Genomic DNA, 72,089 nt, shown 5'->3' on the forward strand with positions numbered 1-72,089 from the left:
TGAAAATCTCATGCCACATGCTTCCCTCCCGTCTAGACTTCAAGGAGAAAACTAGCTACCCAGATGCCTTTTGTTAGTGCTCTTCCCCAAAGCAGTTCAAATAGCCCAGCCCAGACATGTATTTGATTCTGCATAAACAGGCTTCTCCAATTAATGGGGAAAAATAGTGTTGTGTCAGTGCTGGGAAACCACAGGCCAGTAGACCAAGAGTGATTCATCAGGCAGGTCACAACAAGGCCAACCCAATTCTAAAATGTGTGTTTCATTTGAATGCTATCACTAGCATAGTAAACAGGACTACAAAACAATTATGTAAATACTGCAAACTAAGAGAAAATGGCAAAAGTGTCCAAGGTGAAGGAAGAGAAAGTTATCATAAACACCTGAGACAAGGATTTAAGGTAATATTGAAGAGTAGGATGAAGTTTCAAACTTTACAGTGTAGATATTGGTAACATCAGTTTGTTAGTAACATGTTTCATTGAAAGAAAGATGCATAATGTTTTGAAATGTATGCGCTTTATTGGTTTTCTGAATTGGCTTATGGTCTTTGTGGGAGGATCGGGCAGTTTGCATCTCTCTCTCTCTCTCTCTCTCTCTCTCTCTCTCTTTCTCTCTCTTCTTTATTTCTTCCATATAATGCACTGGGGAAAGGGACTCTTATTTTGTTTTACCTTGAAGTATTAAAATGAAAATACTTAATTTTGCAAGGACTGGGCAGTGAATCTAATAATCCCTTTTCTCAACAGACTAAATCTTCTCTGTTTTTGTTGGTAATCTTATATATTTTTCCTCTGTTCGACAATTAAAGTTAGTATTTGAAATAATATTCCCAATAGAAATGTTATTTGTTACTTCTCAGGGGCTTGCATTAAAAATGTTATTCCAGTTCCTTATTTCAGCATTTCATGGTGCAGAATCCATATCTACCCAGTGGCCTCTAAAGATTAGGAGGAAAGGTGTTTCCAGATGTCCCAATCTCATCTGAGCCTCACCTGAGTTATGCAAGGGCCCCACATTTATGCATTCAGGTTGGATCTTCACTGGGGAATAGCTCACATAAGGTTGTTGGTATTTCCTGCTCCTGTTAAGTCAAAACTATTGTAATAACAGCTTTTTTGCCAGGATTCAGGTACCTTAGCTTCAAGCCCAGACCAGAATCAGGAAATGAAGAGGTATATGTGTAAAGGAAAACTACTGGGGTAGAGGTTTGGGGTGGGGAAAGGGGAATTGCTCAATTTTTTTTTCTTGGCATCAAAATGTTCAACATGAATAAGTCATTAGACAAAAAAAGACCTAGTCTTAGTGGAAATTACCACTGGTCAGATTCTCCATGGTAACTTTTGATTCTGACACCGCGTCAATGGGCTGGGTAGATCTGAGAGGCTGCTAGGATTGTCAGACTAGGAGTTAAAATACTTAGTTTCTTTGCAAGAATTTTGAGTGCTTATACAACTGGCATAGGTCTTATTTAAAAAAAATGTACAAATAAGAAATAGCAAACTAGGTATAAAAGTGAATATCTATAATGAGAAAAGAAATACTAAAAATTATAAATCTTAAAAAGCTGGCAAATGCCATATGTATTACAAAATCCCTAAGAACAACACAGTGTTTTTATTTAGCCTGACACACTTCTATAATATTCTTTTCTCAATAATTTTTGGTTGCATAGTTTCAATTGCTTCTACAAAAGATAATAATTTTATAATATTTTCTATAAAGAATGGAATGATAATCCAGTCTTTATATGTGAAAACTTGTTTCTCTCCCCCTACTCACACCCATATACCTCCAGTGCAGGATAACCTGTAGCCTTTGATTGAAACCAGAGAATTGTTACAGATTATGTGGTGTGTGTGTGTGTGTGTGTGTGTGTGTGTGTGTGTGTGAGAGAGAGAGAGAGAGAGAGAGAGAGAGAGAGAGAGAGAGAGAGAAAGAGAGAGAGAGAGAGAGAGAGAGAAGGGGGTTGGCTTGGCGAGTACATGCCTCAAAGCCAGTCCTACACAAGGAAGTTTTGTAATAATTTGACTATACCAAACCCCCCCCGCAAAAAAAACAAAAACAACCCACCAAACAATCCAATTAAAAAAATTGGCAAAAGACCTGACTAGACATACAAATGGCCAATGGACAAAGGAAAGATGCTGAGTGTCACTAGTCATCAGAGAAATGCAAATTAAAACAAAAATGAAATATCACCTCATACCTGTCAGAATGGCTATCATCAATAAATCAACAAACAACAAGTGTTGGGGAGTATGTGAAGAAAAGGGAACCCTCTTGCACTGTTTGTGGGAATGCATTTTGGTGCAGCCACAGTGGGAGATAGTATGGAGTTTCCTCATCACTGCTTTCAGCTTTGCACACATTTTATTTATTTATTTATTTATTTATTTATTTATTTATTTATTTACTTATTTACTTACTTACTTACTTATTTGTTGTATTTTTAAGCTATGGTCTCTGAGCTCCTGCCAACACTCCTGTATTAATTTGCTAGGGCTGCAATAAAAAAATACTACAAATAGGGTGGCTTAAACAAGAGAAATTTATTGTCTCACAGTTCTGGAGGTGAAAAGTATGGGATTAAGGGGTTGGTTCCATCTGAGGACTGTGAGAGAGAATTTGTTCCATTCCTCTCTCCTAGCTTCTACCTTCCTCTTCACATGCTGTTCTCCCTATGTGTGTGTCTGTCGTTATGTACAAATTTCCCCTTTTTTTATAGGACACAAGTCACATTGAATTCATAAGGCTCACTCTAATGGCCTCATCATAATTTGTTTAAATCTGCAAAGACCCTATTTCCAAATAAGACACATTCTGAGGTTCTGGGGGTTAGGACTTCAACACATCTTTTCAGTGGGAAGCAATTCAACCCATAACAACCCTTAGCTACACCCAGCCAATAATCACATTGAAAGGTGGACAATGGTTCTCACAGCTGTGATTTATTTAAGTGTGTCGTCCTTGCAGTATTTCCAGTGATCTCAGTTGATGATACTTGTTTTCTAAAGAGAGAAAGGCTAAGATATCTATAAGTGTGGCCTTCATGTTCAAATGGCTGCTGCAGGGTTGAGTACTGTTGGAAAAGAAGGTCAAGTGCACTTAGTATTATTTGGCCAGTGCATGTGAGAGTAAATGTCCCTTTATGCACCATGTGAGTTCCATCTCATTTCATTATCCACTCTGGGTGAAAAGCAAGAGAAAGAGTGACAATAAGGGACACAAAGAACTCTCAGAAATTTTAGCTTAAAACGCAAATGTTATAGTTTGGATATTTTTTCAAAACTTTTATCACCAGGTGACTGTTGATCATAAGTTTGCACAGAGAGTTTACCAGTAATAACATGCACAACATGAAAGGTCTCTTTGTTTTGCTTCTTTGGATTCTGCTCTTGGTTAGTTGTTCATCACTTATTCCTGCCTGAGGCACCGTGAATGATCAGTACTCACCCAAATGACTCAACTAATAGCAAACAGCATGCTGGGCACTGTGAGATGACTCAGAGACGAAGCTGAGATCAATCAAGAAAGCTGTTCCTAAAGAATGTGCTGTAAAGGGCATGAAAAATCTAGGTGCTGAGTATACCAAACTTTCACTGGAAAATTCCTTCAACTTTGCTGTCTGTTTGAAAACTTCTATAATGAAATGTTAAGGGAAAAAAAATAACATAAATCAACCCCCATGAATAACTTACTTAGAGCGAAAGAGCAAGTGCTGTTAGCATCCGTTTGTTGTAAAATTAATTAGCATACACTCAGAAATAGATCAGTGCCAGCTTTAACTCTCTTGTCGATGGCTGGGTAAACAAAGCATTGTCAGTTCAGGTTTTGATATCTGTTCTCTCATGATCAATTATTAGGATGTGGTAAGCAGCCTTTTGGTTGTATTTTATTTTGTTTTGTTGAATTAATAGCTGCCAGATTCCTCCAGTCTGCACATTTACAAACAAGTCTATCTCTATTTTTAAAAATTATTTTAAAGACTTTTGCAGTGATTTTTATTTTTACAGAGAAGGAGAGAGAGAGAGAAAAAACATCAATGTGAGAGTGGAACATCCATCAGCTGCCTCCTGCACACCCCCTACTGGGAATCAAGCCAGAAACCCTGGCTTGTGCCCTGACTGGGAATTGAACCAGCAACCTTTTGGTGCACAGGGTGATGCACAACTGAGCCACACCAACCAGCTATCTCTACTTTTAAACTGTCTCCATTTATTTGTTCCCTAGGTATGATTATGAATTTGATGGCTGGAGTACAATAAGATGAATATAAAATAGGGCATTCTACTTTGTGAGCCATCTTTTTTGTTGTTGTTCTAAACTAGAGCAGTTAAGTATGCAGTCTCTGGAGCCAGATTGCCTAGCTTATTAGAATTTCAGCTCAGTAGGGTTTTGGGCAAATTACATAACCTTTTTGTGCCTTATCTTAAAGTGCAGGTAGCCTGCATCATGTAACTGACAGTGGCCATAGCAAGAGCTCAGTGAATTTAGCTCTCTCTCTCTAGAAAGCTTCACCTACCATCCTCTCTCTCTCTCTCTTTTTCTCCCTCCCTCTCTCTCTCCCTCTCTCTCCCTCCCTCCCTCCCTCCCCTCTCACATCTCTATCTCTAACTCTACTACTATCTTGACTCCATTTCTCTGCCTATCCAAGTCTACTTCCCTCATACCAGGGATGGGCCAAGGGAAGTGGCCTTTCTCCTGTCCTGCCCTGTCAGTGACCCCTGGGTAGCTCTCATGGACCCCATTCTCTTACCTTTCCATTAAGAAGGCAGGCTTCTTTGTTAATGGAACTCTTTAGTGTCCTATTTATGTCTCTCTACCTCACACAGAACTATTTCCTTCATGGACATTTTCTTCACTACCAGTATTTTTTTTCTTCACTATTCTGACCTTTTACACAATAAGGTCTTTTATCTGAAGTCTCCTGGTCTATAGCATGTCCCGTTGGATGCCACATGAAACATTTAATCAGATCTCTTATTTGACAAGCAATCAATCCACAAATATTTCTATTAGTGCCCATATGTTAAAGCCACTCAAAACTGTATTCCTCTTTTCTCCATAAAAAGCATGATAACAACAACAATAATAATAAAAGCAATAATAATACTCTCCATTAAGTTAAACTGGTTTATATGTAGACATAGATTTTAAAATGCAAATTGCAAGATCTCTAAACAATGTGTTTGTGACCAATACGTAGGTTCATGAAAAGTTAAGGATCGAAACGTTAACCACACTGGATATTGCTACACCTCCCTGTCCTATAGCCAAGGAGGAAGACATAGAATACTTGATTGGGGGAAGGTGGGAGTTGGAGCACGGGGAAAGGAATTTGCAGTGGTGATGGGAGGGCCTCATAGACATCCCTCAGTGGAAGATAATGATTTTCTTACTGTTGCCTTTAGAGCAGTGGTTCTCAAGCTTGGCTGCCATTAGAATCACCTGGGAATCTTTTTTAAATCCTGATTTCTGGGCCTCATCCTCCGGAAAATTTGTTTATTTGTTATGGGGTGGGGCCACAACATTAGTAACAAAGAAACAGAATTTCCGGAGGATGAGGCCCAGAAATCAGGATTTAAAAAAGATTCCCAGGTGATTCTAATGTGCAGTCAAGGTTGAGAACCACTGCTTTAGAGATTTAAGCTGGGCTGTAATGTCTCAGAAACATATTCATATTGTTCTCACCCTATATAATAAAAGGCTAATATGCAAATAGACAGAATGGTGGAACAACCGAACAACTGGTCGCTATGACGTGTGCTGACCACCAGGGGGCATGTGCGGAACATGGCCGGCATTGGCCGAGGTGGGATGGTGGAGCAGGTGAGCAGGAGCACCAGACCAAGGCAGGGCGCCAGTTGCTGTTATGGGGGTGAGCCTCTGGTGGTTACTGAAAATTCTTTGCTCCCGGATTCCGCCCGGTGCTCACTTGCACCCGCTGACAGCGCCAGCCCCAATTGCTCGGCGCCATCAATGGGTGCAAGCGGGGACAGCTCCATCAGTGTTTGGGAGTGGTGGTGGGAGCAGGGCTGCCAGCAGACAGGGTACCAGGAGCCGTGGGGAGGGGGCAGGGGCATGGAGGATGGGTTGAGACCTGCTCCTGTGCCCACCGCAGCCTTGCAGCCCACAGTTCCTTTCAAGGTGCATGAATTTGTGCACTGGACCCCTAGTTAATTAATAAAGTCCTGCCTAAAGGGATCATATTCATTTTCAGGAGACCATTGTCAGAGGTAACCAATACTGTCTGTAGTTATTGTCCTTGTGCTCCAAATGCACAAACAGGGACCCTCTTCTCATCTTTCATCTCTGGGGTCTGAGGACTATCTACTACTTGACCTGGGGTGTGTATGTCTTAAAATGCACAAATTCAATAGGAGATTTTGACATGGCCTAGAGAGTAAGGGCCATTGCCTTCTGAACCTTGGGCCTAAGTAGGACCCACTTCCTATCTTGAGAAGCTACACAAAAAAAATGCCATAATAATGATAAGTTATATACAATCACTAATGTTACTTGACCTTCATCTATCCTATCACTTCTCAAAATCATTTTTAATAGTGTGGTGATGTATCAAATTAATTCTAAAAAGAATTTCCTGGAAACATAAAATAACAGTAACTCCTCAGCTAAATCCTATGGGTTTGATTCAATTCTTTCTTGGAAGCAGATGAGGACCTCATTTAGGACCATGAACCCTGCTGGCCACAGTAGGGATTCCAAAAGTAGAGTCAGCCAAAGTCAAGGGAGGCCTCAGTCACTTCACCAGTGTCCTAATTCTTACTGATTAGTTGAGCTCTGTGGACAACGGAGGAAGGGTACTGGATAAAGATAATAGTGTCTTTTTGGTATAGAAGGCCTCACATATCTCTTTAAAGACTTACTCCTGCAAGGCTAAGGGGAGGCTTGTTTCTTCCTGTGATTTAGTGAAGAACTTTTGTGGATCATGAGCCCACAAACTCACCCCCCCCCTCCCACCTCCCCTGCCTCTGGGACCACCTGCCAGGCTTCCCTATCATCAAATCCCAGCTTTCTTCAGAAAAGTGCTCTTAAGAGATCCCTTTGCGCTAGGCCTACTGTGCTACAATCACACAGTCCACACAAATAAAATGCGTTGGCTTTCTTTTTGCCCCCAAAATGGCCATTAAGAGACTTGGATACGTAGGAATTTATTTGAAGTACCTAGGATAGAGGTCAGTGTTGTTAATTAGGAGTTTAGTTCAGTTAATTTTACTTTTTTATGGTTCCACACATAACACCTCTTAAAATTGCATTTCAGGCGATAGCTTGGTGGTTTTCCACTCTCACTGCATATTAGAGTCATCAAGGGAGCTTTGAAATATTCCAACACCCAGGCTCCATCCCAGGAAAGACTATGGGTAATGCCTGAGCATGATACTTTTTAAAGCTTCCATGTGCTTCTTAGTGTAGTAAATGTTGAGAACCATTGCTAGCTTTATGATATGACATACAAGTCAATTCTATTAAAATCAACCACTAACACCATCAAGAAAACTTGATTTGACGACATCATAAAGTTGAATAGGTTATGTAGGCATTATTATCAGCTTGAGATTTTTCTGGAAATTTGACTATATTTCACAATTTAAATGAAAGAAATAGAATTCCAGGATTCAGCATCTCAACAAGATAGATCTTCCATTACACAATGGTGAAGTAGTAACAGTTCCCAAATTCATATTTTTATACTGTTTAGAAGCAGAATTCACCAGGAAATTCAGTCAGCAAAATTGCTATAGAAAGCTTGTTTTCTCAATTTGTCCATAAAATTTCTAACCTCAAAGGTTTGGAGAATTTGGTCCCTATAAAGTCTAAAAAGTATAACAAAACCACCTGTGATGTTTTTGCAGTTAAGTTACATTCAATTGATTTTTGGGACTTTACTCTGGAGCAAATCTATGTCCACAGAGCCAGTCAAAGCTGTGAAATTTCCATTTTACCTCATATGTTTATCTCCTTTCATAAGCAAGGCTACTAACACTTGTGAGAGTGATAGTGGGCAAGAATAATGCTGGCGTGGCTTTTAAGCACAGTGACCACCTGAGATGATGATTCCACCAGGTTCCATTTGTTGGGAAGGACCACCTGGCAGGCTTCCCTATCATCAAATCCCAGCTTTCTTCAGAAAAGTGCTCTTAAGAGATCGCTTAGCGCTAGGCCTACTGTTACAATCACACAGTCCACACAACTAAAATGCTTTGGCTTTCTTTTTGCCTCCTTTCTTTTTGGACACCTGCCTTTCAGCTGAGAGGAGGGCTGTGCTGTGCCCTTTCTATCTGATGTCGCTCCTGTCCATTTGATGGGCTGAGTTTTATGAGTGGGAGGTTGGTGAAAAATAAATGTAAAGAATTTATGAGAGCTAAGTTGCTAATGTTTTGCAAAATATGAGGAATAAACATATATAAACCTTTCTGGAGGTGAGGGGGGCAAGAAAACCAACTGGGAAAAAAGAACAAAAGAAACCCAATCTTGTTAAGTGCATGCATTTCGATGGTGTCCTTAGCTAGTGTCTGCTCTTCTGTTCAATTAAAGGCGCTTAATATTTGGCTGCTGCACCTTTACCATGAAAGCTGGGGCATGAGAAGAGGGCAGAAATTGAATGTAGCCATTGCTGACATCCATTTGAAGCCAAAGACACAAAGGGAAGTAATTGGAGTTAATGGGAATAGAGTTTTAGAATGAAAGTACATGGGATTCGATTTAGTTAATTTAATTAAAGTTATACTTTAGATTACCTCATTTAAATTGCCTGTGTTTTCATTTATGCTCTGAATCCCTGGCCTTTACTTAACGAGAAGGTTCCCTAATAGAAAGCAATGATCTGTTTACCTCTCCTTCAGGGCCCTGCTGTATCTCATCTTCAGCCAGGGCCAACTGCCCCAGGTCCTTCCCAAGGCAAACTTTTTCATGCATTTGGTTGTCATAGAATGTGAGCAACTGAAGGCACCTGAAAAGCTCCAGCACTGCTCTAGCAGCGTGTGAAGGCTTCACCTTCTGAGCCTCTGGTTGTTTGGTAGCTATGGGAGCTTAGCCAGCATTACTTGTGCAGCAGGATATATACTCTCAAGGGCAACCGACACTCCCAATGGCAAAAACCATGGGGATTTTACCAATACATCAGATGAGAACTAAATGTTCATTTCCAGAATGGAAATCAGTTTTGCATAGTCATACAAGGTACTTCATCCAGATCACAAAAACCAGCTAAATGAAACTAACTAGTGAGACCTCATGGTTAGCTAGGCTGATGACATGGTGAATTCCTGCTGGTCGCATCCAAACATACCTGTGCCTTGGTTAGTGTTTCTCTCCTTTCAAAGTAGGAAGTGTGGCAGAGCAGTCTAGGGAGGGGGAGGGAGCAGTAAGGAAATGCCTAGGTAGAGGGAGGGAGCAGTTCCCCTCGTGGCTCCTGTGGAGGTCCCAGGAGAGGGGTGAAGTACACAGCAGGCCTCTATAATTTCTCACTCCTTTGCTCTCAGGAAAGCAAGGGTGACTATAGTCACAAAACAATGCATTTCATGATAGGATAATATGAACATATTTCCACTACAGGAGGAGATCAGCCTTTCTTGTCTCTCAGCACACCAGCTCTCAGAGGAAGCCTGTAATTACTGTCTCCAAGCACCTTTATTCAACTCATTCCTCTTATTCCTTTGAAATTTTCAGAAAATCTGTGCTATGATGAATAATACATAGATTTTTGTTACCTTTTAGTAAGGCAGTATTACTAGGATATAGTTTTCATTAATTTAAACATACGCATGTCACCATTTATGCTTTGTAGTATAATAATCTACTTTCTCCACTTTAGTTATTCTTTGGCAATAACTTGCACGTATATATGAACCATTGAATTATGGTAATTAATTCACTCTCAATAGAATAGGCAAGGCAGTAATATAGACAGTGATCTACTCAATAGGCATTTATTGGATAACCACTTCATTTAAGGCACTGAGCCCAGGTACTGTGGTTAGTACAAAACTGTAGAAGACTTGATCACTTTCCAAGGGGCCTCTACCCTAATAAAGGAGATTAAGCCTCAGGTACAAATAGTAATTCAAAGTATGGTATGAGTGGTAAATATGAAATACAAAGAAAGTACTGTGAGATTTCTGAGGACCATCAGATCATGTCTGACTTGCAGGTGGGTGGGTCAAGGAGTATTCTGTGGCACTGAGCTCTAAAGGAGGCAGAGGCTTGGACAAGTAATGGAGGGTGGGTGGAGATGGGGCACCCAGGTACAGTGGGGCCTTGACTTACGAGTTTAATTCGTTCCGTGACAGAGCTCATAACTCAAATTACTCGTATGTCAAATCAAAAAGTGAACGAGTGAGACACGTGATGCTGGACTGATGTTGTGGCGTTCACTGTGCCAACTAGCGGTGGGGTATCTGAAGCTGGCTCGTAACCCGAATTTTAGCTCGCAACTCAAAGCAAAAAATCGGCCGAGAGGCGGCTCGTATCTCGAAAAACTCGTAAGTCAAGGCCCCACTGTAGTTAGAATAGTGAGAGTAAGTGGATGGCCCTGTGAAAGTGCGGAGCACTTTCTAGACCATAAATGGGCCTTTTGGTGTTGATGTAGAGCACACGTCTGAAGGTAAGTTTTGCCAGAGCAAGATCTTGAGAGTCCTTGGTGTCAAACTAAGGAGTTTAACTTTACCAGTTAGATGTCCAGGTTCAGAGAAACACTGATCTTAGTCTTTTCAGAGCAGGGAATACCCTGGCAGCCTCAGCCCTCCTTAGGTTGGACATGGCGTGCTTGTGGTGAGCTCCTAACACCTGGATGCCCTGAGTCACACCTTCCATAGTCACCCACATACACTGGCTGGGTGCCTTCGGGGTCTCCATCCCGCCCACTAGAATGTGACCCTAGCATCTATCTAGATCTTGTTGGGGGGAAATGTTCTCGTCCCATTATCTGATACCTGACCGCCAGCTGCTAGCTAGGACTCATGAGTAGGAGGTAGGTGGGCGAATCAGTCCAGGGCTCTGCTTCTTCCCACTCTACCACATCTGCTTCCCATGGTTTACTTTCCTAATGATGTTTTGTTGTATTAAATGTGTAGGCCTCTGAGAGTAGGAAGGAGAACTTTCATCTTAGTAGTGGTTCTCCAAATTTGCCTTTTTGCTTTACAGACATCTAAAGAGCCACATCAGAAGAAATACCAGTTGAAAGACAACCTTGACACTTATTCATGAATACTTTTTTGAATAAATTAATACATTGAACGTTTGCTATCTGATAGACACTGTACTAAACCCCACATCTTATTAATCCTTTTAAGCTTTTAGTATATGTGAAGAGAAAACATGTTGAACATCAAAACAACACAGTCCCCTTATATTACCATTTATAGTTGCAAAAATTAAATGGGATAATGTACTTAAAAGTCTTAACACATTGCATACAGTAGTCACTATTATTATTATGACTTATAACTCCATACGCTATCAATGGTCTGGCTCAAAGAATTTTTAATTGGATGTGATATATTTTGCCTCTCAATTTCAGGTTTTAATGCTTTTTATCCTCAAAGTATTGACACATCTTTCTGGAAAAGATTAGAGATTTGGTTTCAAAGTTATGACAATCATTGCAATGTGTCCCAGTGTAGATACTCTGGTTGCCAGGGACTGTATAAATCAGGGTAAAAAGTGGGCTGATGACAACCGCCATTTTATTTTATTTTTGTTGCTTGGAGGGAAAAAGCAGTTTGGCAGATGTTGGGACTTGTGTCTGAGACATCGGAGCAACATGGTGAAAATGAATCAGTCAGCATGATGATAGCAACCTTGTTTGACTTCTGGACTGATCTGCCATCTCACAGCTGCACTTCACGTTATTCATGGGAGTGTGAATGCAAATGCTTGTGTTAGAAAAACATCCATGTCATCAGTTCACTATGCAAAGTACCCTAGAGATTGTAGGGTAGAGCCCTTTCCCTGAACATGAACAGAAATCTCGGCATGAAAGTTGATTTCCCAACACCACAAGATTTTGTGTCAGTTACCCAAGGATGAAATACCTATAACATAGAATCTTAATATAAGTATAGAGAGTTTTGAATCTAGATTTAGGGACATCATAAAGATAAATGATTATCATATTCAGAAAGGTGATTTTCAAGAAGGAAATGATGTTTACTCCTAGTGTTTTATTTGTAGCATCCATGTCATATGAACATGTTTTCGACACAGTCATAGGGAGAGAAAAAAGAAGGAGGAAATTAATTTGGAGCCTAACTATACCAATGAAAAAAATAAGTTGAAAAAAATGAGTTAACTTTAACATCAGAATGCTCATCCAATTTGTCTTGTACAATAACAACAAAACACAAATATATCATGTTGAACTGTGTACAAAAGTTGCAAAAGCTTGTCATTTCTACTTTTTTTTTTTTTTTTTAAAAGGAGAAGCAAATGTGTCTGGCTTCCTCAATTTTTTCCTAACTTCAAGTTTTCAACTTTAAATAAACATTATGGAGACTTGCTGACTCACCGCACTTAACTTCTTGGTTATTTAAGAACCAAAAATAATGCCACCAAAAAAGGACAAACTAACAATGAAAGTTATTTATATATACAAGTAATATAATCTTATATATTTATTTGTCTGTTAATTGTCAAAACTTGGTTTGAGATAATCTCTAAGAAAAGAATTGATTCTTAAAATACTAAACCAAATCAGCAATCTAAGAACAGTTTTTGGGTTTGCAGGTAAAACCTCACCTGGTTTTCCATCTCTGGCAGGTTGGGCTCATGTTTTCATGCTCCCATGATACTTAGATTTGGCACCACAGCACTTAATATTTTTGGCTTAAGTATCTCTCTCCCCAGTCATGTGAATTTCTTGAGACTAGGGACTGTCTTGCCCACTTTGGTTTCAGTAAGTGAACCAAAGTCATATCAGCTGGAAGATAGAAGGTTCTGTGTAAGAGCTGTTGAGTTTTTACTTCAGGTTTTCCATTCCAGGGCTCAGACACCTGCAATTTCATTGTCATAATCAGGACTAAGAAGGAAGCATCCAGCGTATTCATCTAGAGTGAGGAATACAGGGATAAGATATCATGAAGACAAACAGAGTTATTTAAATAATGTAGATGAAAAATTATAGGAGGGACAGGAAACCACCACAACACCTTCCTAACTGTCTACTTTCAATCATTGCAAGTGAGCTTTTAAAAATACAAGTCTAATGAATTCACTTCCCTGCTTAAAAACCTTCAATGCATCCAAGGGTACATGGGATAAAGAGTCAAGCCCTCACCTGCCCATGAGGTCTTAAGTGACTGGCTCCTCTCCCAGCCCATTGGAGCCACTGTCTCCTTGAGCCTATACTCCACAATACATGCTCTCTTTCAGTTCATTATAACAGAAGGCTCTGTTCTGCCTCAGGGCCATTGCACCTGCTCTTCCCACTGTCTGAATCATTGGAGCAGGAGCAGCCTGCCAGGCCTTCTGCTGTCTTTGGCTGCAGACTTTGGCTAGCCCAGAGATGATTAAAGTGTGAATTTGAATACCTTAAGGCCAGTCAACTTCCTCCAGTCTGCCTAGGGCCTTAATGTTTCCAACAGTCTTGCCTCTGCCAGATGCATACCTGTGTGTTACCTGCCTGCTGCCCTGAAGGAATTCGAGTTTGCAATCCCTGGACTAATTAATTCCTACAAATCAAACAGTGATCTTCAGGAATGTCACTTCATTTTTTTAATTCTTTATTGATTTCAGAGAGGAAGGAAGAAGTAGAGAGAGAGAGATCGAAACATCAATGATGAGAGAGAATCACTGATCGACTGCCTCCTGCATGCCTCCACTGGGGATCGAGCCCACAACCTGGTTATGTGTCCTGACCTGAAATTGAACCGGGACCTCCTGGTGCATAGGTTGACTGTTCAACCACTGAGCCATGCTGGCCAAGGCAGAAATGTCACTTCTTAAAGGAAGTCTTCACAAACCCACACTCTGAAAAGCATCCTGTACTTTCCTTCATGGCACTCATCATAATTGCCATTAAGTAATTGATTGTGTTATTAGGGGTTTAAAACCTATCTTTGTGGCAAGGACTCTTGTCTTTTCACCACTGTATCCTCAGCTCTTTCCATATGGAAGGCACTCATTTATTGAATGGATGGATGGATGATAAAACTAGAGTATCCTAAAACTTAATAATGTAAATAACTCACTAAGAGCTGTAAATGTGAATCATGGGTAAACATCTGTGAGATTTAATAGAGCCTAATCCTTCCAGTAGACACTGCGGTCCCCTAACTCTGAGATGATAATACTGTGTGAAGCTTATAAGGATAGTGATTTCGTACTAATGAACTGTGTTCCAAAGGACAGAGGGAATGGGAAGCAGAGGGCTCCAGACTCCCTACACCTAATGAAACTTGAGCATCTTTGCTCTTTTCATTATTCATCTTCTACCTTTTATGTAAATAAAAGGGACTTCTGTGCAAGATTTATCTGAACAAAGCTTTCATCAGTATTGTGACAAAGCCTGTCTTATAGACTGTGGTATCAATAGCCCCAAGAATAAGGCCAGACACCAAGTGAGTGATCCATAAGTATTTGTTGAATATTATCTATGTATGGTAACCAACTTGTGGGGAATGATACATTTTCACATCTACAGATTTACAGTGTGTTTCAGAATCAAGAAATGGCAACAGTGTTCCATTGCAGGTAATTAACTGCTGTACTCTGAGTGTTTTTCCCATCCATCCAATCCAATTGCAAAACCAAACCAAATAAGTACTCACTTTCCAAACTATGGTAACACAGGCCGTTCAAATGCATTTTAAAAACTTTCATCATGGTCCTTCCCTAGCTACATTATCCTCTCTGCCTATAGTCACATCCAAAAGGCAATGAATGAATGATCTTCACAAATATTTTATTTTCAGATTTTTCAGAATGTGCCTAAAGAATGCTTCACTAATGTGTTTGTTGAGAAAGTTTGATTTACTGATACTACTACTATTATTATTATTATTTGGCCTCGTTATATCTGAAGCTAACTAAAATAAAGTGGACAATTTTCCATAGTGATAAGGCAATTTTTTTTTAGTGTGGTAATTGGCAGTAAGAAGTGGGATAAAATAAATTATATGGAATAGTGTGTGCTCTGTTCACTGTCCCAGATACCTTCTATTCCCACCCCTACCCGCACCCTAGCACTCCTCACCCTCTGCACCCTTCTCTGCCCTGGAGGCAGACCTTACACATGACTGTAACAGACTCACTTGTTCTCTGGTTTCCGGCTGGCTTGGCCCGTTGGGAAGCCCCTACAGGAGGTCAGAGGAAAGGAGCGCAGTAAGGTCAGTTTCTGTATTTCCTTGCTTCCTCCATTGCCGGGGTCCAACCCCAGCAGGTCCAGGGGTCCCCAAAGGTGTGGATGGAGTCGGCGAAGAAGGAATGACACGGAGACGGAGTTCAGTTGATCAGCAGCCTAGCCAGGATCTCTAGCCAGGATCTCCAGCCAAGTTCTGGTCTGGATCTCCAGAGAGGTTCTGCTGTTTATTGTTTTGTTACATCCGTATTTATACCAGTTGATTTTAATCCTGTCAATTTCTATTACAAAGGTTAGGGCGTTTCTTATCTCCATTCCAGGGAGTAAAGATTATGTAGCTTAAGCATGATTGTTTGTAGTGATTAACTGCCCGCCTGGCACTTAGTTAAGGAGTTTCATCCCCTCCCTGACTTCAGGGAAAAATTCCTACCTGGGGAAACAACCTTTCTTGGAGAGGTGACCTTGGTTAAAACACACAGCGCTAAGGGGAGCAAACATATTAAGAACAGTATGCTATATAAGCCAGGTCCCTTGAAACATATGCTGTGCAGATGTTTCTTTCCTGCAGCGACTGTGTCAAGCAGCAAGGATGGACCGGCTTCTGGCAAATTCCCCCTTTTTTATTTTTTAAATGATAGTGCATGCAAATCAGTGGCCACCTCTCAGATTGGGCCATTTAAGTCTCGGAAGAAGAGTGGCAAGCAATGATAGTGAGCATAGCTATAAACATAGTGGATGGAGCGCAGAAGGAGCCCCATTCCTGTAGAAGGTTGCCAGCCTCTTCAGTCAAGGGATTTCAGCTGTCCTCAAGTTGTTGGTTTGGTTGTCTTTGTTGGTCTGGCTAGCGGGCGGCGTCACTGGCGATAGGCTTCCCGAAGCGTCAGCAAGTTGAAGGGCTGCATCAAAGGGTCCATCAGGGCCGTGGTTGATGGTGGTGTCGATGTCCGAGGAGGAGTAAGCTGTGCCCTCTGGATCCAGCTGATATGGAAAATGGAGGGTAGTAGAAAAAGAAGAGAAAGCAAAAGAACTACAAGGCATGGAAGTGTTTAGAAAAAAGAGGGAGAAGAAAGGGAAGAATGCAGCATCCTGACACAGCCCTTTCCTTCAGCTGCCCCTTTCCCTGTGGCCCAAGGTAAAAATGGGAAACAAGTCCTGTTGCAGTGAGAGGGCAGCTGCTGTCAGCCAGTCTCTGTCTTTACCTGGGTCCCGATCTGAGCTGGGCATGGGAAGCAGGAAGCAGCCATGGGGACAGGAGACCTTCCTCAGAAGGGCCGAGTGTTCAAGCCCCTGCACCATTGGGGAGGGGGGTCTGTGCCCCACCTTTGTTGCACCCCAAGTTTTCTCCTACTGGCCCCCGACTGTGCCTGTCTTAGGTTGCCCCACCCTGTGGAGTCTTACCCGTCGTTGACTACCAGCCATCTCTAGGCCAAGTAGGGTGATGTGAGGTTCAGTTTTGTCTCCTTGATAGCCTATGTCCCTCTGGTCTCCATGCCCAGCAACTGCCTTGGGATCCCCTTGCCTGCTGGCGGGGCTCTGGCATTGATCATAGGGAACTCAGGTTTCTTCTCTAGAGAGGGCCCAGCTTACGCCATTGGGCCAGAGACAGATCCATGGTACCAGCCACCATGCGGCTTCAACCTCAGCATGAACAGAGAGCTCAGGGAACAGCTATGGGCAATTGGATTGTAAGAAGAGGGTCCCTCTTGACACAAGGGTAAGAGGGGCCAATACAGGACAAAGGAGAGTCCTGGAACAGGGCTTTCTCAGCCCAGGATGTCAGGCTCTTGGCCCAAGACAACTCCATGTATGGGGCATATACCAAACACCCCTAGTCACGGCATAAAAGGGAGATGCCCTTCCTGGAACAGTAGGGTAGGGAGATTCTAGAAAAGGCTGTGTTCAGGAAAGAAGGAGAAAGGCCAAAGAACCAGCAAACAAGTAGTTATATTTTAAAAAAAGGAAAAAGGAAAGGAGATGTGGGGCTAAGCTGGGACATGTGGAAAGACAAAACGGAGGCACATGTGATCCTCCCAATGGACAGATTGTTCCAGCTCAGGGCTGCACATCTGCTGCAGACGGGCACTGGTCAGGTGTGCTATGATGAGGCAGAGATGGCGGGCGGTGAGACATAAGGTCGGACTAGACGGTCTGGAATCCACACAGGTGAGTCTGCGTCCTGTGGAAATATACAAGCATATCCTCTCCCCTGGGTTAAAAGTACATCAGGTCCCTTCCAGGCTCCTGTAAGCAAGTCTCTCCATTTGACGAGGGCTTTAGGTTTAGTTAGATCAGGGTTCCAATGCCTGTACATCGGGGAATTTCCCTCAGAATCTACATTTAGTATATTAATTACAAATTGAGCATGTTGTAGAACATGATGAGGAGAGGAATATTTAAACTCATTTTCTTGTAATTTTTTAATTTGTGTTTTTAAAGTTTGGTGAGCCCTTTCTACTATTGCTTGGCCTTGAGGATTGTAGGGTATTCCTGTAGTATGTGCGATGCCGAATGTAGAGCATAAGTTTTTAAAAGCTCTAGAGGTATAGGCAGGCCCATTGTCAGTTTTAAGTGCCCTTGGTATTCCTAGGTAGGAAAAGCATTGGAATAGATGTTGACTTACATCTTTAAAGGCTTCTCCTGTACGTGCAGAAGCAAGGATAACATGAGAAAAGGTATCAATACAAACATGCACATAGCAAAGTTTGCCAAAAGATGGGACATGAGTAATATCCATCTGCCATAAGTCACAGGGTCTAAGTCCTCTTGGATTAACTCCAGTAGCAGGGCTAGGAAAATGAGTAGGACAATGGCCGCAGTCACGCACAATACTTCGAGCAGCTTCTCTAGATATGCGATAATATAGACGGAGAGCAGAAGCATTTTGATGGTGAATGGCATGAGATCGCCGGGCTTCTTCTAGAGCTGTACAAACTACTGGGCGAGTTAGTAAATCCGCCTGATAATTTCCTTCGCTTAAGGGTCCTGGTAGGCAGGAATGAGCTCTAATATGTCCAATATAGAAAGCCTTTTCTCGTTTGTGAATGCAAGTTTGTAGCTGAGTTAACAAAGAGAAAATGGCTGTTCTTCCTTGTGGGAGAGAGGCGGTCTCAATATGAGGAAATAATTTAACTATATATTGAGAGTCAGTGTACAAGTTAAAGGGAACCTGTTGCAATTGTTCAAAAGCATAAATGACTGCCAAAAGCTCTGTTCTCTGAGCTGACGTCTCTAGAGTTTGTTGAACATGGGTTATTGAGTCAATGATTGTTACTGCCCTACCATTAGAGGAACCATCTGTGAATACTAAGGAGGCAGGAGGTGATAATGGTTCTTTTGAACATTTGATAGGAAATATAAACGGATGTAGGGAGAGAAATTGCAATATAGGTGATCTTGGCAAATGATGTAAAATTTGTCCTGGGAAGTTACCTATAGCTATTTGCCACTCTTCTTCAAATTGTAATAGTGTGTCTAATTGTTCTCTTTTATAAGGTATTATTATCTCAGTAACTTCTCTTCCAAAGAGTTCGATACTGCGTCGTCTACCTTTGATAATGAGAGTGGCCACTAGGGAGGGATAGGGTGGTACAATCTTCCTAGGAGTGACAGGTAAATGTATCCATTCTAATGGTCCTTCCTGCCACAAGCATCCTGTAGGAGTATATTTAGTGGCTAGAATAATTAAGGCCCAAGATTTGGAATAATCTAGATACTGTAGTTGCTGTTTATTGATGGCCTGTTCTATTTTTGCTATAGCCTTTTCTCCTTCTACAGTTAATTGTCGGGGAGACTTAGGGTTAGAATCTCCCTTTAAAATGTCAAATAGAGGTTTTAAGTCAAGAGTGGTTATTTTTAGATATGGCCTGACCCAGTTGATATCACCTAATAGTTTCTGATAATCATTCAATGTGTTTAAATGATCTTTTCTTAATTGTAGAGGCTGATGGGTGATAGTAGAGGTATGTAATATTCTGCCTAAGTATGAAAAAGAAGGTTCAGTCTGAATCTTTTCTGGGGCTATTTTTAGACCATGTTCTTCTAAAGCAAGGATGGTCTGAGTAAGAATTTCCTGTAAAGTAGCCCGATCTTTATGAGCTAGTAAAATATCATCCATATAATGAATAAGATATAGATCTGAAAATTTCTTTCTAATAACTTGCAATGCCTGATCTACAAACTTTTGACATAATGTAGGACTATTTTTCATCCCTTGTGGGAGAACCTTCCATTGGTATCTCTGATAAGGCTGTTTAAAGTTTTCTGATGGTATGCTGAATGCGAATCTTTGACAATCAGCTGGGTGAAGAGGTATAGTGAAAAAACAATCCTGTAAGTCAATAACAACAACACAATACTCCTGTGGAATTGCCACAGGGGAGGGCAATCCAGGTTGTAAGGAGCCCATATCTTCCATGGTGGCATTTATGGCTCTTAGATCTTGCAAAAGTCTCCACTTGCCTGATTTCTTTCTTATTACAAATATGGGTGTGTTCCAGGGACTATTTGATGGCTCTATATGTCCCTCTGCTAATTGCTGATCAATTAATTGTCGGGCTGCTGATATTTTCTCAGATGTTAAGGGCCATTGCTCAACCCATACTGGTTGTGACGATTTCCAGACTATGGGATCAGCAGTCCTAAGGGCAATGGCCCCAATTACAGATCCTGTCGAGGAGTGTGAGGTATTACTTTCCTTTCCTAACCCCTTTCCTGGATTAAATCTCGTGTCTAGCATCTGTGATGTTACTCTATCACTGGGGCTATATAATACAACTCCCATTTGAGACAAGATATCTCTTCCCCATAATGTAAAGGGGATAGTCGTAATTACATAGGGACAGAATGTTCCTGAATGTTGATCTTCATCAGCCCAAGTTAGAATCTGAGAACTCTTTTTTACATTAGATGCCTTGCCTAGTCCTACTAGGGAAGTGGAGGTGGTGTGCGTGGGCCATGAAGAGGGCCAATCCTTCTCTGCTATGCAGGAAACATCTGCTCCTGTATCCAATAGACCTTCAATTGGTTTTCCCTGAATTTGTAAAATTTTTGTAGGTCTAGTAGCATGGATTTCTTGTATCCAAAATGCTGCATCACTAGATCCAAAGCCTCCGGCCCCTCTAGCTTCCTGGGTAACAGCTGTCCCTATTTTATGTATTGGTAACAGGATTAATTGGGCAATTCTCTGGTTGGGCTGAATCTGTATAGTTGTGGTGGGTGGGGAAAGTAAAATCTGTATTTCTCCTGTGTAGTCTGCATCAACAACTCCTGGGATGACTAAGATCCCCTGTAACGAGGTGGAGCTCCGTCCTAATATTAAACCTACAGTTCCCTCAGGCAGTGGCCCAGACACTCCTGTAGGAATGGCTGCTACTGGCGAGTCTGGGGTTAGTACTGCATGGGTGGTTGAGTGGAGGTCCAATCCTGCACTGCCTGGGGTTGCCCTGAAGAGGTCACTGACTGATCGAAATTTGCAAAGGGGTTGAAGGTTGATGCCCCTATTATTGCAGGGGCCTGGGGCTGGCCCCTTCTCAAGTTTCCCGATTGAGGTGATGGGATATAACCTCCTTGGGAGCTATTTGTAGAGTTTAAAGGCCGACCATTTTTATGGTATTTTGATCTACATTCCTTTGCCCAATGGAATCCTTTCTGACATCGGGGACAAACGGTTTTTGGAGGATTAATATTATTCCCTAATGTATTTCCAGGCTGTCAAGGAGCTTGCCATCTAGCCTGAGTATTATTATTTTTATTTGGGCATTCTCTGCTAAAGTGCCCAGATAAGCCACAAGAGTAGCAGTTCATATTTCTTTTATTACCTGTAGTATTGCTGGCTTGTCCTATAGCCTGTACATATTGAGGGTATGTCTCCCCTTTGAGAGCTGCAGCTATAGCTACACCCTGTATAAATGCTGGACTTACATCAGCACACTGTTTTATAAAATCATTTATAGTTCCTGTTCTGCGAATCGGCCTTAATAAAGCCTGACAGGTATTATTAGCATTTTCAAAAGCCAGTTGTTTGATTAGGATATCGGCTGCCTCTTTGTTATTGATTACTCTCTTGACTGCCTGCATGAGGCGAGAAAGGAAATCCTGATATGGTTCCTCGACCTTCTGTTTAACCTCTGTAAGGGTGGTGGTTTTTCCTGCTGTATAAGGTAGGGATTTCCAGGCACTTACTGCACAACTGGTTACTTTGGTAAGTGCCTCTGTGGGCATATTCATTTGCTCCTCAGCCGTGTTAAAATCACCTTCTCCTAATATCATGTCTAGGGTTATTCCTTTTCTGGTTTTTTCGCGAGTGGCTACAGCTTTTTTAGCAAGATCTTCATATTCAGTTTTCCATAATAAGTAATCGCCTCCTGAGAGACAGGATTTACAAACCTGTGACCAATCATAAGGAGTCATCCATTTACTGGCTAGGGTTTCTACCAAGGTTTGTGTGTAAGGAGCTAGAGGTCCATATTCAGAGTAGGCCAATTTTAATTCTTTAAGTACTTTGTAAGGTATAGGCTCCAAGGTGGGGTTTCTATTCCCACCAGACTCATTCTCATATGTAACTGGGAAGCAGAGTGAGAATTCAAGATCTCCATTAACTTCAGCTTCTCTTATGGCCCTTTGAAATTTAGACATGGAGCTCATAGGAGCCACAGGACCTGGTTTAGGCTTCCTTTCTAATTTGGGGAGCCTGTTTTGAATGGGAGGGCCATTCTCCTCTCTACTGACTGGAAAGGACCAATGGTCATGTTTATGATATTTATTCTCCTCCCGATCACTAGGCATAGCTAAATTGCTTTTAGATTGAGCTGGAGACAATGATGATGTATCCTCTCTGGGTGGAGCCGAGGGACTATTTAAATTTTGAGAAAGTTCAACCGTTTTTGCCTCTGGTGCCAAGGTTTCACAAATTGAATTCCAGAGAGAAAAGGTAACTGCCGGGACCTTCTCAGATCCATGGTAGCTGTAATAGTTCTTTAATTGCTCTCCTACTTTAGTCCAAGTTTCTAAATTAACAGTTCCATCCTCAGGAAGCCATTCACATACGTCTTCTATAAAACTTTCTGTCTGACTGGGAGTAACCTTAACTCCTCTGCTAGCAAGCATATGCGTTAAAAGATTAATACAGAGTCTTTTTTCTTTAGACTCAGTATGACCCATCTTGTCAATCTAAGTTCTGTACTAACTACCCACTTACCCTACTTATCCTCTATAGGGGGGGGGTCTGAAGCACCCTACAGTGCAGTCCTATCTGTCCCAAATACGGGGGGGACTTACCTAAAGGGTCCCTGTTCGGGCGCCAGATGCCGGGGTCCAACCCCAGCAGGTCCAGGGGTCCCCAAAGGTGTGGATGGAGTCGGCGAAGAAGGAATGACACGGAGACGGAGTTCAGCTGATCAGCAGCCTAGCCAGGATCTCTAGCCAGGATCTCCAGCCAAGTTCTGGTCTGGATCTCCAGAGAGGTTCTGCTGTTTATTGTTTTGTTACATCCGTATTTATACCAGTTGATTTTAATCCTGTCAATTTCTATTACAAAAGTTAGGGCGTTTCTTATCTCCATTCCAGGGAGTAAAGATTATGTAGCTTAAGCATGATTGTTTGTAGTGATTAACTACCCGCCTGGCACTTAGTTAAGGAGTTTCATCCCCTCCCTGACTTCAGGGAAAAATTCCTACCTGGGGAAACAACCTTTCTAGGAGAGGCATCCCCTCCCTGACTTCAGGGAAAAATTCCTACCTGGGGAAACAACCTTTCTTGGAGAGGTGACCTTGGTTAAAACACACAGCGCTAAGGGGAGCAAACATATTAAGAACAGTATGCTATATAAGCCAGGTCCCTTGAAACATATGCTGTGCAGATGTTTCTTTCCTGCAGCGACTGTGTCAAGCAGCAAGGATGGACCGGCTTCCGGCACTCCATGCAGGGTGGCCTTGGGCTGGCTGTATAAAACCACCAAAGGTCACAGCTCCTCTGAAGGTGACCTTTTCCACGCTCTCCCACTGAATTCAGTTCCCTCTTCTTATTCCTTCATGCTTACAGGTGGTAACACCTGGTATGACTAGCCCAGGGGCACCTCAGTCTTCTTTGTGGTTGCCCCACACCTACCCATACCTCATAAATAAACCCTCCTGAGTGTGCCACTTGCTTCCCGTTGGGTCCCTGGCTTATGCATGCATCAGAGGTTCCATTTGCCGTCTTTGTCATTATATTCAGGAATCAGAGTTCAGGTGATAGGCCTGGCATCGACTGCTTTAACTACTTTTGTTTAAAATTGCTTTAACATATTTTGCTTTCAGTAAAAACAGCTCTGCCTTATTCTTTTAAACAGCATCATATTGCAGCATATAAAAGTTCTCTAATGTATTTATTGAACGCGCTATTGTTGAGCTTCTCCCCCTCAATTTTCCCGTTTTTTTTTTTGTTGTTGTTTTTTTGCAGTGTACATCCTTGAACACACATCTTTATATATTTGTGTGATTTTTCATACAAGATAAATCCCTAAACGGGAATTGTTGGGGAAATATTTTTTTTTGTTTCCAAAGGATAATACCACTAAGCTATTGTGACTAAGAATGCACTGCATTGAAGAAATTAAATTTTAAAGATGTTCACCAATGAATTAAGACTTTTTTGCTTTTTATTCCCTAGACTTGAGTAACAAAGAACTTTTAAAGCAGAAAAAAAGATCTTTAATTCTAAAAGAGGTTTAACTGGAAAAATACTGGATTACAAAGCACCTTATTTTTTTTTAAAATTGCTTTCAATGACTAGTTCACCATCAAAGAAAACCTATTAACATAACTGGTAACATCTACTTTTTAGATTATAATTATACAAACACACCTACATTAAAAAATTTCTCTGGAATTTATGAACCCCCAGAATTCATCCATATAATTTCAAAGGAAAAGAGAACTATTTTCCTAATTGCTTCACATTTACCCAGCATTTCAATTTATCTCACAGAGCCCTGTTTTTGTTTCCTCTCCCTTCCTTCCTTCCTTCCTTCCTTCCTTCCTTCCTTCCTTCCTTCCTTCCTTCCTTCTTTCCTTCCTTCCTTGCACTGGGAGTTAAAAAACCTGAGCTCCAGACCTCTCACCTGCCACACCTGGCCTATGTAGACCTTTAGGACACCATTACCAAGGACTGGATGACATGCTTAGTCAAGGACCCTCTTCCTCATCAGCGTCTGCCTGAACTGTGGTGGTGAAAACCATGGTAGGAGAGTGTATTGTCTCAAACACATGAATCTCAGTGAATATCAACATGGCTATGATCTTTTGGGTGCAGCTTGTGTAAGAGGTGGCAGAGATTGAATAAGGATTTACTCATCTGGGAGATTTCTCCAAGGTCCCCGTTATTCCCCAACTCTTTTCCTCATGACTTATTGAGGATTTGCATTATGCTTGGGATTGGGAATAAAGCACCAAACAAGGTAGAACTATTTAGAGCACCAATTTTTTTTTTTTTTCATAACATGACCCTTAGGCAATTTATATGATTAAAGGTAGGGAGGTTGCTTCAGCTACCATTATCTAGATTAACAGGGTGGTATCTAGATTAACTGGGTGGTACACAGCCTTGACCTTTGCTAGGGCTTCAAGGTTACTAACTTTTGGGGTCTCTGTCTATACACAGCTAATGAGGACAGTAAATGGACTCCAGCATCTCCCCCTTATTTTTTTTTTTAAAAAATCAAGTATCTGTAGACTAGAAATATGAGAACAAGTCCCAATTTCAATGTCCAACAGTTCTGAGTCCAAGTTTCAATGTCCGACAGTTCATGGAGAGCACCAATTTTTAAAATGTTTTCTAGTGTACTTCCTGAAGAAATTTTGAAAAATCATAACCCCTCTTGCAGAGTTTTAAGTTGATATATTATCTTAAAATCAAACTGGTAAAGGGTGTAATTTCTAGCACTTGTGACTGGGTAACAAATCCATTCCTCGTATTAAAATGCCACTCTTGATAACTTTCTTCAAGATATGAAACTTTTCATCCTAGCCACTCCATTAAATTAGCATGTATTAATATTCTGAATTCCTAACAAGTTTTGATTGAAGAAAAACATAATGGGGCTTTCATCTAATGAGACAGAAATACAAAAGGGCTGCTTTAGTCTTACCATTCAACATCCTAACTGTACTCAAGTTGCTGAGTCATTTAAGATACCTGCTCTTCTGTTTTAATGCTTGAGTTCAGAGTTACAGGATTTTAAAGTAAGACTTTTATTTGTTCCAATTTTCTATTTTCCAGTGGAGACAAATGAGACCCAGAGAGGCAAAGTGACTTGCCAAAGCCATGCAGCTGGGTGATGAACTTGGGATCCTTGGTTATCATTTGGTGACCTTTTCATTCCTTTGTGATTGGAAATGCCACAACCTCTGTAGTAGGTTTAAGTAAAAATTAATAGGAGCCAAAAACAACAGTAGCAACTATCACAGTCCTGTGTTATATAAGAACTAGAGGCCCAGTGCACAGATTCGTGCACCGGTGGGATCCTTGGCCTGGCTGGGGAGGGACCGCTGGAGGTTGGCTAGCCAGGGAGAGACTGCTGCAGGAGGGCTCCAGGGTGTGTGTGGCCCATCTTGCCCAGTCCTGATTGGCCAGACCCCAGCAGCAAGCTAACCTACCTGTTGGAGTGTCTGCCCCTTAGTGGTCAGTGCGCGTCATAGAGACTGGTCAGATGGTCAGATGGTCAGACACTTAGCATATTAGGCTTTTGTATAGAGAGATGAGACGACGTCCCAAATACAATAATTTCTTTTTTAATAGGAGCAAATAACAGCAACAGTAATAATGTATTATACATGATACAATAATTTCTTTTCATTTTCCCTTGTATTTTTTTTACCATTTTATTTCTTCCACACTATCTATAAAACATTTTATTTATTGTTTTGAATTAGTTTTACCTGTCTATTTGGAATAAATTTATCATCTTTCTTTTTTGATTTTTACATTTATTTCACTTAGAAAAATGGAATATATTTAATTTTATAAAGGTAAAGTCTAGGAATATTAATTTTCACCACTTAGTGTCCTAAGTAATACAGAACGCTTGACAAATGATGCGATCTTTAAAAATAATTTTAGGATGCACCTATGAGCTAATCAGTAATAGTTTAATCAAGAAGCTTTTAAGAACCTGTTATACTAGTAAAATAGTTTCATTCTGTCTAGCTCAATTATTATCAATTATATAACAACTTTTTAATATTGTCAAAGTTTTATTTTAGTTTTCAGTTTGAAAACCAAATAAAGCTTATAAACAACTATGAAGATCCTATAAGAATACTTTACTGTGTTACTATTCAAATTAGAAGAGACTTCAAACATAACTGTTCCTGGGATAAATTTGGCAATGAGAAAATTAACAAAAGAAACTATGTTATGGAACTTTGTAGCTGACTATTGGTATTGGTATCCAAATTTGCTACTTTTCATGTAGATATCTTTATTAGTTATAAACTCTGACATAAAATAGAAACTACTGTATGTAATACTGCATTTAGTATATATCTTTATGTTTTCCCAGGACACTGGAGTTAACATTTAGGGCAGGTGTTCACTGAGAATTAAACTAGATTATACATACATTTATGATATGAAGTAGAATTTGTACTGAGGGTTCCTTATTTGAAGAAAACCTAAAATAAAAGCAAGTCTAATAAAAAAGAATAAATATGGAGTGATAATTCACACCACTATTTTTTTTCTCTAAAATAAGAATGCCTCAAATATAAAAAAGAAAATTGAAAATCCCTTTGAGGGTAATGTTTGACTAAAGAGAAGGACACCTATTTTATTTATTTACTTATTTAATTTTTAAAATATATTTTTATTGATTTCAGAGAGGAATGGAGAGGGAGAGAGAGAGAGAAACATCAATGATGAGAGAGAGTCATTGATTGGCTGCCTCCTGCACACCCCGCAACCCAGAAATGTGCCCTGACAGGTAAACCCTGACTTCCTGGTTCATAGGTCGATGCTCAGCCACCAAGCTACACAGGCTGGGCTTACTTATTTAATTTTTAAAAATTAGGTAAAATGTTGTTTGTGTCTCCTCAGTAGTCTGTTCTCTAGAGCTCATCTTAACCTTATTTTGTCTCTACTGCAAGTCTACACATTCTTAATCCCAGCACTTTGTAGATCAGAGTAGAGTTTTACCTTGATCCCCCCAGAAATTCAAGGCTTATCTTCTCATTGCCAATATCTGATCAATGTGCTCAGTTAAACACAAAAACTAAAGGACCTTCTCTTTAGGTCTTTGTCCTCTAATCCCACAAAAAGAAAAAAAAAGGCAGAAACTTAGAAGTTAGAGCTTTTCATTAAAACCATGCAGTTCTAAAGAGGACTGGCTGTCACAGAAATTCCTAAAAACGGAAAGGAGGAAGTCTCAAGATGTACTCTTCCTCACTACACAGGAATTTCCCCAGCCGTGGGAGTTGGGGGTGACAGAGGAGTTGGGAGCGTTCAGTGCACTGAAATGTACTTCACGTGGAATGTAACAAAGCTGTGTTTAAAAGCTATTTTTAAATCATAGTAATATTATGAACTGAGGTACACTTTAAAATCTGTGCTATCCTTGTGAGTTCATAGTCCAGCTCTCTGGTGTGGAACTATTATATGCAAGTAGAATGTCAGAGATGTGCAAAAGTTGATTGTTAAGTTTTCAGGAATTGTGCTAGCCAGTTGTCCAGCACAGTCATGATTAAAAATAAAATGATATGAATTTAAAACATAAATTATATTCAAAAGAAAGGCAATGAATACTTAAAACCTGTCATTCATTTTACTATTATCTATGCACTGGAGATTATTTATGTCTCTAGCATTGATATTATGATTGCCAGATAAAATTCAGGATGCCCAGTTAACTTCGAATTTCAGATAAACAAAGAATAATTTCTTAGTATAAATATGTCCCAAATATTCATGAAATACCTATATTATACTAAAATAATTACTTGTTGTTTAACTGAAATTTAAATTTAATAGAGCATTATGGCTTTTTACTTGCTAAATCTGGCAGATTCTGTATGGAGGAAATATTATGTAGAGGTACATTACAGCACGTTTATTTCTAACTCCATGTTTTTACTCAGTATCCATTGATGACTATAAAAATAAACACATTTTAAATAATTTCGTAAGTATTTTCTCTATAGAAATCCAATGACATCTTGATATCTGCTAGTATAGTCTTTCAATTCACATCCCTACATACCTTTTGAGTTAGGATAGTATGAAGCATTGTAGAGAGAGGACTAACCTTGGGATTCCGAGTTATTTAATGTGAGGAAAATGTCTAAGAAAAGCTATGGTTTCTTTGTTTACTCCTCTCTGTTGTGGGGCCTATGGATGCTCCTCGTTACCATTAATAAGTGTTTTAGAGGATACAGCAGGCTAAGTACAGTTGTTTACAGGTCAATTCATTGAAAATATTTTCACTTCCCCCACTCCCAATTAAATGAGTGAAATGAGAGAATGGATCAATGAATCATTTTAGTAGCTGGGCTCTGGGTAATCGAGGTCACTGACCTTGGTGGGCTGATAAATGAATTTGATCCCAGAGATGACTGGCAAGATCGGGTTTCTGGCTGCCTTGTTTTAATCATTTATGTGTGTCCTATTATTCATACAGAGATATACAGTGCTAGCAGCTCCAAACTCAGGTTCATCAATATTACACAACAGACCTGGGTGTTTCCAGGACAGCTAAGTCAGAATATAGCTCCCCTAGGAAATGGGAAACCCAAGGTAATTGTCTTCTAAATATGCAACAGGCACAGAAGTGCATATTAGGATTACTTTAGCTGAAAATTTCACCTGATTCTCATTTGCGTCTTTCCATACTTTGCAACAAGATGCTTATTCTCCTCCAATTTCTCCTCTTCTCCCCTCCTCCTTTTTTTTAAATTTCAAAAATTAAAACACCAATATTTTAAAAGAACGGATAGTCATTTTCTTCATGCAGAGTTAAGCTAAATGCCTATGCTTCACACACACTCTTGCTTACTATGGACGGAATAAGTCTGGATTTGAAAAAGGCTCATATTTTAGTCAGATTCATTTTCTTCCACCAAATGAGATATTAAGTTTTGTCTCCACATGCAAACCGTTGTATAAACAGAAACTGAGTAAATTCTAACAATAAAACATCTGGTTGTTTTGCAAATAGCAATTTGAATGAATGAAATAAAATAGTCAATGGATTTTTTTACCTGAATTGAACCATTTAAAAAGAGATATCCTAATGTTCAATTTCCAATGGAGCAGGAATTTTTCAGCACCCATTAATAGTGGGTGCATTCAAACCCAAAGAAAACAGTATTGAGTCTTCTTTTTGTAATATTAAATTCTGGTAGGTAATTCCCCTCTACCTAGATAATCCTTCAGTTTCCAGATTCCCTAACTAATCTTGAGGACGTGACTTTTCAAGGATGGGAAATATTATTCCGACTGTTTAAATAATATGAGAATAAGCATATACTAACATGGAAACCTTTGGCGTCATTTCCCCTTCTTTTTCTACATACACACAGGACTAACATAAATATTTAGAGCTGGTCCTTAAAAGAATTATGTCTTGAGAAGTGATCTAAAAAGAAAGAGAAGATGAGAGGAGGGTTTCCAAAACATCCGTTCAGCTTGAGAGGAATACGGCCGTACAGCCAACGCAGAGCCATTTATTTGAACTTCCAAAATAGCGTTGAGCCTGAAAGCTTGAGATGTAAAGGTACCACCTCGGAATCATTGTGGTCCAATACTCTTTTTTTATTTTTATTTATTTATTTTTTTATTGAGCTTAACTGTAACAGTTAATAGTATTTTACTTTTATCTAAGATTTTATAGTTCATATGATATGTTCATAGAACAACATGAATGTATTTAGTATCGAATGTGTCATTTTCTTATTTAATTTTCACAGCAATTGCATGAAATGGATTCTACTATCCTAATTTTATAAGCAAAGACAGTGAGCCCAGAGAGAGGAAGTCACTTGCTTTTTAGCCACTCTGCACTCATGCATCTCTTAGTCCTTCTGACAAAGCTGTAAGATAGATCCTATCAGGCTTGCTGAAGGGAAGAGCAATTGATGATCAGGGAGATTAGGAAATTTGCTCAAGGTCATTCGGCTAGTAGATAGTAAAAGGGGCCACCAAGCCAGGTTTCTAAATTATTTCCAGTTGCTTCCGGTGACATCTTTGTGACTAGAAAACATGGGGGAAGCTGATGAAAATTCAGTTGGCTGGTGATCATTTTTGTATGAATCTACAAAGTCTTTGAATGTAGTTGCAAGACCTATATAATATGTGGATGCAATAAATGTAATTTAATTTTAACTTTATGTAAGTGCCTTTAGGGCAGAGGTTCTCAACCTGTGGGTTGTGACCCCTTTGGGGGTTGAATGACCCTTACACAGGGGTCACCTAAGACCATCAGAAAACACATATATAATTACATATTGTTTTTGTGATTAATCACTATGCTTTAATTATGTTCAATTTGTAACAATGAAAATACACCCTGCATATCAGATATTTACATTACGATTCAAAACAGTAGCAAAATTACAGTTATGAAGTAACAACGAAAATAATTTTATGGTTGGGAGTCACCACAACATGAGGAACTGTATTAAAGGGTTGCGGCATTAGGGAGGTTGAGAACCACTGCTTTAGGGTGTCACTTATTCTACCCTGTCCTTTGCTACTGTTGTTCTTGCTGAAGGGCCTAGCACTATGCCTGGCACACAGCATGTGCTCAATATGTTGTGAATGCTTCATGAAAGCACATCCCTGTATGCAAACCATGGGGACAGCTTCTCCTGACAGTGCAGGAGTGGAGATTCAGATTGCCCTTGGGTGAGTGAGGAAATAAAGCATCAGGGGCCATCTGTTGGGTTCACCGGCCGAGCTGCCTTGCTTGTGAAATGGAAAGTCTGCGGCATGAAGTGAGATGTCTGCTCAGTCTGCCCCCAAACAGCAGGCCTGACGAGAGGCAGAGTCGCAGCTGCTTAGATTTCTTTCTTTCCAAAACCCAGAAAATTAGAATCGAAAACCCTATAAAACTCACGGCTTCACTTCATACAATAACAAAGTACACTTGATTGATGGACGAAAATCTGGGTTGAACCCCAGCAGGTCACTTCACCACATTTTTTTCTCATCAGTAAGATGAAAAGTTCAAATTATGAGGCCTGCACATTCCTTCCAGCCCTAAAACCCTTCAGTGTAGTATTGCCTGAGGCAATCACATACTTGAACAATATATACAGGCTCACCTCAGCCATGCCTTTGCAAACCGGATGCTTCAAACAGTATGATCCACACTTTCTTCCTCTGTTGTAGAATAATCATAAAACAATAGTGAGAAATGTTTCCTGATGATATATTGGTTAACTAGCTACTTAGTATTTATTCTAATTACTGAACAAACAAACAAAAATTTTGATGACTCTTGTGATCTTGGTAGGCTCAAGTGAATTGGATCCCAGCAATGACTGGCAAGATCAAGTCTCTGGTTGCTTAGCTTTAATCATTTATGGGTACCTGGAAGCTGAGTGTGTGAGTGTGTGTGTGTGTGTGTGTGTGTGTGTGTGTGTGTGTGTGTTAAAGTCACTTAAGATGAACATGGATGAGGTGCAGAAACTAAGTTGTTTAACTGAATAGGAATTTGTTTTGTTTACCCAAAACTAAATTGACTGTCATCAGGGTATTATTTGGAAACTATTATTCAGATATAGAAATAGCAGGTCTGGCTTTTAAATTTCTGTCAGTGGAAATATAATTTGGTGATGGGTTCTTTTTGTCAACTGGTTTGTGTCCTGTTGTTAAATATTTTTTCAATTGATTTTCTTTTGAGTTTTGTTTTGTCTTGTTTTTTAGATTTGGGAGCTATCTTTCACTACATATAGTTGTTGATTATGCACTGAATATGCTTATTTTATTTTCTGAGCAAATAAGAAGTAAATGTCACAAAGTGTTCATCTTCAAAAATACAACATTGATCTTAACAAACATAAAAATTAGAGCAGAACAATAGAGGCAATGCATAGATTATCTATGGATAAAAAACTACCTGGAAACTCTACTTTAAGAATGGCATTTAGTAACAGGAATATCAATTTATCTTAAGAGGCTTTTTGACCAAAACCCACAATAAGAAACACATATTTCTCATTGTGATCCAGTATATGTGGTGTATCTGAAGAAAGGTTTCACTAAATAATAGGTTTTCTTACTGTGTGTGATGTGCTCTGATGTTTTTATAAAAATATATATTTTTATTAATTTCAGAGGGAAAGGTAGAGGAAGAGAAAGATAGAAATATCAATGATGAGTATCATTGATTGGCTGCCTCTTGAATGTCCCCACAACTTGGGCATGTGCCCTGACTGGGAATCGAACCATGACCTCCTGGTTCATAGGCTGACATTCAACCACTGAGCGAGCTACACTGGCCAGGCTGCTCTGTTTTTGTTTTGTTTTTTAAATCTCTATTTTAATTTTTTTAAATGATGGCTGTAATTCAGTAAGTTGATCTGTGACCCACTAATGGACAGTGACCTGCAGTTTGAAAAATACTGTTTAAAGGCAAAAATATACTATCAAGCTCATATATACTATATGCTATATACTGTAATATATATGATTGACCTAAGAATAGGTACATGAACCATATTATAATGAAGCAACTCTACTGTGGATATTTGCTTTTTAAAATCAGCAGCAATATTGATCCTTTTTCATAGTCAATAAAGGCTTAGGCCAGGAGCCCCTTGCGAAGACTATTCTTTGATGTCAATGGCTTCCTCTGGACCCAGAATTTTTGCTGAGAATGGGTTTACCTAATCTGACTTGGAGAAACAGGAGACCCTTTTTTCCATGCCCCTCTCCCAGCGTGGGCTTTGGGCACTGAAATGAAGATAGGGAGAAGGGTGGGACTGTGGACAAAAGCTCCACTGAGATGGACTGGTTGGCCTGAGACACTGCTGACCTGGGAGGAAGAAGTATCATTGTAAGGTTCCATTCCTATTCACCCACTGACACTCCCTGGGAAACTCACTGAGATAGTCTCTCTCGTTGTTTCTTGTTTGCACAGCACAGACTCAGCTTTTTCAGAGATTAAGATGCTCATCAATATCCAGGCTTTTCTCTTCTTTCTGGGCATATAGTTAGACCACTTTCCTTGGCAATTAGATGTGGTTATTTGACTGAGTTTTATCCAAGAATGTAAGTGGAAGGGATGTGTGTCCCTTCCAGGCTTGGCCCATATAAACCTTTCACCACAACCTGGCCCTCTTCCCACAAATGCTGCTTGGAAAGGTGAGAACACTGATGGTCAACTGTCAGTCCACACTGTCCTGTGACATGAGCATGGAATTCTTCTTTATTATGGTAAGTCTTTGAAATTTTAGTTGTTAAAGTACTTTTCCTACCCCCAAATGTTGGTCTCCTTCAACAGTCTCCTAAGTGTGTATTTGAATCCCATTTTGACTTCCTTTAATCCATTCTTCATAGTGTGGCTTCAGTGGTCTTCTCTTATGAGCTAACCATGTCAACTCTGCCACCTCCTTCTTGTCTTCATCAAGCCTAAAATTCAGATTTCTTCTAGGATAAAGCTAAAACTACTTAATACAAATCTCAATGGTTTGGGCCTGCCTATCTCTCTACCTTCATCTCTCATCATGTTTACCATGTCTCACCATCTTTCACCTTACTCTCCCCACTTTGATTATATAAGCCTTCTCAAGTAGTTCCCATTTTGTCCTCTTTCTGGCCACAGGGCTTTTTGTATATCCTATTTCTTCTGCCTAGAATACAGGCCAATAAAATATTTTTCTTTAAATGATAAAGTGGTAAATATTTTAGACTTTGCAGACCATATGGCATATGTCCTAACCAACTACTTGAATCTGCCACCTTAGTGCCAAGGCAGCCTTAAACAATATGTAAATAAATGGGTGTGGCTGTGATCTGATCAAATTTTATTTATAAAAGCATGTGATAAGCTGAATTTGAACCATTGGTCATACTTTGCTGACCCCTGGTGCAGAATGTTCTTTCTACACTTGTCCCCCCTAATAAACAATCCTATAAATCCTTTATCTCTTCTCCAAGGCAGCCTTCACTGATATTTCCGACTAGATCAAATCCTTCTAGTGTATGTTCTCATAATACTTGTTATAGTGGAAATTTTACATTGCCCATATTAGTCATCAGAAGAAGCTAGTAAGCCTCTTGTTTATTTGTTGTTATTCACTGTTAACTGAGCAATAAGTGGGCACCTCTGATTTGTTGTCCAGTACATAGGACAGAGTGAAAAGGTGATTGTCCTAGCCTCTGTGATTTAAAATACTGTATTCATCTATTTGTTCAATCGACAAATATTAATTGAAGTTCTACTGAGTTGCAAGGAGGATTCCAAGGTGTATAAAACATGAGACACGAAGCTATTATTTCAGATATCTTGGTGCTTGTTCTCCCATCTGAAAAAAAAAAAAGATAAAATGGGAATGGAGAATGCAAAGATGGGAGCAATAAAGACAATGCACTGGCACCATAGTATAATATTTTTATAATATTTTATGGGTGTAGAATTTGATTTGCAGGATACTGTTGGTTAAAGGTGATATGGAATGTTTTGCTGACACACTCATAATTTTCTCCTTCCCACATGCTGTTCTACCTGGGCAACTTTCATAGTTTTCTTGGCATTCTAAACCCAAATATCTAGAGCCCTTTCCATTACCTGCCAGACCTGAGAAGTTGCTGCACCACAGAAGCAGAAGCAGATGCTGCTCGGTCCATATAGACATTGGTCAGAGCCAGATGTGTTCACCCAGCTCTCTTGAATCCTCATGTTTCATGGCAGCTCTTTTCTGAAAAGAAGCCCAGGAAAAACAATACTCCAAATCAGACTTTCCAGATGCTTCTGGGTGTTCCTGGCTGTGTGTGTGAGTTTATACGTATGGGGACTCAGAGCGCCTTGAGCAAGCTCGACATTATTGCCACGTTCCAGCTGAAGAGTGAAGCCGTTGCTGAACACAGACGATGTCAGGCACTGGTAAGCATACATTTGGCCCTGATTGATTTCAACAGGCTGGAGGTGAAAATTATCTTAAAGGCAGAGTTACTTTAAATCTAATGCAAAAAATCACATGTTCCCCTCTGTCTTCCCCCAACCAGCTGCATCTGGCCCTTAGATTTGTTTGGTTTGGCTTTCACAGTATTTAAACAACAGCATCAACCAAAAATTGGATTTGTGGATGTGGGAGATTTCATGTAAAAATCCGAGTTTCTGGCATCTGGGAGATCTGGCAGGCCTAGGTGCCATTCCAATGTGGCTGGATACAGCCCTGCTCAGATGAGTCATGGGCTTGCCAGGATGCTGACCCTAACTGACCGCCTTCACTCACTTATTTTACCTTCCTGGCACAGAGTTTGCCTTTGCCCTTGTCAGATGGAAATGAGGATCAGTGGCACAGAAATATTTTTGTAAAGAAAACAACTCTTATTATTAAATGCTACTGTGCTGTTTTCAGTATTTGTATATCACCTTGTATTTTTTTTTATAGCATCTTCCCCTCAAGGAACTCAAAATATCTTGCTAAAGTTCAAGGGCAAAAAAGCCATTAACCCCTCTTGTCTGGGTGGACTAGTGTCCTAAAGATCTGCAGAATCTGGGGACGTGCCTGATGAGAGAACTAAAAGGGCATTCTGCCTGAGACAAGGTTCTCTCAAGGGCCCTGTGATGGGTACTGAGCAGCTGAGTCAAGTAAGGATGGGCAGAGGATCCAGTGGGAGCAGAAATGTCCCATTCAGCCTACAGAGGTTTGTTTAGGGATCTGGCCACCTGCATGCACTGGGCAGGTCTAGCCCCAGAAGACCTAGCTTTGGAGATAAATTTCAGAGGATAAGTAGCAATTTACCAGGTGGAGGTGGACTTTAGAGAGCACGTCAGCAGGAAGGAAATGAGCTTTAACTTAGAAACATGAAAAATAAGATTGGGTTGGTGGGTGGAATGGGGACTGAGTTTATGAGACATTTTTATCCAATCTGTGTCCCCTGTAATATGGGAGCACTCAGACCAGATACACTGCTATGCCCAGAACCCTTTCAGAGTCAGCTACTCAAAGAGTGGTTCATGGACCAGTAGCATCAGCACCTATTGGAAGCTTGTTAGAAACAGATTCACAAACCTTATTCCCACTGAGTCAGATGCCCAGTAAATAATATAATTACTATTACTTCGTGTTGTTTTTTTTTTTAAAGAACTAAGTCATTCTTCTTCTAAAAAAATTGAGTCTTGGTTTGCTCATTATTATTATTATTTTTTAAATCATGTAGATAGTAGTTATAATAAAGACCAGGTAGAAATAGTCTCTTAAAAAAATAGAGCCCACTCTTGCCCTTTGGACTCAAACACTAATAAAACAAATTATTGAGTTATTTATTACATTCATGAGTTATTTAAATTCCAGTTTATGGCAGGAAGCTATGTATAAATACTCTCATTTTTTATTTAATGAGTAATGAAGATGATAAATTAATGGCTTTGTAAGATAAAGATATCATTATTGAATGGGTACTGTGTGTGTAACTCTTTACATACTTCACTTATTTTCCATACTTCAACCAGCCTTAATTTATAAATGAAGAATTAAAGGTTATAGACATTAAGTTGCTTACGTAAGATCATGCAGTTATTGCTTTGTAGTTAATATCTAAACACACACTGGAATCCGAATCCCACATTATTTGCCTTTCCCTACAAGTACTCCTAATGAACTTTAGATTTTTTAACTCTTCTGTGACCTGGCCAGTTGTTGTTGTTTTTTCCTTTTGATCTTGATTGTCAAAATGGAAAGGTCCTATTCTACCTGATTTCTACTTAAAGAAAACAATTTTTAAAAATACTGATTGTACTTTCAGTGAAAATGGTAGTGAGAATTATTCTTACATTATTTCTTTTCTTTTTTTCTTTTCTTCTTTTTTCGATTCTTTGTCCTTCCTTTTTCCTTCCCTTCTTCCCTTCCTTCCTTTGTTTTAATAATACTTAGTTGCTTGATTTTACTCACCAGAATCAAGTTAGACTAAAACACATATACTATTTTAAGAGAAAAAAAGAAGCCTAGTTTCATAGCTCCAATAAAGCCTGCAGGCATCTCAAAACAATACGCATTACAACTTCAAAGAAGAAAGATATTGAGTGGTGAGAATTTAAACGTATCACAGGGACTTTCAGGTGGCTACTTTACGATGTGAAACACACTTTTAACTTAAAAAGCAAGATTTTTATAACCTAAGCTGCCTCTTTATGCATTCATAAAACCATGAAAATTTTATGGAAAAATAAATCTTTCCTTTAGAAAAGAACTTGGAAATTTAAAAACTATAAGTTGGCATTTGTTTCCCAGAGCTGATACTGAAACAGTAAACCGGAATGAAACTGCTGGATGACATTAGAGAAGCAATAATGGTAACTTTCTGAGGTCAGCCTGCTGGAAATAGGAAGTATATACTTCTGCAATTGAACTGACAACTGAAACAACTCAGGAATCCCAGGTTTGCTTAACTAGACCAGTCTGGCGGCTAACAGAGCTTCCTAACAAGTAGGCCGTGGAGCAATGGAGACCAACAGACAAGATGCCAAAGCCACCAGCAAGGCCTGCCATTGGACCCCTGAAGACCTTGCCGTGAGTGCTGGTATTATCGCTGAAACTGTATATAGCAGTGACAAGACCTATGTGATCATTATCATATATGTACCTCATTCTGCTCCCCTGAGATTATTTTAGTAACGAGTGATTGAAAAAAATATAGGATGGTGGTTAAAAACAAAATATTTGGAGTAGTTTGAGGGTTGAACTCCAGCTCTGTCATGTATTATTGTGGACATTTTGTGTTTTTTGCCAGCCCAGCATCCCCTCCTCCATCTTTTGAAAATACCACCTTCTTTTTCCCTTAAGGAACTTCTCTTCCCCTATTTTGTGTTAATAATCAAAATCCCTGCCTTTCCCCAACAAAATAGGAAGGCATGTGATCCAAGATGGGCCAAATAAATTCAATCTTCCAGAAGTTCAAACTGTGAGCCATACCAACAGCAACTGACCAGAGTTGATCATCTCTACGGTGTTTTCCTGAAGAAAATGGCCCATTAGTTCCTGTTGCTTAGATGCTTGAAATTTTTTTTTTATTTCTTATTCTTCCAATGGTCCAGTTGTTCACTCTTGATTCTGTGAACTTCTGCATACCCTTCCAATAAGTTTCAGTTCTACTTGGGTTAACCAGAATCTCTTTTCCTTGTTTGTCACTCGAATATGCTAAATAAAGTAAATCATAACTCTAACCTTCACAGACTTCAGCAAATGTAAAATATCTGGTTTAACCTAACAGCTTTATAATAATGACTTCAAAATATTTGACAGTTAAAAAATATTATTTTGGTAACTGTGAAGTACTACTTAATATTTCTAAGAAGTTATATGTAAAATTTGAAAATAATGCCTACTTTCCAGATTTGTGAGAATTAAATGAGAACATGTCTAAAAGATGTCTAGCACAGTGCCCCCTAGAGTAAGCAATCAATTCTATTGGTCCTTACCACTCTAGGGTCTGTAAACTTGAACATCTTAGTCCCAGGCAAGTTCAAACATTAAATGAGTTATGCTAATAGTCTGTCATTTAGCAACTTCTCTGAGATTTTGGCAATGCAGGAATGACTGCTGGATAGTTCTATTTACACTAAAAAACTGGTAATTTGAACATTTTAGTGGGACACTAATCAAATTGGCACTCAGTTAAAAAATGGATTTAACCCACAAAAAAAAGGAACTTGTTTGAATAAGAGCATTTAAACAAGATTTTCACTTTGTAAATGAGCAATTTTGAATTTTCCCCAGAAATTTCTGATATTGCATTCTAAATTATGAAGTAATCTAGTGGATAACATTTTTAGATTTATGTCAACCAAGCAAATGATTTATTTAGTCTTTACTGTACATATATTTTTAACATGGTCAGAGTCTGTACCTTCTGAAGTTAGTTCCTAGGATCCTTATACAAACATTCCATTTGTCTACAAGTTACATATTAGTCAGAGTCACTGTTTACAGAAACAATGTCAATGGAATGGTGGGGTGGGCTACTATTCCCCACTGCTACACTATGAATCAAACTGGCTTGTCCTACATGGAAACTTGTTGTCTTACAGAGCAGAAAGTCCAGTGATAGGGCAGACTCCATGGTTGCTTATCATGTCACCTAGGTACTGTGTCTGTCTTCTGACTTCTATGATGATAGCTTCAATCTTAGGCTGCCTTCTCTTGTAGCTTGTCATAGAGGCCAGTGTGTTGAATGTCATCAGTTATTCCTTCAGACCTACCCTCTACCTTTTTGTATCTACTCTGTGCCCGACAAGGCCCACAGCATGAATTACATGAGTATGCTCCCTCACCTGCTGGCTTCTGCCTGGATCTAGTCAATGGGGAGCCCCTGAGGGAGACTGAGCAGAGAGAAGAGAAGAAAGCTGGCTCCCTCCCTGTGAGGTCAAGTTGTGCTGACAATGTTCCTTAATGAAAGTTCACTGCTCTTCTCATGGTGGTCCTATCTCCACCATACTCTCCAGGTTCTGGGAACCCTGGTCCATGTGCTTTTGAGCACAGAGGTGATGAGAGCTCTGCTACAATTCATCCTGGGGTGGAATCATATTTATAGATAGACCTCGTCACCTTTTCTGATTTTTCCTTAGTTACTGATAGGAAGGTGCCAAGTAGACCAGAGAGTAGAAAGAACAACTGATTCTGTGGCCACACAGTAGTTGATTTAGCCAAAGTATCCTGGATCAAAAGGCACTGAAACAGCTCGCTCTGTGCTGTGTCCTGCTTCAGCCTCTAGAAATTCTCTGGATGATGACACAGGGTTGAGCTATTCCTTCTGGGGCTTCGTGTTTAGTTCAGATGGAATCCACTGAGACCCGGATGTCTGCGGTTAGGCTGACAGTGGTTGCTCTCCCGTGTTGGTTCATCAACCAACATCTTCCCGAGGCTTCTCCAAGCTTAGCCATTGCTGTTCTGTATTCACCACTCCTCCTCAGAGGAAGTTATTTCTCTAGCCATTGTCATTTCCCCTTGCGCTTCACTTCTCCCCATCCATCCTCCTCCCAAGAAATATTTTCACCTGTCTTCTTAGAAAGCTTTTACTTGTATGAGTAGATGACAATAAATTGTGGGGCTGTCACTCAGTCCTGTAGGTTTTTTGTAACTTAATGGAGCAAGTAAAGGTTTATAGCAATTGTTTGTATTCCCACAGCATATAAAGGCATTTCTCTTGCCCCTAAAATTGGGTAATGCAGGTGGAGTATTTCAGGCACACAGAGTGCAGTCAGAAAGGCTGTGGAATCAGGACATACTTGGAAAAATGTTGATTTCCATATAGGATAAAGACATTCAACATCTGTCCAAGTTCTCTCTAGTGTCTATCTATCTATCATCTATCTATCTATCTATCTATCTATCTATCTATCTATCTATCTATCTATCTATCTATCATCTATCATCATCTATCTGTCTATAATTTATCCATCCAACCATCTATCTATCCATCCATTCAGCCAGCCAGCCACTTACCTACTTGTCTATGTAAATAGCAGCTTTTAGGAAACTGTGGCTCATTTTTTTTTCATGCAGAGAGCATATTTCAAAGAAGTGGGCTTATTCCTTTTTTAAAAAAATCAGTCGTAAAATTACCTTCCAGATTGTTTAGAGGGAGTAAAGCACAGAGTGGTGTTAGTTTGGAATGCTGGGTCCTCAGGGCAAGCACCTGGCTGGAGACCCGTGATACCACCTGCATTAGTTTTGCTGAAGTCTCTGTCTGCGTCTGGTTCACTGCTGGGCCACGGGTGGTGACTTCTCTGATATGTCATTTCATAACCTGTTTGCAGAATAAAGGTTGCAGGAGATAAAGGTATTAGAATCCTTTCTACTTACCCTTCTAGAGACATTGCAGTGAAGGTACTTTTTAAAGGGGATCTTTCACATCAGAAATGGATTCAGGTTTTGTGGAACCTTAGGATTATACAACTCTGTAGATCTTCTTTAAGAAACAGCATATGAAAGTGGTTATGAAAATACTTATTTAGAATTAGAAAAGAATTCTCAACAAATTATAATTTAAAAATACAAGTATCACAAACATCACAGAATCCAGAAAACAATGTAATATTAATTAACTGCTTGACACATCTCTATAGTACTTTCTTTCTATATTTTAGCTTCATACTCTTGATTTTTCTTCTCATATGCTAATGACTTTTAAAGATAATTTTTCATGAATAAAATAGAAAGGTTATCCAATCTCCTAGTATGTTTAATTGAAATTTTTTTATTGATAACTGGGATGAATAAAACATTCTGAACTTTCCTTTAGCTGGACCCACAAAAATCCAGGTAGCTAGTCCAACTCCACCGGACAGCAGTTGGAGGAAATGTTTGTGTGGATTGATACAGAAGTCTTAATAAATTGCAGAAAGTATAAAAAAAGGAATCCTCCTTATTTGTGAATTCTGTATTTGTGGATTTGCCTGCTCATTAAATTTATTTGTACCTCCCAAATCAATGTTTGCAGCACTTTGCGGTGATTCATGGACATGTACAGAGCAGAGAAAAACATTGAGTTGCCCAATGTGCCTGCTCCCAGCTGAGGGTGATGGAGGCAAGGCTCTGCATTCTCATTTCAGCTCTCACGCTGTGAACAATTGTCTGTTTTGCAGTCTACTTAATGCCACATTTTTTACATTTTTGTGCTTTTTGTTGATTTTGCTGCTTGAAATGTCCCTGATGCTTGGTGCTGAAGTGCTGGCTGGTGTTCCCAAGTGCAAGAAGGCTGTGATATGCCTTATGGAGAAAATACATTGTATTATTTATTTTATTGTTCATCCTCACCCAAGGATATGTTCTTTTAAAAATTGATTTTGGAGAGAGAGAAGAAGGGAGGAAGAGTGAGAGAGAAACATCAGTTAACTCCCATATGCACCGGACTGCAACCTAGGACTGTGCCCTGACTGAGATTCAAACTCACAGCCTTTTGGTGTACTGGAGGCTGCTCCAACCAGCTGAGCCACCCGGCCTTGAGACAGAGAGCAGGTAGGTTGGTTCATAAAAACAGGCAAAGGAGAAAAAGAGTCTAAAGTGGGAAAGCTCAGTTTTATCAGATAAGCCCCTCATTCCCCTGCGTAAGGAGGAGAGGAAGGTGGTAGGAGGAAGGACAGAGGGTGTTCCTGGCGAAGTTTCTCCTCACCAGATGGGACGTGGAAGCCCTCCCATCTACGGATGGGGAAGCAGAGTCGGTTGTCAGTTGTAAAATGGGGAGAGGGAGGCTGGACATGTAAAAACAACACACCTCCTTTTTAAGAAACAAACAAAGCTAGTTGTATTTTAGAAAATATGTTTTATTTTTTTGTTAGTGAGGCTGATGCATTTTTCACATTTTTGTTATCAAATTGCATTAGTTCTTATGTAAATTGTCTTTTCATAAGTCATTTTTTAAAAGCCCATTACAAATGTACCCCATGGGAAAGAAATATGTGTCATGGGGCTGGGCAGGGAGTGATGTAGAGAAAGCTTTGGTGAGGATGGGGAAAACACTTCATTGCTTCCTGTCATTTTCACCCACGAGGTAAAGCTTTAACTCATAAGTTCAATGTGCTCTTGAGAGAATCTAAACTTTTTTTTTACAAATGTCTTCACACCCTCACTCCTCTCTCTTCCTGGGGAGCCTGAACCGAGGTCGAGCCTCCACATTTGCTTTGCCTTGACCACACTGAGGAGATGAGCCTACTGAGAAAATTCCACAACCAGTGCAGTGGAATTACTGTGCACTCAGCTGAGCCCTCAGCCGCACCCTCAGCACAGCCTTGCACACTTACTCAGCTTCTCCAGAGAGCTTGCTCTCATTTTCTGCAACTTCATACCTTTTCACTCTCCTCTAAAGAACGACACACACTCCCACACATCTCCCACCCACTCTCAGCAATGACTGCTGCATAATGCTGCGGAGAGAAAGCTGAAGACATCCATTAAGAAGCACCTTACCTTCCTACCTCCACATCCACAAACGGCTTGCATTTGCACCGGCCTTCTCCTCCTTCCTCCTGATAAAAATGAGCAAACAGCTCTCCTGCCAAAAGTTGATCACAGGTACCCTGAATGCCTTCTTCCTCCCTCCCTCCCTCCCTCCCTCCCTCCCTCCCTCCCTCCCTCCCTCCCTCCCTCCCTTCCTCCCCCCTCCCTCCCTCCTTCCCTTCCTTCCTTTTTTCCTTCCACCCTTCTTCCTTCCTTCCTTCCTTCCTTCCTTCCTTCCTTCCTTCCTTCCTTCCTTCCTTCCTTCCTTCCTCCCTCTCTCCCTCCCTCCCTTTCCTTCCTTCCTCCCACCGACCCCCACAAGCCCCCTTCTGCCCCCGCCCCCGCTTCCCTTGCCCCCTCTCCCAGGTCCTTACCACCCCACTGTCTGGCTCCATGGGTTATGCATATATGCAAACAAGATCTTTGGTTGATTACCTCCCACCCACCCAACCTTCCCCATCTTCCCTCCAAGATTCAGAGGAAACTTCTTAAAAGGGCTTTCTCTTTCCATCTCTATCACCCTTTAGGCTGAAGGTAGGTATTAGGGGCAGAGACAGCTCCCTAGTGTGCTCAGAGGTCTGGAGAAATGGTCTCCAGGCTGGTAGTCAGGAGTGACTGTACTGGGTATCTCCCAGGAATCTCCATATTTACTAGGTGCTCCAGGTCACTACTATTGTTTCCATGATAAAGACACAGAACATTCTTCTTTTAATTGGCCTTAAATAGTTTTTAAACACTAAAATCTTGGTGGTCACCAGAGGCTAGGACAGTGATGGCGAACCTATGACACGCATGTCAGAGGTGACACGCGAACTCATTTTTTTGGTTGATTTTTCTTTGTTAAATGGCATTTAAATATATAAAATAAATATCAAAAATATAAGTCTTTGTTTTACTATGGTTGCAAATATCAAAAAATTTCTATATGTGACATGGCACCAGAGTTAAGTTAGGGTTTTTCAAAATGCTGACACGCTGAGCTCAAAAGGTTCGCCATCACTGGGCTAGGGACAGGGTGGATGGGGGTCAGGGGATAGGGCATAACTGCTTAAGGTGTACAGGGGCTTTCTTCAGGGGTGATGAGAATGTTTTGGAATTAGGTAGAGGTGATAACAAGTGAATATACCAAATGCCACTGAATTGTGCACTTTACAATGACTAATTTTGTGTTCCATGGATTTCACCTTAATTTAAAAAATCTACTGAGAAAGAAAAGCAGACCTTATTTAGTGCTTTGTAGCAGAAAATGCTTAATAATATTTCGATCGGTTGCTCATTAGAGAATAAAATTATAATTAATTTATTGAGAGAGATGGGTTCTTATACTATACATGAATAGTCTAGAAGTTTTCTTGATAAACAACATGTTGGACCATGAGGATTCAGTAATAAAGTAAACTTTATTTATAGCTAACTTGGCCAGGGGTCTATTATTTATCTTCATTGGGCCTCTAGGAAGGAAAATAAAGTAGTATTTTGAGCTATATGAAAAAAAAAGTGTTTTATTATATCCTTTAACCAATTTGGAAAGTGCTGTTTGCACACAAGACACTAAATATTAAAACTCTTATATAAGTAAACTATATAAAACCTGGAAAGAAGAAGAAAGGCTATAATTATTCAGCAATTTCTAGACTATTTCAGCTTCAGTTTCCTGCCACCTCGTTTTAAGATGGAGGAGAGCTGCACATTGGGGACTAATTTGCATTGACAACAAGCTGTGCACTAATGGACCCTCTGCAAAAGCCAAGATGATGAATAGGATCGTTGCTGCATATTCTTTACTAAGGCTCCTTAATGCATTTAACCTCATTCGGGTATTAGTCTTAATAAGCTTCCCAAACTTTGACTATTATTGTTCCTTAGAGTATTAATAAGAAACAGAGAATTGCAGATTGTGTGCCCATTGAGTAAACAAATTGATATTAGAAATCACTATTAAAACAAATAATTTAGGAAAAGGAAAGTCACTGGCTGAGAAATCTTGATATTATCTTCCCAGGATATGAAAAATACCCTTCACTTCTGGTTCATCTTCCCCAAAGCAATGTCTGAGTATATTTGCCCAAACCAAATCACCCCTTTTGCTTCTCTGCATCAAGGGAAAGTCGGCTGCCTGCATGAACTTGATTTTCCTGCGTTGGGAGGCCTCCCCCGGGCTTAGGATGACCTGCAGGTCCGGCAGGTGGATTGTTACAGGGGTGGACTCTTCACTGGGTGCTCCCTGTCGCACCTGCCATTGATTGTCCACTTGCCCTGTGCACCTCCCATCTGCCAGCTTGTTCATTCCTCACAGACAGCAGTCCTGACTTCACAAGCCAGAAAACAGTCCACGCATCCAGAAAGTGGGGGCGAAATGCCAAACTTGGGTTGGTAAAACTCTTAAATTCTTTATTCTCTCTGTGGCGCAAACCCCTCTTTGCTGGGAATTTTCAAAAGGAAAACATCCTTTCTTTTTCCAGACAGACTGGGAGTAGCATGGCGGCTTCCTGTTTTCCCAAGGGTTGGGCGCGCCTGTGCTCAATGACCGTGGAGGACCTGGGAGATGGAAGACGGTGCTGGCCTCCTTCCTTAGAAGAGTGTATTAGTGAACTTGAAAAGAGGATTAGAGTTATTAAGTTGGCTCCCTGACACTTTCTAGGAAAAGGTAAATATTGCTGTTTTTCATATAGAGAAACATTAAGGCAGAAAGAAGTATTTAAGAAGTGTCTCCCAGAGTCAGGGAGGCGGGATGGGGGGTGATGGCAGGAAGCCAAATATGAATTTTTGACTTTCAGATTTCTTTAATTACTACACTATATTTGCAAACATTAACATGTCTCTTAAGCTTTTGGCAAGAAGTTTTAAAACATCAAAATTCAATTCTCTGCCAATTAACAGTCATTTAATTTAGGAGTACCTGAGTTTTCTGATTTTAAGGTACTCCTGGACTAGAAACTCAGATGCCATATTTTAGCCCAAAGCTAATTTTTTTATGGACAAATTATAACCTTTCTAATAGACCTTGAACTGCAGTCACTTTCCTTTGCTGGTATAACTATAATGAGCTTTGATCCTTTGCTTGAGTGTGTTCTATACCTGGACTCGAATCTGTAATGAATCATCAGCTGGAGTCCAAGTTGCCATCTCAGGAGGACAGCTGGGCAAAAAGGTCAGGGGAAATTGGTCTTTGTTTAAAGTGGCTCCAGCAAAAATACCTCATTTAAAATCTGCTGGAGGTTGGCATTTTCTCTTCTTTATATCAGTGCCTGCATTCTGATGAGCAGGGCAGGAGAAAAGCAAAATTGTGTAAATGTAATGAGATCTGAGGAGCTAAGAAACCCCAGAAAGCGAAGAGACAATATATTACATTTTAAATACTAGATTGTGTTTTGGATATCGTGGGGATGTTTTTGAACTAGTGTTACTTAGTATGACACTTACAGATAAATTTGGATGGTGATGAGTCACATTCAAGTTTAGGGTATTTGTGTGTCTATGACTAAGCTTTGTCCAAATTTTTCTACAAGAAGAAATCCTGCTTCTTAGAGTCAAGCAGGATTCAAGGTTTCCAAAGATGAAAACAACCTAAATGTTTACTGCGAAGTGGCATGTTTCAATCTTCCTAGTTTTAGTGTAGTGATTGGAGAGATAAAATGATTACATTTAAATGGAGCTCTTGACACAGTGCCTTACAGGTAGTCGAGGCCATACATCTGTTTGCTGAATGAATGTATGAATATATAAATACATAATAAAGTGTGACAGGACCAACCAGGTTCCTTCTGTGTCACATTGACATTTAAATTGAATCCAAAAGCACTCTCAAGGTCAATATGACTTACTACAGAAATAATCCTTGGGCAAAATAAGTTCTCTCTGTAAGAATTCTGGCAGAGGAAATCAGTGTTGGTGTCCTCAGAGTTCGGTTAGCAGAACCACTAAGGCCTTCTGAGAATAAAGACAACCTGCTCCTTAGACTCTAGTACAGCCGTGGGCAAACTACGGCCCGCGGGCTGGATCCGGCCTGTTTGAAATGAATAAAACTAAAAAAAAAAAAGACCGTACCCTTTTATGTAATGATGTTTACTTTGAATTTATATTAGTTCACACAAACACTCTATCCATGCTTTTGTTCCGGCCCTCCAGTCCAGTTTAAGAACCCATTGTGGCCCTCGAGTCAAAAAATTTGCCCACCCCTGCTAGGACACGTGTGGATAATCTCCCTACTTCCAGGTATGACCCTATGACTGGAAAGGAGAAACCCCCTATAAGGAAAAGTATTTTCATACAAAGATTCATCCAAATGCTAGGAATCTTCTTATAAGGATTTCCTATGGATTCAAGAAGGTGTAGACACTCTGGGTGAGTCACTGTGAGGAGATTCATAGCTCCCTGAAAGGATCCCAAGTCCCTAAAACTGAACATGTGAGGAAGAATAGAAACCACACCATGGGCTTTGAAATCAGAGTTTAAATAAAAACACAATCCTTAGCTACAACTCTTACTTGATTTATTTGAGACTTACTTTTTTTATGTGTAAAGTGAAGGAAATAAAATGTACTCTTTGGAATGGCATAATAATATATGTAAAATTATTAGTATAATACATTCTCTTAGGATTTGCTTGATAAACAGTAACTATTAATAATACTAAACAGATGCACATCCTACCTTGAAATGTTCATTACCTGCCTCTACTCTTTAAACAGTCACACCATTTTATTGTGCATCTACTATAAGCCATAGTATGCTAGGTATCACACAAAAAGTGTTGACTAAACAGCATGGCTCCTGTTCTTATGGAGTTTATGATGTAGGAGGAGAGGGACATCAAACCAGTAATCCTTAGGCAGAAAAAAACAGAAAATGTGAAATGAGCATTGATGATCCAATAATCCAAGCTTTATTATTTTGAGCTGTTTTTAACCATTCCCACCCCCCTTTTTTTTATCCAGTCTCTTTCCATGGACTCTAGAGAAATTCAGAAGAAATGTAGTACTATCCATTTCCCTAATATTAATAATTTTAAAGGCTTGAAGAAAGCTTAAAATGAGCAATTCAATATAGTAATCAGTATTCTTATTGCATACTAGAGGCCCAGTGCATGAAAAAAAAAAATCCTTTCCCAAGGCTGACATCTTCCCTTCCACTTACACAGTGGAGGGTGGGGTCCCTCAGCCCGGCCTGCCCCCTCTCACAGTCCGGGAGCCCTCAGGGGCGGGAGGCGACCCGGCGATCAGGGGAAGGCGATGCCCCATCACACCTCTGCTGCTGCCACTGCAGGCAGTGAAGCCTCGACCGGACCTGGTTACCTAAGCCTCGGGCGTCCCTGGGCAGCTGAGGGGCTGAGGGGACTGGGGAACGCCAGAGGCAGGTGTGCTGGCAGGGTTGAGGGACTGGGCACTGCCATCTTGTGGCTGTGGGCGCTGCCATCTTTGAGGGCGGGGCAGTCAATTAGCATATTCCCTCCTTATTGGCTGTGGGCACCGCCATCTTTACAACAGCATGAGGGTCAATTACATATTCCCTCTTTATTAGATAAGATAGTTGTTCCACTTCACTGCCATTTTTTAAATCCCCGAAGACACCTTGTTTTTTTTTTAACTGTTTAGTATCATAATTCAGCTCAACTTATAGTAAATTAGATGTTAAGTAATATTTTTTTGTTTTTCTCAATGTCTGACCTGGGATAGATTATTTATTAAGAGGATACTATCAATGTCTGGTGTCAATTTTTCCATGTGTCATAGAGTTTCTTTATTGGTTTTGCTAGTCAATGTGACTTGCAGGAATAGCTGATGAATGGATCCAGAAATAGAATGTAACATCTGTGATCAATCCAAATCTTCCAACATCCTGGTCTGTTTATCAGAAACCTAAGCTGTTAAGAAGAAAGCAAAAAAGAAGAAAAAAATCCAAAAAGACAATCATCCTATCTAAAAATAGACAAACATGGTAATTAACCGTACCTCTGACACACTTCCCATCGGCTAATCAGAGCAATATGCAAATTAACTGCCAAACAAGATGGCGGCCGGCAGCCAGGCAGCTGAAGCAAACAGGAGGCTTGCTTGCTCCAGTGATGGAGGAAGCCAAGGTTCCCCGCTGCCGCTGCCAGCCTCTGAGCTACACTCTAAGAAACAATGTTGCAATTATAGAAGCTAAACAATCCCCAGAAACCTGCTTTCAGCCAGCCGGGCCTCAGAGCTGGAACTGCAACAGTGTTTCAATTATAGAAGCCAAACAAACCCAGATACCTGCTTTCAGCAGCCGAGGTCTCAGAGCTGGAGCCGAGCCTCAGAGCTAAAGCTGGCTCTCAGTTCCAGTGACAGCCATAGAAGGTAAATAAATCCCAGAATAAAAAGAAAAAAAAAGAAAGAAAAAAAGGAGAGGTTGGGAGCTTCAGTCGCCCACCAGCCTGAAAACCCAGCCTGAAAACTCAGCCCTTCACCCAGGCTGGCCAGGCACCCCAGATGGGACCCTCACCCTGAAGGGGGTGTGACCAGATGCAAACAGCCATCGTCCCCTCATCCAGGCTGGCCACGCACCCAAGCGGGACCCCCACCCTGATCCGGGACACCCTTCAGGGAAAACCAGCCAGCCCCCACCCCTGCACCAGGCCTCTATCCTATATAGTAAAAGGGTAATATGCAAACTGACCCTAACAGCAGAAGGACTGGGAATGACTGGTCACTATGACACACACTGACCACCAGAGGGCAGACGCTCAATGCAGGAGCTGCCCTCTGGTGGTCAGGGTGCTCTCACATGGGAGGAGCTCTGCTCAGCCACAAGCCAGGCTGATGGCTGCCAGTACAACAGTGGTGGTGGGAGCTTCTCTTGCCTCCTCAGCAGCGCTAAGGATGTCCGACTGCAGTTTAGGCCTGCTCCCCGCTGGCAAGTGGACATCCCCCGAGGACTGCTGGGCTGCCAGAGGGATGTCTGATTTACATCTTAGCCACAATCCCCCGGGAAGCAGGCCTAAGACAGCAGGTGGTCATCCCCTGAGGGGTCCCAGTCTGAGAGAGGCCACAGGCCGGGCTGAGGGACCTTCTCTTCCCCCCCACCCCTTCCTGAGTGCACAAATTTTTGTGCACCGGGCCTCTAATTTATTATAAGTTTGAAAATAAATAGTCTCGTGTGTGTTTGTGTGTGTGTATGTATATAACAAATTTTAAAAAATTAGAGTTAGGTGAATGTTGATTGGGGGTGACTAACCGTCTAGATTTGCTCAGGAACAGGTAGTTTCCTGGACCATGGGACTTTCAGTGCCACAACAAGGACAATCTTAGGCAAATCTGGCTGACTGGCCAGGCTAATCAGTCTTTAATCATAGAGATCTATCTGGTGGCCTGTGGTCTGGACCTTGGAGCTGCCACACGTCACGAGAAGTTGCAAATTTTGGTTCATAAACTTAGCCAATATGGTGTCTAATTAAAACTAATTGTTGCATTTAAAACACAGAGATTACAAAACTGAGCATGCCCAACTCTTTTGATAATACTCTTGATATTGCTGCATAATCTGGAAATGCTGGATATTGCCACATGACATCTACGCTTTAGGGTGAGAAATATAGTACCCAATATGTCACAATCTGTATCACTCCCTATTGTCTTAACTGTTACTGAGTTCAATTTTCAGTTGCCATTTATCATCTTGTGCTGTTGCTTTCCTTATAACTGAGAAACATGAATTTTTTATGTCTCCATAAAAAGTAAAGAAATGAAATATGCACTGAGAAGGTTATACATTTCAAGAGAATGTGAGAGAGTGCGTTATTCTTACAGCTGACCTCTTTCTCACATTTGCATTACCTACCTGACCTCTGCAGGTGCCCATTTGTGGTTTCTACTCCAAGGAAGAGATGTTCAGTGGACAAAATAATTATCCTGATTAGTCTTTTATAGAAATTGTCTTACTTAATAGAGAACTTAAGATGCTTCTTTTGATCCATACAGCCATTTAAATATGTTTTCAAGGGATATTTATTGACAGGAAAACTATTCATTTAATTAAATTACTAAAAGATAGATACACTATTGCACTTATGGAGTCTACATATACCTGTATATTATGTTATGATACCAGTTAGGTAAGAAATATGTTACATATGAAAAAAGAAAGAAAGCACACCAGATATTTCTTTTAATTTTATTAAATCTATTGGGGTGACATTGGTTAACAAGATTATATAGGTTTTAAATGTAAAATTCTATGATATATCATCTGTACATTGCATTGTGTGTTCACCACCCAAAGTCAGTATGCAACCACTATACTATTGGAAACACACCAAATATTAACACTCCAAAAGGGAAGAATCTCCTTGCCATACCTATTTACATACTGACCTCAGGCATACAAACACTGCTGTGCATTCTATAAATAAAAGGTCAAACTCTCCAAAGGTCTTTATTAAACTTCGCATTGTTATGTTGTCCTCATTCAGAAACTTTAAAAGATGAAAACTCCAAATTTATAGATCAGGATTTGGTAAAAAAAAAAACAAACACACAAAAACATTTCTTGTAAAGAGCTATAGAGTAAATATTTTTGGTTTCACAGGCCATGTGATCTCTGACCCAACTTCACAAATCTGTTATACTTAGAAGACCACTAAAGGCAATAACACAGAAGCAAATGAGGGTGGGTAGGTACCAATGACACTTCTTGTGGACACTGGCATTTTATTTTCATATAATTTTGATGTTCATAAAATATTTCTTTAAAATCTTTCCCAACACTTAAAAAAGGTAAAAGCCATTTTTTGGCTCAAAAAAAAAAAAAAAGCCTGTATGTGCACAAATAGGTCGTGGGCCAGATTTGAACCTCAGGCTCGACTGTGCCGATTGCTGTTACAGATCGTCGGTGTTTCCACCCATTTAGGCTGAAGGCTCATGGATCCTGACAAGCCTTAGAGGTAACCTCTGGGGTGACAGTGTATTATTATCATTTCTTCTATCGAAACAAATACTATTACATAAAGATGATGCAACCACAAAGCCGGATGGTGACTGCATTTAGATTATATACTAAGTGTCCATGGAGGGAGGGAGGTGTGGATCCACATTTGGCAAGCAAAGTGGCATGTTCACAACTGACTCACCCCAGTACTGTCCCACTTAGTGGTTACATTTGCGAGAGTACACACTAAACTCACTTCGAGGAAACATTCTAATGCGGACAGGGTAGCAGCATGACGCCCCTGGATATCGAGTCATTGACTGATGGTTTGTATGCACTGGGAAGCTGATGGAGCTGCTTTAATTTTCACCAGCTATAAACATTTTTTCATAAAGGGCAGGGAGAGAAATGACGGGTTCAGGAAGCGACAGAAAAAAAATGTTCTCAGCTTTGCTCCTAGGGACAGGAGTTGCTGGGCTTTAAAGATGCAAAAAACTAGGATGTTTATGTTTAGAAACAAAGTTTCTATTATGCTTATTTGCGAGGAAAAGACCCTCCTGGACTTCGTTTCACCATTTCCGATGTGGCCGAGTGGAGCCCTGCACCTGTTATGGTGTGGATGTCTGAGCTCCTCCCTGGAGCTACTACTCAGTCAGAAGGATACTTTCCAACAGGCGATTATTCTGCCCAGGAGAAAACTCTAGTTTCTGAGTCTCCTACTGCCCTGGAATAAAGTGTCCTTCAGGTCCAAAGCTTCGCTTCCTGTCCATATTTGGGGGCAAAGAACTCTCTTGAGAGGCCAAGAACCCAAGGCCTGAAGGTGCAGTGGTCGCTCTGTGCAGGTTGGGTCTTCCCCTCGGGGTCCTGCCGCCTCCTGGCACTACTAGAGGAGACGCTGCTTTGGGTTCCCTAACTTCCACATTCTCTGCCTCCCATCTCATTGCTCATGAAGCCACAGCCCATGCCCACCGTGCCCACTCCCCGTCCACTCTGCTCTCTGTCTCCTGCCCTTCACTTCAATAAACGTCAGCTTTCCCAGATGTCAGACAGATGTTGCTTTTGTTCTCAGCCCTGCAACAGTGAGGCCACGCCAGGAGCCTGGCTAACTCCTGGGAACCAAGCAAGGAGAAAATACAGAGAACACAGAGTGATACCTCAACAAGGTATCCCGCCACACGCTGAGGCCTGACAACCACAGGAATGCGTACATTAGTTAGTGTGAAAAGTGATGCACTGAGTCAGAAAGCCTGCTGGCCAGCAAGTGGCTGGCGTGGAGGGGTGGTGCTCAGGTCCTGCCTGGTCACTGCACTCACCCCCTTCCCACAGCCAAAAGTTCCTGTTGTCACCAGAAGAAACAGCTGCACTGTGGCTTCAAAGCAGGAGGGATGTAGAAAGCTCTGGACAGACACTAAGGTAGGTCCAAGGCATCGAGTCACTCCCCACGCTTCCCTGGTCCTGATCTTGAGTCCAGTGTGGATAAATGGGGCTTCAGGCTATTTCAGGCTGAAGGCGGAACAAGGCTGCTGAGAGCCCCAGTTCTCACAAGGGCCCTGCTTATTTTCAGTGCAGGCCCCTGCTTTCTAATTCACTTTGCCCTCAGCCCCTGTGATATTGGGGTGCTGCCTCTGTGGTACTTTGATTGCCTGTGGGAAATGGATCCTGCTCTGAACTGATTCCACTCCCTATTGACAGCGTTCCTCAAACAAGCCTCCTTGTTTTTTTAATTCACCTGCTCCTCAATTCTTTACTGCTGGTTGGGCCACCAGCTTACCTAGACTCTTGCCCGCTGGCTTTTGCTTAGTCCTAGTAACGACCCAGGTCCAGTGACTCCGAAACTTGAGTGTACATCAGAATCTCTTGGAAGTCCTGCTAAAACACAGATTGCTGGGCTCCAACTCTGCTTCTCTGGTTCTGCAGGCCTGGAGTGGGGGCCAGGGAGTCTGCATTTTTAACTTGTTCCCAGGCGATGCTGAGACCAGCATGTTGAGAACCACCACAAACCCACTAATGGATGGTTAGAATACATGTTCCTCCCCCAGAAGCCTGGGCTGATTGCATCCCCCAGGAAGCCAACCTGATTCATGGTACCAGGGCTTCTGATTTTTCCAGGTTCTGTTTCAGTATATGAGGTCGTGTCTAGCCTGATGAAAGTGGTTTTCCAAACCACTCTGTAGTGATAGGTACAGAATCACCTTTTTACAGGTTATTTCCCCTTCAGAGCAAGAAACAGGGCCACCCGACACACTTTCCAAAGCTGACCCTGATTACAGAGCCTGTGAACGTCATCCCCACCTGCTGAGCCTCTAAGTGTGTAACCAGGTGCTCACACGACTGTCCTTCAGGGTCCTGGTGGAAAAGAGGCACCGCAGTCCCACCGGGTATTTCAGGAGAGTTCAATCAAGTGTGGCCAGAGCCTGAGGAAACCACACCGGATGGTGTAGAGCCCTGGTACTAGAAAGAGTGGGACCCCAGGGTGGGAACCCACAGAGTGAAGCGGCTTGGAGAAGGCTGCCCCATGGGAGCTGTGGGCTTCAGTGTGAGAAGTGGCAAATCTACAGCAACCTGGTGAGAGGAAGCTGCAGAAGTAACGCCTGAATCTCCCTCTCCTCCCACCCCTGGCTTCCACTGCTGCCTCCATGGACACAACTCACAGGGAGTTAGGCAGCTCCTCTTGACTGCAGTTGATTCATTGCTACTTAGGAGTATGTGCCCTAAACTTCCCCACCTAGTGTCTCTTATAGAGCCAGGATCTGAAATGTAAAATTTTATTTTTGACCATCTATACTAATAAAAGGGTAATATGCTAATTAGACTGGACGTCTTCTGGATGTCCTTCCAGACAAAGCCATGGTGGCAGGACCAAGGCAGAGGTGGTTAGGGGTGATTAGGCTGGCAAGGGAGAGCAGTTAGGGCGATCAGGCCTGCAGGGGAGAGCAGTTAGGCAGTTAGGGAAATCAGGCTGGCAGTGGTGAGCAGTTAGGGGTGATCAGGCAGGCAGGCAGGTGAGCTAGTGGTCCCGGATTGTCAGAGGGATGTCCAACTGCCAGTTTAGGCCCTACCCTTCCTTAATCGGGCCTAAACTGGCAGTCGGACATCCCCTGAGGGATCCCAGATTGAAGAGGGTGCAGGCTGGGCTGAGGAACGCCCCCTCTCATGCACAAATTTTGTGCACCGGGCCTCTAGTTAAAAAATAATGTAGTAAATAAAACATGTTTAAAATAAAAATAGCAAAATTCAAAACACTGACAGAAATAGACACTAGATGAAATGAATCTAATATTGTCTGTCCCCTTAGGTCCAAGTCAGATAATCTAAGAATAGAAATCCATTATTCTAAACATAAAGAGACTCTTTGTGTGAACTATCTCTAGTCTTAAAATGTAAAATTATCTTCCAGGATTGAGGCTGAGGAGGGTGTGGGGCTAAATATGAAGAACACCGTTCTTGGAAGCTAACTTTACTCGGGGATATTTGCTCTGATACAATCTTTGACCTTTTGCCCCCTTTATGAAGAGCAGAGGTACCACTTACATATTTGCTCTTGATATATGTTTTAAATTCAGACTGGAAAGCAGACGCCCCTTGCCTCCCATTTGCTTATGTCTGTTAGGCAAAAATAGTTCTCTTTTCCATCGCCAGTTGCACACACCATCTATTAATGATTTCTCATAGTGTTCCTTAGCAGAGAGAAAGCAGACACCTACATGATCATTACGTGTCAGGGCTCTGCAGTGCCCTTAATTTCCCCGCACCTGCTGCCACCTGCTCTCTCCCTTCTTTCGAAGGTTTGTATTTTCTGTTATGCTGCCTGTGTAACCTTTAGCTTCACCTTGCAAGTTGCCTGGGGAGGTTGCTGCTGAGGAAGGAAAGCAGATGGATACAGCTTGTCATGACCCCATTTTCACCCAACCCCCACTTTTGCAGAGCCTTGGAGAAGACTGGGGCCCTGATGAAATCAGAAACATCAGTGCTGGTCTTGGCTCAGCCACTAGTCCACTGGGAAAGGAGGCATTCTTGGAGCAGAGTCCCTTATTTATGAAATATGGGCATCTGACCCAATTTTAGGTTGCCCTTTCCAGTTCTGAGGAAAGCAGATTCCTCACCAGATGAAATCTTATGTATGATGTCCTCAAAGCCAGTTGCTCTCTTCTCAAAGACTAGACAGACAGTGGGAATTCAGGACTTCTTGTCAGTAAACTCTCTCCCTTTCCTACTGTGTCTGACTGGGTATGCTGTCTTATCTCATCCTCTGCAGAGGGGACCCAGCCTCCGCTTCTTGCTTAGCCTCTATGAGCAAAGCCTCTCCTTTGAGTAAGTATTCAGTCCTGTGGAGGTGTTGGTGTTCCTCGAAATACCATGTATTAAACACTGACATGATTACCTCATTGGATGTCACTTGAAGAGCTAGGAATTATTGTTTTCATTTTGAAAATGTGAACACAGAGGCTGAGATAGTTTAAAGGCATAAATTTGAACTCCTCTAAAAGTATTATCTGCCACTTTAGGGTGATAGAAAAGGCATTTTAAAAGCTGCTCTCTTAGTCACTTCTCTCTTTTTCCTAGATTCTGTCCACACCAAAAAAGTCTACACCACTGGACCTTTGAGCACACAGAGGACTGTGGTGTAATAAGCTTCTCTCTGAGGCCTGTGAATCTATGGCCACAGGGACCCTGGATGATGGGGAAAAGAAAGGGAGGAATGGCAGAGGGGGAGTTAGAAATTCCAAATGGTTGTGGAATCTGTGGTAGAAAGGGGAGGGAAGAGAAATCTCCAACAGTGGAAAGCAAGTACTATCGGAAGTGTTATGCCCACCAGAGTGGCATCTTTCCCCTGGGTACTAATCAGATGCAATTTATTATCAACATAAGTAGTTTGAAGTACACGTTTGATTTTTCATGTGATAATTCTTTAGTTCTTATTTGGGGATCAGATTTAGAGCATTTGTTCTTTTTAAAAAATGTATTTTTATTGACTTAGAGAGGAAGGAAGAGGGAGAAAGAGATAGAAGCACCACTGATGGCAGAGAATCATTAATTGGCTGCCTCCTGCACGCTCCGCACTGGGGATGGAGTTCGTAAGCCGGGCATGTGCTCTGACCAGGAATCCGGGAATCGAGCTGTGATCTCCTGGGTCATAGGTTGATGCTCAACCAAGGAGCCATACCGGCGGGCAGGACTTGTTCTTTTGTATTCTTACGGGGAAAAAGGATGGGGATGAAGAGTATTACCACACAGAACTGAGTTTATAACAGTGGAATTTTGGACAACAGCCCAAGATACATATTGAAGATAATTTGGGTAAGTGTGTTTTCCTGGAATCATTCATCCTGTTGCCTACTTTCTATGTGGTCACTCATGCAAGACCACTTGGATTAAAGAAGTAATCTCATTTGGTCAGTAAAAAAGCTGAAATCAGAAGGCCAAACTTCTTTGCAGCAGAGATTTTGTCAAAGAGTTAGTCTTTTTTTTCACAAGAGTTGTCATCAGTACAGTGTGATGGTTAAGAGTGAGTCACACTCGAACCCTGCCTCCCTACTTCCCAACCGCCCTTGACAACTAGCCTCTGCCTCAGTTGTCTCAGGTGTAGGGGCACCACTTATATGCCAGAGCGTGGTTATGAGCGTTCGCTGGAGTAATGTGTTTCCAGCTCTTAGGGCAGCGTCTGACAAATGGTAAATGTGTTGCGTGTGTGTTTATATGTATTATATTTACATATGTATGTAAACATGTAATCAAACATTAATTTGGAACCACCTAGGGAATGCTGCACAAGAACAATATGTGTGTTTTTTGTTTTTGTTTTTAATGCATGTGAAAAATGTTACAAAGCAAGGCATCTGGGGACACTTCTATTTACACTTCTGTTTACATCTGTGGTTCAATAGGATTTTGGTTGTTTCTTTTTGCCTTTTACTGACATGTTGTAATGCTGTGATATGGTGAAAGCATCTCTATTCAGAGCTCCCACAGCCTGGTGCGTTTATGCAGATTGGCTAGAAGGGCCGCACCTCAAAAAAGGGACCCAAGGAGGTATGCAGTGATTGTTCTATCCTCCTTCCCCATTCATTTCCTCTGCAAGGTCCCTTACTTGTCTTGATGGAGCCTAAGTTGGACTGAATGGAATTCCTTAATTGGGACTAATTGGATACGGGGTGTTGTTCTGACCTAGAAAACACATTGTTGATGATTCTGATATTTGTCACCAAAAGACACCCAGGAAGAGATTGCAAATCTCTGAGGACTCACAAATGCATTTTTGTTTGTTTGTTTGTTTGTGATTCGGTAGAAAAAAAAAAAAGTAGAAAGGAATCAAATTCATTAGCCAATAAATCACCTTTAGGTCTTGATAACCCTCTGAGCTTAAATTTCCACATCTGAAAAGGGGGGTGGTAACACCTATTTTAGAGGATTGTAAAGGATAAATCAAATAACACGAATAAAGAACTTAGCATAAAGCCTGGCACATAGGCTTCAATCAATACATGTTGGAGGAACAGCTCCAGAATGAATGACTGCACTATGCTAATTTCACCATTTGAGGATAGCACATGAAAATGAACCTCAATAACACTGACTTTAGGACAAGACCTCTGACTGACCTTTTGTTCTCTTCAGAAATAAGGCAATGTTGCTTTGTTTGTCCTTCTCAATACTTAGGAGATTGCTGTATTTTTTAACAAGAATCCAGAGGTTCATGACCCCATACACTGCAACGATGTTGCAAGTAGTGAGGATCCCTAGGCCAGATCATAACAGCTCATTTAAGATAATAGTTGAATTGACACAGAGCTAATGGGTTGTTCTACTCCACACCTCCTACAGATACCACTCTCAAGGCTCAGAAGTATATTCTGTGTCTTTCCTGCTCAGAGATTTATGTTTCTCCTTCACTTTCAGGATGAGCCCGGCGCTGCCTGGCATAAGAATCTAAACTCCACCTCATGTCCCGCCACTCTGTCCACTAAGACCCCCGTACTTCCTGCCTTCAGCCATCCTCAGACTGGATTTTTCATCATTAGCAGGAATAACTTGCAGAAGTGTTAAGAGGTCCAGTCCTAGAGATGAGTAAACTGCCTTCTTTTTCCTTCTTGGATCAGGCTCTGTTCTTCGCAGTAATAGTTACATAGATCTCACAGTGGCATCTTAGTGTGTCTTTCCTGGAACTGCAAGTAAATGGATGTGAGAAAGATGCAGGAGAGTTAGCCTTCACAGCACCTAGGTCATATCATTAAAAAGCGGATGTGTAGAGCATCCATTCTTTCTTCTGCATTTATCTTTGCATACATCTATCAGTTCTGTCCCTGACACTAAATTGTAAAGTCCTGAGAAACAGGGATTTTTGTATCTCCCAGTGCATGTGGTATGGCACTTAGCCAAGGGGTGGGGGAGGTGTTCAATAGGTATATTTTTTATACGTCAGATACTTGTATGTACTTTTAATTTTTCTTGTCCTACATAAATTGAAGGGTCCAGGAAAGAAGAACAATAGTGTAATGTGGACATATGGTCTTCCTATGTAATAAAATCCAGAAGAGATCCAACCCCTATGGAAAAACAATATGGAGATTTTTTCCTCAAAAAACTAAACAGAACTATTATATGACCCAGAAGTTCTACTTGTTAGAAATTTATCTGAAGAAATCCAAAACACTGATTTAAAAGAATATATGCAACCTTATGTTCATTGGAATATTATTTACAACAGCCAAGATATGGAAGTGACCTAAGTATCCATTAATAGATGAATAGATAAAGAAATTGTAGTACCTATATACAATATGATATTACTCAGCCATAAAATAATGAAATTTTACCATTTGTGACAACATGGATTGACCTAGAAAGTATTATGCTAAGGAAAATAAGTTAGACCAAGAAAGACAAATACCATAAGATCTCACTTATATGAGGAATATAAAAAACAAGATGAACAAATAAAACAGAAACAAGCTCATAGATACAAAGAACAAATTGATGGTCACTAGGAAAGAGGGGGTGGGGGATTTGAGGAAAAGGGGAAGGGTTAAAGAAGTACAAATTGGCAGTTACAAAGTAATCATGGGGATACAAAGTATAGCATAGGGAATAGAGTCAATAATCTATCTATATATATAAAAGGCTAAGCTACTGGCCAACTGGTTGACCTGCTGGTAGGTGTGATGCACACTGACCACCAGGGGCAGATGCTCAACATAGGAGCTCAACACAGGACCAAGCGACAGCAACTTTGCAGAGTTGGGACCCCTCAGGGGATGTTGGTTTAGGCCTGATCCCCGCAGACCAGACTGAGGGGCCCCACCTGCTGGAGGGACCCCCGCTCACTCTGCAGACACCCTTCGAGTCCCGGCGCCACCCCAGGTGCGGCTGCCCGGGGAGGGACTGTGGGAGGTTGGCTCCAGGGTGTATCCAGCCTGTCTCTTCCAGTCTCACCCTGCCATCCACCTTCTAATTAATTTCCTTTTAATGTGCACGAATCAGTGCACTGGGCCTCTAGTATTATAATAGCTATGTATGGTGTCAGGTGGGTACTAGATTTATGAGGGAATCCCTTCATAAGTTATAAAAATGTGTAGTCACTATGCTCTTCACTTGAGATTAATATAATACTCTATGCCACTGAGATTGAAAATAAATTTACAAAAGTAAAGAGAACCAAGTAAATTTAATTTTAGCAATATACTTCATTTAGCCCAATATATCGAACATATTATCATTTCAAAATGTGTTTAATATATAAAAATTATTGAGGTAGTTTACATTCTCTTTTTATGCTAAATCCTTAAAATACAGTGTGTTTTATACTTAGAATGTGTCTTAAAATCAGACTAGCCACATTTTAAGTCCTCAATAGCCATCTATGGCCAGTGGCTACCACATTGGGGAGTACAGGTTGACTATTGTCAATGCTGAGTGCCACATCCTGTATGACAAGTATATTGGCTTGCTATATATATACTAATTTAAGAGCAGTAAAAAATGTTTCCTGTTTGTGTGCAGCAGTGGCAAATATTGCTCTAATCTGTGAGTCCCTCCACAACCACCAATGCCACTCCTAATATTGGTGGGGTTTGAAGCAAGATATGAAGACCTATGCATCATAGATCTAAATATATAAAAGCTATAAATCATATTAACAAACCAGAAAATGAAACACAACCTAGTCCCTGGTCTTGATTAATGTATCCTCTTAAGGACCTGGAAGTGCAGGTTCAAGAACTCCTGGGCTTTTCAGAGAACCAAGCAGAAGATCGCAGGTCAGGTAAGGCTGGCCTCAGCTGCAGCCTCCAGCCCCACACTTCACCCCCTTCTCTTACCACCTCCCAGCTCCCTTCCACACCATGTGGGCCTTGCACACTCACACATGGGCATACACGTCTACATATACAGTATAGCTCTGGTCATATCACCACAGACAGTGCTCTGGGCCATCTTTCAGGCTTAGGAGTGTGAATAACTGTGACACCATCCATCTTCATGAGGAAGGATTCAGGAAGGAGGCCAGCTCAGTCCCTGCTAATGGGCTCAGAGCTATTTGGAGAGGGAATTTTGAGGTGGACGGATGTACAGGTTTCAGGTAGGCACATTTAGGCCCTCTGTACTATGAGGCCTGTGAGGAAGGGCATAGGCAAGGGAAGACCAGGGCAGCGCCCTTTATAATACAGGTCCAAGGTCAGAACCTAAAGGGGCTACAGGAACCATAGATTGGAATATAAATTGGTACAAGGAGAAGCAGGAAAATGGCACTCCTGGGAACCGATATTTTGTTATGCTTCTAAGAGGAAGAACCATGGTAAGTATATTGGCTTGCGAGAATTGCCATAATAAAGTACCACAGGCTGGGTGGCTTAAACAACAGAAATTCATTTTCTCATAGTTCTGGAGGATAGAAGTCCAAGATTACAGTATTGACACTCTTAGTTCCTTCTAAGGCCCCTCTCGTTGGCTTTTAGATGGCTGTCTTCTTCCTGTGTCTTCACATGATTGTGTGTGTGTGTGTGTGTGTGTGTGTGTGTGTGTGTGTGTGTATCCAAATTTCCTCTTCTTATAAGGACAACAGTTGTATTGGATTGGGTCCCACTCATAACCCCATTTTTTTAAAGACATTTATAATTTATTAGATAAAGGTCAGTTGCATTTTAAGATGCATTCATTTAAATTATAGCATTAGTTGTAAATTGGGATCTTTTTCTAAATAAATTGTCATTAATTTTTTAAACAAAATATGTTACTTTACACCCTAACAAAAGACAAAATTCAAAGATTTACAGATACACTCCATCCTAAACTCCTCTCACATGCACAAATATTCGTCATAACCTCACTTTAATTTAATTATGTCTTTAAAGACTTTATCTCCAAATACAGCAACATTCTAGGCACCGGGGGCGAGTTGTTCACCATATAGATTTTAGAAGGGGCACATTTCAGCCCACAACAGCTAACTAGTTCATTAGTCTGTCCTTTCACCTACTAGTAAATACCTTCTCACTTAAATTCCTCGGCAATGTGAAGGAAGCTGTGTTTTCCTCTTAGATAGGCGATGACACAACTGTCATCTTTAGTGGCCTTCAGATCCTGCCTTTTGTTTGGGCAAAAGAGATGTGGAGAGGTGATATGGAGAAGTGTTTCCCTGGGGCTTGAGCAGTGTTAGTCATGTGAGTGGATGGTTGGGATTGCAGGTTGACTATTGCCAACGCTGAGCACCACATCCTGTGTGACAGTCACTGTGCCCTTCCACAAGCTTCTGTGTTTGTGAGAGGCACCTGCTCTAGAGCAAGCACCCAGGGGAAGGGTCCCTCCTGTCTAAATCTCCAGGAAGTATTGCGAAGAGTGAGGAGGGTTTTCATTTTAGCTGTGCAAGCTGGCATAGAGGGATAGAGGGTATGGAAAAATTTCATAAGTAATGGCAGGAGGCAAAACCTATCAGATTTGTAGAAGGGAGGGAGAAAGAGGAAGGAGGCAAGAATAATTCCTTGGAGTCTGTCCTGGGTGATTAGGTGAATAGTAATATTGCTAACTAAGAGAGATTCTATTTTAGGGGAAAAGAGAAGTTGGGTTCGGGGCATACAAATTCCAAAGGTAAATGCTATTGATCACAACTACTCAAGCTCATGTTTCTGTCATGTATACTCTGAGTCTTCTCTGGTTTCCTTAGGAGGACTCCCCGTGTCACAGGAAACGTAAAGAAAATAAATCTGTGCCCTTTTCCTCTCGTGTCGATTGAGTTCTCAGGCCCTTTTGGGCCACAAACCCTAAGAAGTGGAGGTAAGGTTCTGCCTCCTGACATCTTCCTTTCTGGCATCTTTGCATTCTACCTCCTTTCTTGGCTTCATTCTTCAGCATACTCATGTGCTTCCAGCTCTCACCTCAAGAAACTGTGAATGTGGATGGTGTCTTTCAAAAGTAAATAATAATAATAAAAAATAAGTAGACATGCCCTTTCTACAATAATTATGTCAGCCAGCAGAAGTTGGTTTATAAGCTATGGTTGTAGTTGGTGTGCTAATTAATAATTTACATACATCAATTGAAATGTGAATCACCCAAGTTTATTAACAACAGTGTAGTCATGAAAAAATGGAGAAAGAGCCAGGCCGATGTGGCTCAGTGGTTGAGCATTGACCTATAAACCAGGAGGTCACAGTTCGATTCCCGGTTAGGGCACATGCCTGGGTTACAGGCTCAATCCCCCAGTAGGAGTTGTGCAGGAAACAGCCAATCAATGATTCTCTCTCATCATTGGTGTTTCTAGCTCTGTATCCTTCTCCCTTCCTCTCTGAAATCAATAAAAATATTTTTTAAAAAGTTAAAAAATGGAGAAAGAAAAGGGAATAAGACAGGGTATACCATTTAAAAGAGGTGTAGAAAAAAAAACATAAACAAATAAAACAAACAACAGAAGCAAGGCTTTCTAAAAGAATACTGCCTGTCAGATAAGACTTTGGTCTGGGGCCTCTAGATGCCAGTGACACTAAATTAAGTGTTTCATTTCTAGCCTATTTCCTTATCATTTGGCATCAAATTCAGCCAAGTTTTTAATTCCAGGAAAGTTCCCAACAAGCTTTCTTTTCTTTGTAGAAGACTTACACTTATAAAACCTGTTGTGTAGAATAGCTAGTAGATGGGAATAGCCCTAATGTCTATCAATGGAAGAATGAGTAAATGAAATGTGGTATATGCATACAATAGAATATTATTCAGCCATAAAAGGGAATCAAGTTCTGATAGTGCTATAACATGGATGAATATTGCAAATACGCTAAGTAAAATCAGCTAGACACAAAAAGACCAATATTGTATGATTCCACTTACACAAAATGACTAGGATAGGCAACTTCATAGAGGCAGAAATTAGATCAGAGGTTACTAGGGGCTGACAAGAGGGAAAAATAGGAAGTTATTTTTTAATGGATACAGAGTTTCTGTTCTGAGAAAAAGTTTTTGAAACAGATACTGGTGATGGTTTCATAACATTGTGAGTGCAATTAATGTCACTGAATTGTACACTTAAAGAGGTTAAAATGAAAAATTTTAAGTTATAAATATTTTACTGCAATAAAGAAATATAGTATTTTCAAAAAAAAAAAAATACAGTAAAAAAGTCCTGGTCCCAAGTCTAAGAAGCATTGTTACAGTCCTACCTTGAAGTATGTTAGTCTACCTTGGAGTCAGGCTGGGGTACTAAAAGAGATAAATAACTGCTAACATTATATCTTTTTAAAAAATGTATGCAAATTTTAAGAAATTATTTAGGTGATTGTGGTATCCCAGGGTGGAACGCTGGCTATGACAAAATAATTTACCTGTATTATAAGTGTATAAAATAATCTTACCAAAGGGAGTGGAGGAAAGATTGCTGATCTTGAAGTGACTTTGGAAATAAATGGAGACTGTAAGACTAAAGACAAAGGAACTGTACATAAACACTGTACTCTAGTTGGTAAAGTTGTATCTCAGGGGAGTATGAGTTAATTTTGAAACCAGTGTGCATGTGTAATGGAATTGAACAGTAAGTCAATGGATGGTGGATGTTGGGAGCCTGATTTCTCACTGTTGAAGTGGAAGGTTACAGACAAGCAAAAGGAAAAGGTTAAAGTGATCCATGTGGTCCTGGAACAGAACGATCCATATGGTACTGAATTGGACACATGTGTTCATGTTTAGCTTAATATAGATACAAATAAATACATATGGAAATATTTATAGATATGTGTACATACACTGGTTCATGCACACACACTCATTTCCTTGATTTGTCAACTGAGAAGCCCTAAGAGCAACAACACCTCAGTAGCAAGGAGATACAGGTTTAGAACAACATTCTCCAACAAAAGGAACCAAGACGTTTTGGAGAAATGGCTGACTTTAGGACTGGGTAGAAATATACAAGATGAGCCTGCGACATCTTTGAGTGCTGGAGAGTAAGAAAACCCCCCACAAATATGGGATGTGTCAAAGGCTCCTAATGGCCAAAGCTGGAACAATCTGAGCAAGAAAATGAATAAAGCAGTATTGGATTATAACTCAAAGTATAAAATAAATATCTACATGTCTATACTGATCTAAACAAGCAAGCAAATTAGTGAATAGATAGATAGGAGAGAGTAATTAAATCCTCTCTGTGGGAGAATTCTAAATAATGTTTGTACATCTAATTTTTATATCTATAATTCTCATTTCAGCATCATATAAAACCATGAGTTATTAAAAATACTATATTTGAAGAGGCATGACTAAGGGATGATAAGGCCACAGGGCATCCTTTAATTGAAGTGCGCAAACTAAGGGTCTTACAAAGTCATCAGTGGGCAGATTTTCAACTACTTCCCACTTCGGTTTCCTTGGCAATGAAACTTATCTAGCAACTCCTACTTATTCCTACTTAGATCTTAAGAGGACGCCTCTCTTGAGTCTCACCGTACCAATTTGAATTGTTAGGTGTATGCGTCCTTAAGTAAGAGTACAGTTACCCCCACATATATACACCTTCAAAAAGAAAAAGAAATGTAAAATGTTTTGGCTTTATTTGTAGCTAAAATTAAGTTTTCAATGTTTCCTAGTTTCTGAAACCACAACAATGAAGGAATGCAGTCATCTTCCTGGTCACTGGTCAGTGATTGCTCACAGAATGTCAGGGCAACAGTGACTCAGTAGTAAACACGGCAGACACACCCCTTGTCCTACGGAAATGCACATTCAAAGGAGGGCGGGCCATGTGATTAAGCCTGCGGATATTTACAGTAAGTTATGCTTTACTCAGAAGTGGGCACCAATAATGACTTGGTTTAAAAAACAAAACAAGCACCATTACAGTGACTACTGAGAATGATGTTTAAACTTTTTGCTACAACATTTTGACATTCTGAGCTGCTTTCAGTGCGGGCATTGCATGCTCAATCCTGGTTATTTTTTCCTACATAGTCTGTGTCACAGTGCAGGTGCCCTGCCCCATGCTGTCCAGGTAGCTGTGAATGACAGGCCTCCAGAGGGAACCTTCTGAGAGTGAGAGGGCATCTCCTATCGTCACAGGAATGATAGGTCACAGGGAGCATTCACATATTCTCAAGAGACAGTCCTGCCTTTAAAACCATTTGTTTTCCTATTACAAATATAACAAGGGTTAGAGTAGATATGAGCTGGAAAGAAGAAACTCAAATTAGTTTTAATTACAAATAACAGATGTGCCTTTAAAAATAACTTATCCCATCATACAAACCAGACAGAGCAACAATCAGTTGTCGTATAATATCTACAGGATATAGGTATATATCAAGTGTCACAATTGGGTTCATAGGCGTCTTTCCCATATGTTACTCTCTTAGAAGTCATCTCCAAACGTACATATAATGATGATGTACCTAAAAGCACCAATGACATAGAGATTTTTAATGGAATTAACTAAATAACATTCACTAACTAAAAATTCTCACATTTAACATTTGTCAATCCCTGTCTCTGGCCAACATTTTATGCTGCTCTGACATTGTTAAAACATAGCAAAAAAATATGCAGTATTATAATTATGCTATGGGGTTTGGGTACATTATTTTTGTAATTTCTATTGTGTAATGGAAATATTTCCCTTTTCAGGACCACATAAACACCTGAGGAAAGGACAAGGTCAGGTTGACAGATTGTAGAATTTAGATTGGCCACCTGAATTATTTGAGGTCTCACTGTAATCTTGAATGTTTGCACCTGCTGTGAAGTAAGTCCATGTCCTTGGGCACCTTACAAAGCTGAGCTGGGCACAAGTTGGGAAGAAGAGGAGGCTGAGAGAGTTACTTTTTACCAACCTACTCAGTCCCTCCTCCGCCTCCCTCCATGACATTTTGTTTACATCAATAGCAAAGACAAAAGAATAATCTTCACGTCTTAGCTACAAATCTCTGACACCCACAGCATGACTGTCACTGAAACACTGACTCAATATGCCAGGCTCTGAGCGTCCCCTCCACATTCCATACTTCTGATGACTTGTATTTGGGGAATATTCTGCCCTGTTGGCCTTTCTCCATGTTAAATGCTGCTCATTGGCTTCAGTATTCTCCTTATAGGAATAGATGTGGTGGTTGCTGCCTCAACTAAGAATCCTGCCATTGTTGCAAATTCTGGAATGAAGACAAGGCAGTAAAATTAATACTTCATTAAAATAATTCTCCTTCTTGCTAGGCCAGTGTGGTTCAATAGTTGAGCGTTGACCTGTGAGCCAGGAGGTCACGGTTTGATTCACCGTCAGGGCACATGCCTGGGTTGTGGACCGGATCCCCAGTGTGGGATGTGCAGAAGGCAGCGATCAATGATTCTTTCTCATGATTGATGTTTCTGTCTCTGCCTCTCTCTTCCTTCCTCCCTGAAATCAATAAAAATATATTTTAAAAATTCTCCTCCTATGTTAGATAGCTCATAATTAGGGTAACCAGATTTCTAGAACAGGAATAGAAAGAAAGGTAAGGGTGGGAGAAAGAAGGAGAGTACTAGAGAGAAACATCATCACAAGGAAAGGTTATGGGTAAGAAAACATAACTTTTTTGTCATCTTACAAGGATTATATAAATTTTACAAATTATAATCCAAGTAAATAAAATATTTAAGGGAATGTGCAGCCTTCACATAATGATTGCCTGTAGTTGCCAGTCACTATGGTAGGAACCTGGGATTGAGAGAGAGAACTGAACTGCGTTGATGGAGGTTCCCAGTTTAGCATTAGAGACAAAATGAAAATACACACCTTTTCTGCCCATGTTTGCAAAATGGGGAGAAGTCATGCTATCCAAGTAACTGAAACAATGAGAAAAAAACTTTAAGAAGTGGGAATGATATAACTAACTGGTCATTTTACTGTTCATTTCATTTAAACATATTTACCCGCTTACGGGTACATTCTAAGGTAAAAATCAGCAGGTCTACCTACTACTGCCAGTTTTGACATTGATCTGTCATTTATTTCCTCTGTATTTTTGCTTTCTTATCAGGTTAAAAATGTCTATCTACATTCTAATTTGTACTATAAGACTTGGAAATCTCTTTCAGCTCCTCTGGAGGACATCTGTACTAAACATAAAAATTTAAAAATGAACTCTTGTGTATGCCAACAGGGGATTAAGAAAGGGTAGTGATTAATGCTTTCTAAAGTATTCAGGAAGTTAGTCTTTTCTAGTTATTTCACCATATCTTAGCAGAATTGCATCTGAGAGATGCCCAAGAGGGGAAATAACAGAGGAGTCTGGGAAGGAGAAACACAGGATCAAGTTAGCAGGTTAACAGAGCACAACAAATCTCCTGTGGATGGTGACACTTCAAAAAGTCTCAAAGGCTTTACATTTCATGAAAGATTGTCTCAGGTTTTCCTAGATATAAAATTGTTAAAAATTATGCAGAATGATGTGGAAAAGTAGACGAAGGTCTATTCAAATTGCCCATTTTAATTACATGGCTCAAGATGTTTTGAAAATCACACAAAATCTATCAAATTAAATGTTTTTTCAGGTAGTGCTTGATACTAAATTAAGTGTTTGCAATTGTGGGTATTCGGAATAATATATTAAATATATATTTTAATTGATTTCAGAGAGAGTAAGGGAGAGGAGAGAGAGAAAGAAACATTGATCAGTTGCCTCCTGCATGCCCCCTACTGGGGATCAAGCCTGAAACCCCAGCATGTGCCCTGACTGAGAATCGAACCAGCAACCTCCTGGTACATGGGACAACACTCAACCAACTAAGCTACACAGCTGGGCCAGAAGAATACTTTAAAACTTACTGGTTTTACTCTGGAGCAATAACACTTCAGCAAGGCATTCTGGGACGAAAACTGAAAGAGGAAAGAAGCCAGATAATTGAGCTTGATATTGGGGTCTACTTTTCCTTAAGATGATTGACAATTCCAATACTAGATAAGTCTTCATAGAGAATGAATCTCATCTCTGAAACATTTTAATCCATAATTGGATTTATAGTAATTTTAGATAGCTAGTGCTTCAAGCCTAGCTACTTGATAGAAGCATCCTTAGAGAAAGACGATATCACTAAGAGCTTAAAATTTCTTCCAAGTCTTCATATACAATGTGTACCACACAGTAAAAAATAACCAAGCATAAAAGGAAACAAGGCCATATGACCAAAAACCAAAATAAACAGCAGTGGTTCCTGGGTCGATGCTCTACCACTGAGCTATACTCACTGGATGGTTGCACTATTTCGTATGGTTTATGTTAAACAATGTAAATGTTTGGTATATGGACTAGTTATTATTCAGTACAGTGGTATCTGTTCTGCATGACAGTGTAGTCTTGCGCTAGTGCTGTATAAACTGCATAATATAATCTTTTTTAATACACAGCCTTTATTTTTTAAAATATTATAAATTATCTGGTGGCTAGTAGCAAACGAAGTACAGTAACCCCTAGACTGGCATAGGAGACTGTTTGTCTTGTCTTCTGTAGTCAGACTTCTAGCAGAAGTGATTTTATCAGGAAAAAGAAAAAAAAAATTCCAATAGGATCACATGAAATGAAAACCTAAGCCGCAAGAACCTAGCACAATATCCTAATCACAGGAGGCACTCAGTCAATACTGTTGACTTGAACTGAAAATTAATCCAGTGGTTTATTTTCTTATTTGGGGGGTTCTACTTTGATTAAATAAAAGTACTTATTTTTAGGCTTGTCCACTTTGGGGTTAATCAGTTTATTTATTCTGCTTGTTTTCCATCTCTAAATATTTTGGTTATTTTTTAAAAAATATTATTGATTTCAGAGAGGAAGGGAGAGGGAGAGAGAGATAGAAATGTCAATGATGAGAGAGAATCATTGATCAGCTGCCTCCTGTGCTCCCCATACTGGGGATTGAGATCACAATCTGGGCATGTGCCCTTGACAGGAATCAAACCTGGGACAGGCCAAAGGTCTACCCACTAAGCCAAACCCGCTAGGGCTGTTTCAGTTCTTTTATAAACTGATTCTTTTGTCATTATCTTTCCTCTCTTCTTGGTATTAGCTTTCCTAAGACATTTTCATTGTTAATACACAGTCAATACACCTTATCAGTGGCACCAGAGGTTAACTTGTTTAAAAAGCAATCATGTTATTCCTTCTCCTAAAACTTAGCCAGGTACAGTAAGTCCTTACTTAACGTTGTTTAGGGATAGTTCCGCAACTTTAAGCAAAACGACATATACTGAAACCAATTTACCATAGGCTAGTTGCGATAATCAAGAGTTAAATTTCTTTGGCATCTTTTCAATGTTATAATGAAACAATGCTGAATGAAACGATGTCATTTGAGGATCTGCTTTACCAACTCCTGGCAGCCTGGCTGGGACCACAGCTGCTGCCCTGCCCTGTGGCCTCGGCCCCTTTGGATCAGAGGAAACCTGGACGAGTGGAATGCTGGAACTGGGTCGCTCTAGCTCACGAGAGCTGGCTGTGTGCATCTCTGCCAGCTCCATGTTCAGTACTGTCAGGTGAGTAACTTCAAATCGGCCATGCCAGGAGTATTTACTCCACAGTAATCAACAAACATTACAAATTGGGGCTCTTGTCTCCCCTTACACTCCTCCTCCCGCAAGAAAGCCAGTAGTTAAACATTTACCAGCACACCACTGGTTGGATATGAGGTGGAGAGAAAGGTTGAAGATAGGTGGAGAATGAGATCACAAACTATTTAAAGGTTCCATCATAAAACAAGAGTGAGCCAAAATGGCTTCATATTCTCCGGTCCTCATCAACACCCACAGGTCTCATGGGCAGACGGCTCTTTCCTGGAGTCAGGGCAACATTGCAGAGGAGCATGGGACTGGGACTTGAAGGAGCTGGGTTTGGGTCCTCATGCTGCCCTGCATGTCTACGTGATCTGGACAAACACTCTCATTCTCCCATTTTCTTGCCTGTAGTACAAAAGTTGGAAGATAATTTAGATTCTTCTTACTCAAAGTGCGGTTCCTGAGCCGTCAGCAGGAGCACCACTGGGAGCTTGTTAGGGAAGCAGAGTCCCGGGCCTACCTGAGTGCCACTGACACAGAAACTGCATTATAATGAGATCCCGAGTTGTGTTGTGTACATATTTGGAGAAGCGCTAGACTAACTAGGTTAGCAGTTCCCAAACCTGGCTGAGTATTTGGAGAGATTACAAAAAAAAAAAAAAAGCATTTCTCACCTTCATTCCTGATCCGTTGAATCAAGATTTCTGATTTCTGGGGATGAATCTCAGAAAATTTTAAGAAGTCCCCCAGAAGACTTTGAAGATCAACC

At 40.6% G+C, this 72,089-nt stretch overlaps 1 long non-coding RNA gene across 1 annotated transcript; it reads left to right on the forward strand.

The window, feature by feature from the left end:
- The first annotated feature begins 279 nt into the window (after positions 1 to 279).
- On the forward strand, positions 280 to 38,678 carry LOC118660371. The gene is made up of 4 exons (XR_004968881.1): positions 280 to 401; positions 33,590 to 33,724; positions 35,033 to 35,393; positions 38,361 to 38,678. It is a non-coding gene; the product is annotated as an uncharacterized LOC118660371 (long non-coding RNA).
- Positions 38,679 to 72,089: the final 33,411 nt, after the last annotated feature.

This window comes from Myotis myotis, unplaced genomic scaffold (genome assembly GCF_014108235.1).
Source record: "Myotis myotis isolate mMyoMyo1 unplaced genomic scaffold, mMyoMyo1.p scaffold_m19_p_7, whole genome shotgun sequence".
In the NCBI taxonomy this organism is placed as follows: domain Eukaryota; kingdom Metazoa; phylum Chordata; class Mammalia; order Chiroptera; family Vespertilionidae; genus Myotis; species Myotis myotis.